Source organism: Cornus florida, unplaced genomic scaffold (assembly GCF_030987335.1).
Source record: "Cornus florida cultivar Cherokee Brave unplaced genomic scaffold, ASM3098733v1 CherokeeBrave_3.0.0_Hap2_Chr04, whole genome shotgun sequence".
Lineage (NCBI taxonomy): Eukaryota > Viridiplantae > Streptophyta > Magnoliopsida > Cornales > Cornaceae > Cornus > Cornus florida.
In genome coordinates, this window is record NW_026775574.1 from 6,183,560 (window position 1) to 6,255,648 (window position 72,089).

Consider the following 72,089-nt stretch of genomic DNA (forward strand, 5'->3'; position numbering starts at 1 on the left):
GAGTTGTGGTGAAGACTTTGGAAGAGCTTTCGAATGATACATATATATTTATATATATAATTATAGATGTAGATACACACATGTGTATATATATATTTATATTTATATGCTTTATATGTATAGATGACCTCTCTTTCTCTCTCTTGTAGTTAGTAAGATTCGGAGAGATCTCTCCCATGAAAAGAAAACCATATAAATATAGATTTCAACGTCAATCACGCAAACATCCTAAACAATAATTCATCATCAGCACGTAATGGTGGGGTCCAAATTCAAGTTATAACACTACAACATTAATTCCTATTTTTTTTAAAATAAAATAAAATTTATTCAAGTTATTAAAAAACTTCTCAGGTTGAATTTATTCACGAAACTGCCATTGCCCAAAGTGAAACTATAGAGTACTAATAAAAACCCGTTGGTGTGAAGCACGCGTGTCCAGTGCTGAGATATGCACCACGGATACGATGGTGACACGTGGGCCATGCACAAGTGATTAACTTAGACTTAGGCTGTTGGATCTGAAACGTATCTGTAGAGTATAGACTATAGATAGATGGATTAAATACTGCATCAATATATATATATATATATATATATATATATTTCTTCGTAAATAATGATCTGAAAGACACCACCTCTTCAAGTGCTTGCATGCATGGGATGTTTTGACTTTCTAGAGAGAGAAAGGACAGAATTGGTGGGGGATATCGATGGATGGTGTCTATGTCTCCCCCTGAGATTAAAACCAAGCTAGCCTACTTTGGCCCTTGGCGTAACATATATGTATATTTATGTGTGGATTTATATATATATATACATATACATACAGAGAGAGAAGGGATGAGGCCAGGGAGCATTTTCGAAGAGCCAGGGAACAGAGACATGGGCTTCACGTTAGCACATTGGGGCTCGTTCCATTACATTTTCGAAGAGTTAGGGAATAGTACCTACGGATGACCACCATCTAAGACTAATTATGACAAATTTTCGATCATTTGTTACCATACGACATATGCGTGTTATAGTTGTGAATACAAAAACATCCTAAATTTAAAAATGTTCTTATGGATTGTGGAGTGAAGAAACTTGTGTGACAAAGTATGTGGTACAGTGGTTGGGTTGTCCACCTTTGATTGGTGGGCAATTTAAGCATTGTTGGCTAAGTCAGGCACTAATAGTAAGTGGCCAAACTAATCCACAAATGGCAAGACAATGGTCTCAAGCTTAGTGCAAAGAACCTCTTTATATTTTTAAATTAATTAAACTTACATAATTTAAGGACCATTATAACAATTGGTCACCTATGACCTTTTAAATAGTATTTATTTTTTTCTTGGCTTAATAAGAGGAAAATCGATAGCTTGATCATAACATTTAGCTGAGTTGTTATTAAAGATGGTACTATTATATATTAAACCTTAGTCAAATAAGTTGTTGTTCAATAGAATTAATTGTTATGGTTCACAAAGCAAACACAGAAGCTTTACTTAGAATACAAAGTTTCTATTTGGTTCATAAAAAATTGCATTAATTATTTAAGTATATTTTCTTATTTAATTATATATATAGTTATGTATAGTAAATGAGAGAGAGCAAGAAAAACATAGTGTTTGCTCAAACTAGTGTACAATTAAACTCAATCATTAGATAGTTCAACCACTCCTTGGCATTCACATGCATCACATTAATTCTACACCCAAAAGTTTTATTTACAACAAAATTACAAGAAACATCAAATGAAATGACATTACCCACCCCCATAAACATGTTATTATGAATTAATGAGTGATTAAGCTTCTTATTTAATTACAAGGGCATTATGGTAACTTCAAGCACTTAAGGGAAAAATACCCAAAGACAAGTGCAATCCACTGGGTCCCATAATGTTCTTGGGTCGTGTTCCCAATTACACTCACTTTCTTCTCCTTGGGATGTCCGCAACTATCTCTCTCTCTCTCTTTTTCTCACTCTCTCCTCTCTCCTCTCTTTCTCTCTCTAAAATTAAAAACCTTTTGAACTTGTATAAATACCCCCACACATGCAACAACTCTCTTGACATACCCAATTCGCATCTCTCACTCTTTCTGTCTCACTTTCAGTCTCTGATCCCTCCCACGATCAAAACCCACTTCACTTTCTCTTTCTATATATATATTCACTTTCTCTCTCTATATCTCATGGCGGAACTTGAGTACCATCAAACTAAACCAAGCAACAACACAACCAGTAATGGACGCTTAAAGCTGTTTGGCTTCAACGTGTCAGAGGACGAAGAGGTAGACTCAACCAAGACACCATCTGGGTCGCCGGAATCCGGCGGTTTTCCGGCGACGGACGGCCGGAAATACGAGTGCCAGTACTGCTGCCGAGAATTCGCCAACTCCCAAGCATTGGGTGGCCACCAAAACGCTCACAAGAAAGAGAGACAACAATTGAAGCGTGCACAAATGCAAGCGAGTCGAAACGCCGCCGTTTCCTACATCCGGAACCCGATTGTCTCGGCTTTCGCTCCGCCGCCGCACCTCCTCGCCTCGGCGGGATCGGTGGTGGTTCCGGCTGCGGCGGCACAGTCGCCGTCGTGGGTGTACCTCCCACGCGCGGCGCCGCCCTTCCACGTGTCGCATGGGTGCGTGTTTCCTTCCTCAAGTGGGAGAGGAGGTCCAGGGAGTTTAGTGTATGCCGGCGGTGTAGCGGAGTCGACCATGACGTCTGGGTCCCACACTCAGCAGGCCTCGGCCCATGGAAGAGTTGATGGGCCTTCGTTGAGTAGGTTCTCGAGAGGTGATGGTGAGCCCAGTTTTGATGACGCATTCGGCTTGGATTTGCATCTGAGCCTCGCGCCAGCCGCGCCATGAACTTGGCTTGGCTTGTTCCACTAGTTTGGGGGACTCAAGAGCTTATATGGCTTGCTTTGTTGGATTCAGCTGATGTTAATTTCCCCAGTCGGATCTTGTAAATTTTCAAACTTATTTATTTAATTTTTTCATGGAATTGAAGTAATCTCACTGCTACATGACTTACCAATCTACCATTTTGTTTTAGTACTAGTACTATACTATATCTATATATATAAATTCATATATATATATTTATATAAGGAGGTAAATTTACCTACATTTTAATATTTTCAACCATTGTATACGGTAGTTGAAAATGTTAGACTTGTCTCGAAATGACAGAAGTCTCTCGCAACATAGGATATGTGTGAATGTGAAATAATTAAAATGTGGAATAAGCATAAAGATAGTGGAGTAATAATAGAAAGGAATAGTAGATTCTTTATACTAGTATCCAAAGAGAAAAAGATATACTCTATATATATATATATATATATATATATATATATATATTATATGTGTGTGTGTGAAAAAACAAAGGTTTAATTTGAAGCTTTGTTCTAGAAATGGATATACCCTTTTAGGATGAGAAAAAAAAGGTCCCAATTGCTTTGTGAAAATCAAGTGTTCATTAATTAATTTCTTAACTTTCACTGTCTCAAAAGAAAAAGAAAGACTTAATCATTTGAATTTGTTTTGCAAATAGTTTTACCAGATGTTATATATGATTAGCTGAGGTTGGTTACTTTACCAACTTTCAGATTACAATCTTTGATGCAATTCTAGCCTTTAAAGCTACTTCCAATATTAATGTGAAATCTTCAACCATTTTTGGCCCCCACAAATTTAAATTTGGTGAGAAGATTCTCTTTAATTTGAAATCCAAATGTTTTAGAACTTTTGCACCTTTATATATACACAAACATACATAAACATGGATATGAATGGTTGTATAAAAAAATACATCATTGGACAATAATAAAAAAAAAATTTAAAATAGTAAAGTGTATGAAATGAAAAAATAAAAAATGTTAGCATATGACATGGTGGATAAGCTAGGAGTTGCCTGGTTTAATTTCAGAGATTGGTATGAAATGATCAATTAATTAAAATTTGTTCTCCTCTCCTTTGTATCCTAACTTAATTGATTGATCAAACAAGTGTCGTCGAACTTTATAACAACTCTGCATGGATAATTTAGTGATTAAGGAGTCTATTGGAACGAGCTATAAACTCGAACATTCTAAATTTAACTCTCACAAAACTCAAAAATACATGAGATAGAGTTGTTTGTTACGTAATATTGTTGATTTCACATCTAACACAACATGAAAGAGTTGCAGAAATCGTCCCAGTGGCTCCGATATTGTTCTAAAGAAGAACTCCATTTTGGAAAACATATAAATTACACTAGTGCAAGTCTTCAATTTCCATTAGAAAACCAGACATTTCCCAACTTTACAAGCCATGATCACGTGTTGTATTCTTATTTAATAAGGTTTCATTTTAATTTCAAACATTTTCTTACTTTCAATTTAAGGCTCCTTTTGTTTGGATGTAAAATATTTTTTATTTTCTAATGTTTGGTTGTCATAAAATATTTATAAAGAAAAAATATATTAAAATTTTACAAAAATAATTTATTCATCAATTTTTGGTAAGTTATTTTATACATCCCATCCGAAAGACTTGACCTTAACTTCAATTTAGACATTTGCCAAATATTGAAAAGTACAAATAAAAAAATATATATTTTACTTCGAAACAAACAGAGCGTCACACAATCATTTTCAACAGGTGTCGCTCTCACGTTTCGAGCACGCTCCTGATCTCTGCGTGCGCTCTAACTCAAATTCTTCCTACTTATGACTTAATTCTATCGCTCTCACGTTCCCGCTTTCGAATTCACGTTCCCGCTTTCGAATTCATTCTCGCTTCTGCTTTTACTTTTATTCTCACTTTTAGTGAGTCACAGTTTACGAAATGGACAATTATATTGGAAGTAGTAAATTTCTTTGAGACAAGAAATCATTGCATAAGTTGTAGCTAGCTAAGCCATTTTCTTGAAGTACTCCAACTAACCCTAATGTGGGGCCTATCACATGCAAACCAATTCTATGGAATTCTAAGGAGCTCCATTGAAAATGCAGACGACATAATTCAAGTGTCTGAGTCAAACACAATTCCCTCTTTATGTTTTTTATGGTTAGCAGGCAAATCTTAATGCTTAATGGGTAGCTGTCCCAAACACATTATACCAGCTCTGTTTGTGTCTCTGTGTGTGTGTGTGTGTGAGAGAGAGAGAGAGAGAGAGAGACAGAGATTGTGTTAGGAAAACAATGGGAACATTATATAACATTATTATTGGCTTCTCATCAAAGTTGTGGTAATTACACATGTATCTGCAACGTAGTAATGGCTTGTGTGTAGAACAAAGCTTACGTGTAAGCACGAAAAGAAGAAGATAATGCATGCCAAGCACCTAAAGCATCATTCTAAGGTTGCCCACAATTTTAAAACAGCTCAAAAAATGGTCAAAAGGGCAGATGGGTTGCCACTCTCAAAATGATAGCTTTTCTAGCTTTTGGTGCAAAGTGAAGATCATTAAAGGTGTTAATCATACATATATGTTTAATGTCCGTTTTCCATCAGCCACTCCAACTCCAAGGAGAGTGTGCATGGGTAATTGGATATATCATGCTCCTCCGTTCCAAAAAAATATTATTATTTTTTAAAAAATTAACTTTTTAGAGGATCATTTTTAATTTTTTTTTTTTATAATATCAGTAGTGAATGAATTACAAAATTATACATAACTGATTGACAGGAATGTGATGATTTACTTTTTATAAATTCAATGTAAGAAAGTTAAATTGGTAATGTTACAAATAATAGTACTTTGATTTTTCAAATAAAACATTTATTTTAAGACAACCAAATATAGAAAGATGGACATTCACAATTCGACAATTTCAACTATTTTTATTTGATTAAGGAATTACATGAATTCTATCACTGATGTTATTGATCATGATGTCAGTCTCCATTTACATTAAACAGTCATATCGACCGTAAGACCACATCAAAAAATTTAGTCATGTGCATGTATATGACATTTTTTAAGATATAAAATTCTGAAAATGCTCTTGTCTCTTCCAATAATGCCCTTGTATACACATATTTATATCTATATATGTACACACACTGAAGCCAGACACTGAAATCAGTTCTTGTGAGACCAAGCCCAAACCGGAGAAGAAGACTAAACTAATAATCTTCAATTCCAGCTACGGTGTGTTTCATTTTTGGCCTAACGATTTTCATTCTAACCAACTAGTGAACCCTAGTCTAAGAAAACTGTAGTCCAGTGTGTGTGCCTTAGTTCGGTGACCAACAGTTCCGGCGTTATAATCGTTGCAAACGGCAACGAGAACTTCAGTTGGTGCAAACAATAATGAGAGCTTCAACTACACAACCTTGGGTCACTGCTAATGAGCAACAAGCAACGGGTCGCTGCTTACATGTAGTGACCAGGCCGCTGCAACGTTCGACTTCCTCTCCGGAACGAGAGGAAGCCGGCAACAACCCGGTCTAGTTGCTGTTGGCGGCGACTAGCTTCATCGCCGACAACATGCTTACTGCCGGCAGTGATGAGAGACACTTTAGTCTATTTCACATTTAATTAGTTTTTTTTTTTTTTACATATTTTTTATTTAGTTAAAGGGACATTTTAGTCTTTTCAATATTTAAATTTTTATTTACTTCAAAATTGAATTTTACGGACTTTTTAAAACATATAAGGAATGATATGCTTTATATGGATATTATTGGAGTATTTTTTTTGCCCACTATCCAAAAATTATTGATTAATTGTAATCTAGCAATAAAAGCTGTGCTCATATCAGTGGCCTTGAATAATTATGATAAGAATAGAAGTATTTCATTGGTGCGGTGGGACTAATGGAGCTTAGATTCGACAAGGGAACACAAGATAGAATAAAATACTAGAGATTAGTTTGGATTGGATGCTTTACATGTCTTTTGAAATTTTGATTATATTGTGTGTTGATCTCTAGAGAGAGAGAGAGATTGAGGAAAGGAAGTATATGCAAAGCATAATCATGGATTTGAAAACTTGTGCACTAGAAAAAGTTTCTTCTCTTCCATGGAGCTTTTTGACATATGAGGGTATATATGGAGTACAAAATGCAACTCCAAAGTGGTTGGTGAGGCAAAAACTTAGAAAATCAATCAATCCCATTCCCACAACTTTGCCAAAACAAAAATATTAGCTGTTGTATTGGGGCCCAATAGTTTCCTTCATCTATGCATTTAACTGACACTGACAAGCACTTCACTTAATCAATCAAAACCTCTATGTTTCTCTCTCTCTCTCTCTCTCTCACACACACACACACACTCTCTCTCTCTCTCTCTCACACACACACACACTCTCTCTCTCTCTCTCTCTCTCTCTCTCTCTCTCTCTCTCTCTCATAACAAGTTTGGGCATTGGTAGGACTTGGGAGTCACCCTCCAATCAAGTTTCTATTTACAAATATAGAAATTAAAGCCAAAGGGAGAGGACATCTACCGACAGTACTATAATGCTTAAAATTCCATGGTAGTTAACTAGTCAGTCCTTCTGCCCAACTGATATATATATATATATATATATATATATATATCAGTTGTGAAATGGTAATATTTAAAATACTCAATTATATAACATATTGATTATTCATGTCTTGAATTTGAGACTTTTCGTTAGAGTATAATACAGGTGTTGTATTGTATCACATAGCTTTCTCCAATGATAAAGGACCTGGTTCAGAGCAATGGCCGCTTTGTGTCACAAAAGAAAAACGACGAGGTCAACTGACACTTCGGAAATTTTATATGCACCAATCAATGAAGTTTTTTTTTTTTTTGGGTACTAATATTAATAAATTGTTCAATCAGATTCTAAGAGAAGCTAGTGGTATGGTGACGAAATCACAACTTTGAGCTACCTTCCATTATAATTCTACCAAATTGCACAAAACTTAAATTTCATTAGAGGGTTGTTAGCTGTACTGTTCCCTGCATGCCTCGTGGTGATCTAATCTATATTACTTGAATATATAGTATATGGAATATTAATAATAGTTTATTTTATTAGAATAGAAATAAATTATTTTAATCCACATGGAGAATTAGTTGTTGTGATAGGATTAAAAAGCAACAGTAATACTAAATTATGCAGATGTTATGATTTTTTTTTTGGTTCTTTTTTTTTTTTTTTTTTTTCAGTAAATGATCGAAATTGATGGAGAATTACAAGGTGGAAGAAATATTTTTCCAAAAATTGGAGGATTTTACTGGGGACAAAACTTGGAAGGTGGAGATTTGGGGCAATATCGTTAAAAATTATTGTAGTACATGTCTATCAAATCCCAACTTCAGTACACCCTTTTACCTTTATATTTTTGGCATTCTCAATATTACGTGTTCAATACAAAACTCTAACATCCTTATATATATATATATTCGAATTACAGTAGAGGATAATTTGTATGTGAACACGGGGAATAAGAGTATAAACATGAATTCAAAGGAGAAACCATATTGGTGGCCACTCACTAATTAATAATTATAACAAGTTGTCATTCCTTTGGTGATGTGATCATAGCTTAAGTTCCAAAATTGCACTTGAATTAAACGGTACTTCAAACAAGTCTTGTCACAACTCATGGAAGAGAGAAAGATGTCTGCTTTTCCAATTAAGCCTCTTTACTCTCTCTAGTCTCCCTATGTAGAAAGACTTAATGTGAACATAGAAATTTGACAAGGACGGTTCTCTTTCATTCATTATACGTACTTAAAGTGTGTGTGTGTGTGTGTGAGAGAGAGAGAGAGAGAGACCCCACACTGGCATGTTCTGTGTGTGTGTGTGTGTGTGTATATATATATATATGCTTAGTTCCATCAATTGATAAGCTTGTAAACCAGTTCCAAAGATGAAGACCGATCAACTTCAAAGAGACCTTATATTTTCCCAATCTCCTACGCAAACGGCTCAGTTCCATAACATCAATCATCATGTTAGTACCATACTTCAGTTATATTGATTACATATCCCATAGTCATTACACAGTTATGTGTGAATGAACAATGTTACTCTAACCGATAATTTAGACTCAAAATAGTATCTCTCAACATATATATAGGTAGGAACATCGATCATGATGTTAGTACCATACTTCAGTTACACCGATGGATTACACCCATGTCACATACTGACTATATATATATTATTGTGTGAACGAACAATGTTACTCTAGGTGATAACTTAGACTTAAAACATTATCCAAAAGACTTTTATCTCTCAAATATATTTAAATGAGTCCCACTTAAAACATATATAAAGGTAGGTAAGTCTTCTTTTCTTATCTGAATGCATATGTGGTTAAAAAGGTTATGATGTGAGAGCTCCAATTTTACCATCTCCTAGCCAATCAAACTTTTGTTTTCAAAAATTACTCATCAAACTTTAATTCTGTGTGTTTTAAAGTAATTTATTTAACAGTTTACAACTTTATAAAGTTAAACCATATTCAGTGGTGGGCGCCTTTCCAATGTTTCTGGGAACGAATTAGAAACTCTTTAATGTACACTTAGTAATGACTTCCAGCAAATCAGGAACCTATAATTACTGAACGTGTATATATATATATATATATATATATATATATATATGTTTTTGGAATTTGCATCTAATTGATATTACGATAATGTATTGACGTGTTTAACTATTAATTGAACATGGCCCATTGCTAGGCTATCTGTCAACTCATTCTAGTTGATTCCATAGCTGGAATCCAAGAAATTTCGTTTCGTGGTCAATATTGGCATTTTCATGTTAGATTTGAGAGCAGGTGCTATTTATAGGTTTAATCAATCTAGTCATGCTATTCAAAAAACATCGAGTAAGTAGTTTTGTGCTAATAATAGAAACAGCATGTTACCTTTCCAAAAAAATAATAATAAGAGTTAGTTCACTAAAATCCAACGTTATTAGTTCAGATGTCATCTCTCTTATTCAAAGAGAAAATTGAGTTCATTCATTAAAATTCAATGCTATTAGTCCAGTTCAGCTGTCATCTCTTTTATTCAAAGAGAAAATTGAGTTCGTTCACTAAAATCCAACGTTATTAGTCTAGTTGTCATCTCTCTTACTCAAAGAAATATAGAAATGATACTTACACCGAAGAGGTAAACCGATTTCTCTGACCTAAATTTATGTGGCTGGTTATGTAAAAATGCCATGTCACAATATTTAAAGTGATAATTATTAAGTTTCTTTCTTTTGTGTTTTTTACTATCTTTTCTCATCTTCACCCCTAAGAGTCCAATTATATATATATATATATATATATTCAATTTTTCTTTGGTCATCTCATCGTTGTTCTTTTCTCATACTACCGGATACCTTCGTGTAATTGCACAGAGAGATTTGATTATGTTAGTGATGATGCCTACTTATAAAATTTCAATAAAATGAGACTCTTTATATATTTTTATGATAAAATTATCTTAATAAAATTAAATTGTATTATTGTAGAGAATAGATGTTAATAGATTCCTCAATGTTAATAGAGTTCAAAGTGATTTTGTGGGTACTAATCTTTTGATTTTTGACCCTCCATATACCTGTATTATCTTTACCTTTTAGGTATGGTCTCTTATTTTACGATCTATTAAACCTATCAAACCCATAAGTTTTTTTTTTTTTTTCTTAAGCCTACACGGACAAAATATTAGAGATATTTATGGAGAAAAAATTGGAGATAATTAAAGAAGCAACTAAATTCCTAATAGAAGAGGAAAGAGATATTTGTAGGAAAGAAAATGAAGATAATTAAAGAAGGAATTAAATTTCTAAGCTAGGGAATCCGAAATAAAATTAGAAATTCAATACTTTGTAATGAGTCAGCATGACCCATTGCTAAATTTTATTTGTCTTTTTATGCCACATAGATTCTGTCTGACAAATTGGTGTAAGTTTTCTATCCAAGTATCACGACTCAAAATAAATATTCAAAAAAATAAATATATTGTATATGCACTCGCGTTTGTTTGAACTTTCTATAAAAATAATAATAAATAAATAAATAATGCCTATGGTAAAATAAACCGCAATTTGAACCCAAAAATTTGTAATTAGTGAATATAGTTAGTAATTTTGGTGGGTTGAATATAGTTTCAAGTAAATCCTCACTTCAGTCACAACTGTGGTGGGCCTATCAGCCCTATCTCTGGTTGGGCATTCAGATTTCAGCGAGCCTATCAGGGCTCTAAGCACTAGCAAGACCGAAATAGACTAGACTTTTCAATCAAATAATAAACGTGTGTGTGTATATATATATATATCACAGATTGATGATTGGTGATTATTAAATTTGTTCCCTGCTTGAGAGGTTTATATTAGCTCCTCAAAATTCTAGCAGACAATAAAGTTGGCATGTTCTATGAACATTTGCTTTGACATTGATGGACAAGTTTGGAAGAAAGGGTAATCTAGAAACACATGTGCTGCCAAGTTTCCTTCGCATTAGGTATTTGATGGAAATCTTGTTGTGACCCTTTACAAGGACAACCACTGACCCTAGCTCTTTTCAAAGAAATGTGTGGCTTCATGCTTCTCAAAACAAATTCAGAATTCCAATCATGACTTCAAACAATGTACTCCATGGTCCCAACTGAGGAAATGGCGGGGAGAGACAATTGACCCTCACATTTCAATACTGGTGATCACATTAACATCAGCTGTATCCATCCATCATGATCAAAATTGACGAGCAATCACCAAAGTGGACACACTTATCTAAACCAAATAGAAACAAGATAAATTATAAAAAACCATCGATGTCAGAAGGTAAATCTCGGATATTTGCCAAGAGTTTTGTCTAATAAAATAGAAACCAGCCGGAAAGAAATGAAAATGATAAATAGTCCGAGAATCGGATGCATAAATGTAGTCGGGATTTGTCCAACTTTCAGACTCTTTATCACAACTCGGAAAGAAATAGCAAGGAGTTTCATCAAACAAGTACAATAAAATGGTTAACTCATAATGATCCGAAAGTCCTAAGATTTATTAATCAGACATTATATGATAAGGATTACAGAAACAGCAATTTCCTGCTTCCTTGCTGTTTTTGCTGGCACAGAGAGCCCTCAAATTTAAGCCATGCACTTGAATCTCCCTGGCGCTGGATTACAACAAAATAAGGATTTGTCACAAGTAAAAGACCTCCAAATGTTACAACAAGTAACAATATGTCATCACGTCTTCAATAATTATGTCGCTCCAGCGTAATTAGAGAAACAAAAAAATACGTGAATTGGGGCCAAAATAGGGTTATGCACCATCAGATTGACGCTGGCAATGTCTACTTTTCTTTTTCAGCTGGCACGCATGGTTGTCTTTGTTCAACTGGCACAGATGGCTGTTCTTGATCAACTCGAACACAAGGCCTCCATGCAGTTTCCTTTCCCACATCCATTAAAGCAATGCCTTTGGCAGCCAATTCACTTCTGACCTGATCACTCCTCGAGAAATTTTTGCTTTTCCTTGCCACTGTTCTTTCTTCAATCAGACGCAAGACGTCATCTTCTGTCATTTCTGCTCTCTTTAATGCTTTATCTTTCAACTGCTGCAGAACCTGTCCAATAAAATATGCCGACTTACTTTATGAATTTCATCATTAGGAAGAGGATTCGTATTTAACCATTATATATATTTGTGCCAGAAATTTTAGTAGCACCTCAGAGTAAGACAAAGCAGTCAGCAATCCCAGGGTGCTCAAAACTTCACCGACTTCTTTTTGTAATTCAGTGAGGGACTGAATCATTGATAATTGTTGTTGCTTCTGTTGCTTCTTCTGGCAATTATCAACATGAAAATCTTTTTAGTTACTCAACAAAGGACACAAAATCTTTTTAGTTACTCAATACCAGCAGATGTTGGAACCAATTCCAAATACCTTTAGCTGGGTCAAAGAACTGTTCATGAATCTTAAAGCTTCTTGAAGGGAAGCATTCAATATATATGGTGTATGCAAATCATCTGACATTTTTGTCTGAAAATCACTACGTAGCTTGTTGATGCAATCTTGGGCAGCAGGAGTAATCCGTGCTGTTTTGCCATTAGGTTGAGTTCCTTCCTTTTGGTTTCCATCTCGAAATATTGATAAAGCATCTTCACAATCTTGCAAGGTCTGTCAATTACAAAACCACTTAACATAATTGTCATCAAGACAATGTGCATATCGTTTTCCTTTGCTAGTGTGTGATGTAGGTATTCAGGGATAGTGAGACAGATATGCAGCATATCAGGGAAAGCAAAGTACATATTCAGTTCATGTTCAACTGCCATAAAAATCAAATTAAAATGTTGTATACCAACATAGACAGATACAGAAGAGCCAAGGCAATGTGAGAACAAAGTAACTATTATGAAGCTTTGCTACAGTCAAGGCCAAGTGAATCACTACATTTAACGGAACATTTGGAGCTTAGATATGCTTTCTATACCTGATATATATAGAAAACAGCCTCTGATGCAATTTCAATCTGAGAGATCGAATAATTAACAGGTGATCGATAGTGTGTGCCCATCAAGAAGTGCCTCAACGCTAGTGGATGGTAAATTTTAGTAACCTACAAAAAAGGAAAATATAAATAAATAAATAAACAGGTCAAAAATTATTGGGATAATTTAATAAATGACAACTTATTTTTGTGGACCTTGTGGTATTACAAATACAACTATGTCCAAAAAGAATGGATGAAAAGTGCCACTTTAACAAAATGTATTACAAAATATGATAACTTTACACTAGTAATTTTGTATTTGACAAACACCTATACATTTGAGTCCAAGTTACCCTTCACATTCTGCAAAATGACTTCTAAACTATTCATGAACAATCCCACCAACCACAACCCACCACCCATCCAACCCCAACTTTACCTCCATCCCCACAGTCCACCACCACCGACCACACTCACTTTCACTTTCTCTCTCTATGTTATAACATCTCAGACATGTGAAACTCAAAATCAACACACAAAAACTCAAAATCAACACACAAGGCACCTATATATCAACAATCGCTACCAATACAGGGCCGAGAGGATTAGAAAAGATGCCACCATGAAATACACTCACTGTCCATAGATCTGCTTGGAATCAAGCCTGTCCGACCATGACACCACCACCACCATAACCGCCACCGCTCCCTTGCGATTATGACCGCGGTCGAGACTGAGAGCAACACAGTGATTTCAAACGGAGGAACTGCCAGCGTGCTCTAATCACAGGATCACTAACCACCACCACTCACTAGCGTCACCACCATCCACTGGCCGCCACCACCCCAACCAACCACCGCCACTCCAAACAACAAATCCAAAAAAAAAAATATATATATATATATCTCCAAACCAAAAACCCTTTTCCTGAAAATGAAAAAGGCCAAAAAAAAAAAAAAAACCGAGAAGCTCTCAACAACCATGAATTCACCAACCCACCACCGCCAGTGGCGGTGGAGAAAACAGACTAAACAAAATCAGCTGCAATTGAAGAGGAAACACCACCACCACAACCTCTATCCACCGAACCCACATCAGATTCTCCACCACCGCCTCCAGAAACTGAACATCACTGAATCACCGATTGTAAAAGAATCTAAACCAAACCATGAACCCAAGGACGAGTATAAACCATCTGAAGCTGTCCAATGAGTTCGGTTTTCGGCCGCCGCAACCACCAGCAGTGATGAAAACTGAATCCTTTGTCACAGATGTCGCCACCACCGCCACCACCACCGCAGCACCCGACGCCCCTGCTAAAGCCCCCAAAGAGAGATATCCGATCGATGAATCAGCTGCCTCCTGCAACTAATTGAGGCAAGATTTGGGGGGATGAATGTTCTGAGGCCTCTTTTGTTTTGTAGATAAGAGTGATTACACGATTATAATTTGTCAAAAAGATTGAAATATAATACATCCAGAGGGTCAGATGGTGGAGCAGAGAGAAATCGCCGGTTGATGGTCTGTGTTCTTGGAAACAAAATGGGTCTCTGATTCTAGGTGGTGGTGATGGTGTGGTTGAGTGGCAGAGGGGTGTGGTGGGGGTGGTGGGTAGTGGGCGATGGTGATGGTGGTGGGTAGTAGGTGGTGGTGATGGTGGTAGGTGGTTGGTGTGGTTGAGTGGCAGAGGGGTGTGGTGGGGGTGGTGGTGACAGAAAGGAGGTGCCTTGGTGGCGTCATTTCTGATCCTCCAATGGTGGTTGGTAGACGGCAGTGGTGGGTGAGTGAGTGGATTGCTGTGTGTATATAATAGTGTAGAGAGAGAAAGGAGGTGGATGGAAAACTTAAAAGTAGGAGGGTAATTTGGACCAAAAGAGTATTTTTAATTTTTTGGTAATTACTTTTGTTTATTAGCTCTTTCACTCATATACTATTTGGATACGGTCGTATTTGTAATACCACAAAATAAGTTGTTATTTATTTTATTATCCCATTCTAGAGGACTGATGAAAACCATATAAAAGCTAAAACAATTTGGTACATAAGAATAAAAATAATAAATAATAAATAATAATAATAATAAAAAAATAAACCTTTTACCTCTCGAATGGTAAAAAAATTACCAAGGGATTTTGACATTTTTTCATCATTTGCAGTGACAAACCCGTTATGGATCCAGTACTTAACATTGCTCTCTGAGCAGGCAGCACAGCTCTGAGCAATCTCATTTTCATGATGTGGAAAGATTAAATCCATTCCACCACCATGAATATCAAACGTGTGGCTCAGATAATGAGCACTCATAGCACTGCATTCGATGTGCCATCCAGGTCTTCCAGGGCCCCAAGGGCTGTTCCAACTTGGCTCTCCAGGTTTTGCAGCCTGAACAAATGAAAATATTAGGGATATCATAAAGGATAGAAACGTTAACAAACATAATGCAATTTGCAAATAATTTTTACCTTCCACAAAGCAAAGTCAGCAGGATTTCGCTTTCTTAAATCAACAGCAACCCTTTCACCAGCTCTGTTGTCTTCCAGCTTTCGTCCAGATAACTTACCATAGTTCGGGAAATTATCAACAGAGAAGTACACATCCCCTTCGACTATGTAAGCACATCCATTACTAATAATCTGCCAGAGACATTGGAAGTGTTAAAAATATATATATATTTTTAAATATATAAAGAAGAAGAAGGTCCATATATGAAGAGGCCATGCATGCCAAGACTTGAGATTATTTACATGTTACATATCTCTGCACTTTCCGGTTGTAAAGGTTCTTTACTGGAGCACAAGATAACTGTAATAAATGAAGATATCAAACACAAACAAGAGGGACCCAAATAGGTGTGATCTGGATGAAGGAGGAGAAGTAGTCTAGCCAATAGGATTTATGGTGAAGGTCGGGATGTTTGTTTCTGTGACAGACTTGCGTGGTTATGTGAGTTAATGCATGAATTTTTACTCTAACCTTACTGTTTGACTTGATGGTTGTATTTATAGTCCTAGGTTCCTCGGGTAATATCCCGTTGACCTCTACTTTACCTGGTTCTCGCCTTCACCTAAATCTATAGGTAAGAATTCCTCTAAAACACCTAAGAGGTCAAATCCCTCCTTTCCCCATGCCTTGTGGCATGGCATGTTAAAACACTTAATACAGTCATTAAATGAATTCGGTGATGCACACTGTCGGTGGTTGAAACATTAGTGGCACTAAGCAGAGCATTAATGGTGATTGTAAGGGTCTCTGTCACAGCACATGGTTCACCATCCCTTTGGCTAAGCCTATTACTTGTGTTCAGGCGATATCTGACTTCTTATCTACCAATCAAAAATTCTTCTAAGTATCCCATATGGTAGTTGTAGGTACACACGAGATCCCTACCTTTATCTCGTATTACATCATACAACTTTTGCTCGAGGTCATGTAGTGTTATGCGTTGGCTCTCGAGACTTGATGACCTGGCGTGATGTCAGTGTTTTCCTTGGACTCAAGAATTGTGTTCTCAAGGTTCAGTAACCTGGCATGTCATCAGAGTTTTTCTTTTGGACTCAAGGATCTTGTTTCTCAAGGTTTGATCACCTTGCATGATGTCAGGGTCTTCTTTTGGACTCAATGATTGTGATCTCGAGGTTTGATGAGCTCGCATGACGTCAGGGTTTTCTTTTGGACTCAAGGATCATGTTCTCTAGGTTTGATGACCTGGTGTGGGGCTAGGGATTTTTTTTTTTTTTCCCCCTTTCAACGGCGTTAGCCATGCTGGCAAAGTTTGTTTGACTTTTAAATGGGCCACGTGTATGGCACCTTATGATACCTACACCAGTAATGTTAATACCTCCAACACAAGCACTCAAATTCTTCCACAAGAACACATCAAGTTCAAATGCTGCAAGCATGCAACTGAAAAGTATCTGTCATAAATGCTTTAACGAGCTCATGGAGAAGAAAATTCAGAGTTTTACTTTCCTTAGAAGGCCCAAGAATTCCTTCTTCACTAATACTAAGATACCCGAATGGTAATTTAGCTTACCACAATTGGGCCACAGTACTTGACACATAAGCAGAGCAATGCACAAGACAATGGTTTTAGAGTTTATTGATACAAACTTTGTAATGATGTGGAGAGGAAAATCTAAAATTTGCATATTCAACGTAAAGAAGGATGTCATCCTAATTGTAATAGGCCGCCTTATCTAGGTTCCCAGAGCATTTGACTTTGCAGCAGTCTTGCCTCCACAAATGTCAAAACGAATGCGTGCAGGGCTTGGGATTGAGGGAGTGGGTAGGTGGAGGAGCAATGGGGGTTGTGTGTTTACTTATACAAACTTAAAAATATCAATATTAAAAGAGGCAAAGAAAGCATAAATGAAAAGAAAAACACCTGAGCTATCATATCCTTGATTTGCTCAATGTGACCAGAAACACGTGGCTGATGTGTAGGAGGTAGGCACTGAAGGTCAACCATATCATCAAGATATTCTTGGCAAAATCGATCGCTCAAAGACAGTGGATCCTCCCCGAGCTCATTGGCACGACGAATTATCTGCAAAAGCCCAGAAGCACAGACATAAGCATCCACTTAAATTTTAAGCTCCCAGTTAAATGATTTGAAAAATAGTAAACCCAATTAAAGCTAGCAATGACATAATTCAATAGAAGTTGACATAAAAACACAAAAAGCTGGTGGCCATAATGGAACTGTATTATATGCGCATACAACTTAACTAAGTTGACCTTAGTAACAGAAAGTTAAGCAAAATTTCTAACTTGGTAGAACGCAAAAACCATAGAGTGCATATCCTTCAACCCTGGCTTGACCTTAAGAGTGCGAATTGAATTTTATCCACTGTGGGTGCATAATAAGTTGTAAGTATTTACTTAAGTATATAGAGCTCCACAACAAGCACTGCAGAAGCTAAATATTTTCCTTTTGTACTTATCACCTTCTAAGAAACACTGTTTCACACTACTTATCAAAAAATAAAAATAAAAGAGGAAGAAGAAACACTGTTTCACAAAAGCTTTTCACTTTTTCAAATTAATTTGACTATATTTTTCTACTTTAACCTACATCTCTTGCCTATACAACAATATTTGTTAGTGAATCTCTTTTTGGAATTTCCTGCCTAAATCACTATGGCTGATGATTTGAAGCATAGCAAAACCAATTAAAGGTAGCAATAACATAATTCAATAGAAGTTGACATAAAAACACAAAAGCTGGTGACCATAATGGAACTGTATTATATGTGTTTACAACTTAACTAAGTCGACCTTAGTAACATAAACTTAAGCAAAATTTCGAACTTGGTAGACCACAAAACCCATAGAGTTCATCTCCTTCAACCCTGGCTTGACCTTAAGAGTGTGAATTGAATTTTATCCACTGTGGGTGATAATAAGTTGTAAGTAATTTAATTAAGTACTTTTTTTTTTTTGATAAGTATTTACTTACTTAAGTATTTATAGCTCCACAACAAGCACTGCAGAAGCTAAATATTTTCCTTTTGTGCTTATCGCCTTCTAAGAAACACTGTTTCACATTACTTATCAAAAAATAAAAATAAAAGAAGAAGAAGAAGAAACAATGTTTCACAAAAGCTTTTCACTTTTTCAAATTAATTTGACTATATTTTTCCACTTTAACCTACATCTCTTGCTTAGACAACAATATTTGTTAGTGAATCTCTTTTTGGAATTTCCTGTCTAAATCACTCTGGCTGATGATGGTAACAAAAAAGCAAAACTTCAAAATTTGTAGAATGTAAAAACCATAGTGTATATGCTTCACTGTGGGTGCATAATTAATTTGTCAATGTTTATTTAAGTTCATAGAGCTCTACAACAAGCACTGCAGAAGCTAAATATTTTCCTTTTGTACTTATTACCTTCTAAGAAACACTGTTTTACAAAAGCTTCACTTTTTCAAATTAATTTGATTAGATTTTTCAACTTTAACCTACATCTCTTGCTTAGATAACAAACGTTTGTTAGTGACTCTCTTTTCGGAATTTCATGTCTAAATCATTATGGCTGATGATAGTAGCGCAAATTCTGACCTTGGTCTTCTTAGTGTGTTCTAGTGCATGCATAAAGGAATTCCTATACATTTTCCAAATCAGAAGCATGGTGTCTTGGGTTGGGACATAGTCTATGGGCAGAATGGGAAAATCATTAGGCAAAATTTAATTAATACCCATTAATAAAATTTAAGACTTAAAACTTGGCAGGATCAGTTGTTAGCACAATTTCAGAGTAGCAGATAGATTACCTAGAAAATTTAGGTCAAAATTTGACACATTGCAAATTTGGTTAATGCATCAAACTCCTCACCTTGTCATCTACATCGGTGAAATTCCGCACATATTCAACTTCACAGCCCGAGTATTTAAGGTACCTGCAAAATCCCAATTCATTTCAAGCAAGATTGTAGTTTATTGGCAAAAAGATGAGAAAAAAAAAAAAAAATGTTGTTCATTAGCATCCAGAACTTGATACCCAATCTATTATGTTTGAATTGAACAGTAAATACTCATGCATGTATAATTCAGGCACTTGATCTAAAAGATTACTTAAATTTTTGTACCAAATATGGATGAGCGACTAAGCAAAAGAACCTTACAGGTGTTTAAATTTGGACACATTGTTAGCATTTTGAACTTGAGGTCATTCATAATTGCCTATGATGAAGGCACCAAATGGATATAGGTTGAAAAGTATACCATAATCCATACCGATATCCCATGGTTTTGAGAACCAGTAGATTCTAATTTATTTTGTCGCGTTGAATTGCAAAAATCTTACTGAAGTTAAAAATTCCTCCAATATTAATCAGTATATCCTACAAATTCCTCAAAATGTTTTCTGAACGCTTCATTGAGATGTGGCCCGAGAAAAAATGAATGGAGAATGATTTTCTATAAGAATCCTTTGCTTAAAAATATTGTCGTTTTAAATCTTCAAAAAGCTGCAAGTTAAGGACAGAATGTCGGAGCATTTATAGTTTCTTGTGTTGGATGGGGTCAATTATATAAGGTAATCTTGTGTTCTGGGTTTCTCTAAGGCTTATGAACAGCCTCTTGAGCAAGAAAACAAAATAGACCGTAAAGGGGTCAATAATACGGTTATTTGACTGCTTTAAGTACTCTCCATGCCTCTTTCCTTATACCGTGAGGCCTGGAAGTTGCTTTGGCACTCTCAATACCTTCTTCTTTCTTTTTCATTTTAGCTCCTCATCTCTTGTCAACGAGAAATTTTAAGACACAATGCACCTTTCTCCTTTCTCCTATCTTCTCTCTCCTTTCTTTCTCGCTCTATATCTAATTTTAAAAACCATTGCTTTATCTGTGCACCACTTCTTTACAGATATTTTTACGCATGCCAAGTTATGTTAACTTATGTTTCAATCAAAAATGGACAACCCTATTGCCATCCTAATCAAATTTCTAATTCACTTGGGTGATTCAATACTCAACAGTGTGTTCCCCCATTTTTTTTTTACATTAACACTCTCCTAATACTCATCACCAAGGGAAATCTGTGTAACATAGCCCAGAACAAGACAACACCAATCAATAATAAAAAATTAAAAAAACTTCTTAAGAATAAACAAAGAAGTACAACAGCGGTACTAGTGACACCCCCTAGTAGATTAATATCACAAGAACAAATTTCCCATTAACATTTTTTTTTTTCCCTTTTGACGTCACTAAGTTACATATTTCTCAACACTAATCTCCATTTCTTTCTCTAAAATCTCAAATACTCATCTTCGTATTGGATTAGTTGCAATCACAATTAGTCAGTACACTTCAGAAGTCATCAACACTATTCGAATTAATTCAGAACTATTGCAAGACAAGGATTTTTTAGATAAGAAATGCAATTCACTTTCCTCTTCTATTGATTAATTTTCCAATTAATTAGAACCGTTGGAAGGCAAACATAGATGACATTACAAATTTCCTTCACTTTCATCTTCTATTTGCTATCTTCCTAAAAATTATTATTCGATGAAGTAATAAACCACCACAATTGCAACGCCACAATCTTTAGCATTCTAGTAGATAGAAAATTGCAAATACATATGCATAAAGATATATATATAGAGACGGACCTGTAGAGGACATCGAAGGCGACATAGGCGCGAGCGTGGCCGATATGGCTGAAATCGTAAGCTGTAACGCCGCAGACATACATGCCAACCTTGCCAGGCACTTTGGGGACGAAGATCTCTTTCTGTTTCGTCATGGTGTTATACAACATCAACTGTTCTTTCTCCATTGACACAGAACTCTCTCTCTCTCACACACACACCAATTTCAGCAGAAACCCTAACCCTAACCACCTATCAGCTCGCAGATTTATAGCATACTCTGAAATGAAAATGGTTTTAGGGTATAGAGAAAATGTTATACGTTGGGAATTTTGTGCTCTACAGTCTGGATTCGTTATCGTGTGAATGGAAAATGCGCAATAACTTTTACTTTTATCTTTTTTGAGCAATACTAAAGTTCTTTCAATTTTTAATAAAATCGATAAGTTAAAAATAAAAAATATGTTAAATTTCTAAACGACTTATTAATCTTTCATTTATATCCTTCCTTTAATTTTAGGGAGTAATTAATTTTTTCCTTTTTAAGTTTTAGTTAATGAATATTACATTATGGATTATATTATAATTAATTAATTTGTAATATTTCATTATGACTTAATCCGTAAGAAAATTTAAAACGTGTTTAAATAGTTAAACAAAAAAAATATCAATTACTTACCCAATCTAAATTATAATTATAATTATAAAATTTTATTTAAATTTATTAAGGCTATAAATGGAAGTTTTTTTAGTGGCAGTTTTTTTTTTAATAAAAAATTTGAGAACTAAGTCTTTATAATTAGGTTATTAATTGTAATTGTAGTAGCAAAATTAAAGCTGGTCCCTCCTAAAAAAAATTTAAATCGCTATTAATGGTACATATTTATGGTATTAATTGTGATTCTAGGTAGAAAAATTAAAAAAATAATAGTAATTCTTTTCATTTTTTCTTCTTATATTATATATAAACATATTTTTAAAAGTATATATTAAAAAGGCATTGGAAAAATTTATTTGGCCCCAATTGAACATTCACGCTCCTAGTAAGTAATCCAATAAGTAAAAGTCGCAACACACTAACACAATTTTAAGTATGGGTTTGATTTAATTGTATTCTATTGTAATCATGTCGATTCAAATTAACACAATAATTGATCGTGTTTTGTTTGTACGTGTGCTTGTTAAAAGTGACTCGTTTTAATAAATATGTTGAATTAAACCTATCATATTCATATTATATTGTGTTTGTATTGACCCATTAAATAACAAATTTATTTTCAGACACATATTACTATCTAAGACTGGGTTGCACTTCCTTCATGGCCCAAGTCCTCTGGCTAGTGCTGCAGACAGTTAGGCTTGAAATGAACTGGCCCAATGTAAAATTCGCAATAAATGGGCTTGATTTGAGCTTAGCCCAATATCAGTTATAAGTTCCACAGGCCCCAACAGGCCCCAGAAAAGTTCATTCGATAAAGTCAGCTCATTTTTATTCTTTACTTTTATTACTATTATTATTTAATTAGTAAGAAACTAAGGCACTCATTTATTCACCATATCAAGACTCACACGTTTTGTGAGTGATAACCGAATCGATCAATCAGCTTTATTCTACGCAACCATTTTTCAACATCAGGGCTTACATGTTTCATGAGTGATCGGTTTGGATCGAACCGGTCTATAACTTTATTGTATGATAAATATTTTTATTATCAAATTTCATTTAATTAAGAGTGTTTTTATTTTTATTTTTCTCAAAGGGCAAATAGTTCAGAGGGATATTTTGTATTTTACCCAATTTTATATCTCAACATGTTAACAATTTAACTTTGTTAACCCATGCCCTTCATACCCTTTAATTTTCCATGTTACAACTAAAAAAATGAGCAAAACACAAGGAACTATGCATGAGTGAGGATTAGGCATGGCATGCAATTTAACAAACGTATCAATTAAGTCAGGAGTGCGATTCGAAAATGAAACTTTAAAAACTTATCTTTCAAACCCTCTCATCACGGCTATTATTACATAACTTATTATTATACTACTACGCTATTAATTATCTCTATACCAAATGTTTGGTATTGTGAATCTTCATTTTGGCAATAGTCAACAAAAGCATCACAACCACATTAAGTGAATCTTCCTTGGGAAATCACCACTGTTGGCATGCATATATCATATCATCAAAAGAAGATAAAAAAAGAATCCATATACTCTAATTAGTGATGTTGTATCAAAAACTCAATGGTCATACATACCATTCAACTTATGATGCATGAGCAAGACCAAAACTGATGTCTTCCATTACCAGAGCATGGACAAGATATATATATATATATGAACACACTGTGTTCTGTTTTTTGTCCATGTCTTTGTCCACCCACTAAAATAGAAGCCACACAACTAACACCAGGGAGTTGGTTTCGGAATCCATTTTGTCCACCCACTTAATAGATTATTGACAACCATTTTCCTGCATCTATTTAAGTTGCACTTATACAACACAGTGCTGATACAACAGAGGATCCGTACAAACCGTACTTAGAGTCTAATTGAATTCAATCATATAAAAATTGTGTATTGTATAGCATTGGACGGCTCAGATCATTCACACATATGAGTGTTTCACACATGTAATTGATCGTAACAGTCCCTATTTATAACATGATATTGTTACGAGAGAGAATCCGTGTTCATATTATTAACCGGAGAAGACAACCATGAAATTCAAAATTTATGTAGTTGAGAGAACATCCAATCACATTCAATAAATTGAAAATCTTATTGGAAAAAAAATAATAATAAATACAAAACTTCCATTAGGACAGATTAAGCTGACTACACCAATGCCATTGGTCTAGAAAAACACCCTTTAGCTTCTCAAAATAAAACATTAATTTCACAACAAATGAAAGCAAATCAAACAGTGTCTCCACAAGTCTAAAATTCCTGAGGAGAACATAGCCAAAAAGGAATTAACAAGTCCTTGAACAGTGTCACAGGTCCAAAATTCAACTCAGCTGCAAAGTTGATTCCTGCCTCTGCTTCCTCATCTCTTCATAAAACCTCTCAATAAACCTCTCTGCCTTCTCATCAACAGAGTCTTCTTCGCCGCCCGAATCCGAGAACTCTGACAATTCTCTTGTCAGCACTTCATCTTCAATGCCAGGCAGAGTCTCCAATGGGGACTCTACATCTCCCAAACACCTGCACAAAAAGAACATAGAGTATATGTCTCTATTGCTCTTCTTCTTGATTGGCTGTTGACTGTGGTAGTAGTGAATGAGAGGAGTGTTTGAAGGAGAGAATTGGTATTCTTGAATGTACCCATTGTTGTAATGCTTGAGAAGCTTGAACTTCTTGAGTCTGCTGGTTGATTTCTTGATGAAAATGAGTTTTGGGATGATGGGTTTTCTCATTTTGGCAATGAGAATGGATAATTTGAGGAGATTTGAGACCTTTTGGAAAATTGGTGATCTCTTTTTGGGCATTTTTATGGTTTGAGAAAGGGTTTGGGTTTTTAGGGCTTTTGGTATAGTGCAGGTTTGTTCTTGGGGTGAGTGAGGGGGCTTTTAATGGTGTAAAAAGGTGTAAGAAATATGCAGATCTGAATGGTGGGTGGTGGGGAGCTAGGCTGGATAAAGGTTGAGCGGTCGGTGCCATTTTGGACTTACTTTATGCAGATAAGCAGGTAGCCGTTGAAGACCCAACCCTTTGTTTTTGAACCTCTATATATCTATATATATATATATATATATATAGTATAACACATATATATAAGGCAATTCCATTCAAAATTTAAATAGTCATATATATATATATGTGTGCTCAGACCAGGATTAGTTAATTGTCATATGTAGTAGTGTTTTGGTGTATAGCAACAAGTTTGTTTGAGGGACTGAAAAGAGTTCTTGATGAAGTAACAAGTACTTATTTCATTAGTTAAAGTCTTACTTTATTATATTTTTTCCTATTTTGTATAATAATGTCTCAGTTATATATAAATTTCAATACCAAAATACAAACTTACCTAAGAGGAAGTCAAATTACAAAAGCATATGTTTATACCAATCAAATTATAAATGTGTTACTTGTGTTTGATAGCATCGAATCTACGTCTTAAATTTGAAATTGAAGACAATTCAGTTTAGAATTTTAAATTAAGTTTCCTCCGATTCCAAAATTAAAAGCATCAAATACATGTTGAATTTATTCTTTAAAAATGTTGGTGATATTGACATATAATATCAATCCTTTTAACCCTGCATATTATATGTTGTGACATACTTGTTTTACAATTATTATTATTTTTTAATTTGAACAAAAAATTTCATTCCTTTTGAATGAGTTTTATTTATTTATTTATTTATTTTATGACTACAATAACTTAATTTTAATGGACTACTGTTATTTTGCTTTGATGGTATTATATTGGCTTATACAGTCAAGTAGCAATAAATAATCAATTAATTAAAGGTTCCAGAACAAACTTTAGAAACGAGAAGATTTAAGATAGATAGATGTGAGTGGAATTGAATACATAATATAATTTTAGTACAATTAATAATACAAATAGAAACATAATGAAAAATCAAGGGTCAAAAACACCAATTTTATTTATTTATTATTATTTAGATTCGATTATTTACAGATTTGGAGAAACTGGACATAATGCTACTCAAAGAATTATGAAAAAGGGAAAATATAATGGAACATGTGTACGTGACCCTAAATAGATAAGATAAAATTTTATGAAGTTAAATTTAGTCGAAATTAGCTGTTAACAATTCTAACTCTACTAATCACCAAATAAAGTGAGGAAATTAAAGTACATCATAGTTATTTTTATGGTATTATGTTGTTTTTATCATTCTGATTTACTTGTTGAAATTTAAATGTCGGGTGAAAGCCGGTGCACCGAAATAGTATCATATTGGTGTGTAGGCATGGAATCCAAACATGCGTAGTTGGGTGTAACTTGAGTTAAACCTCTACAGATTGTATCAAACCGAAGAGGTTTAATATTGTAGTCCATTTAGGCATGTCAAAAGTTGACCAGTATGGTAATTTGGGATGGACGGAGCTGTTGGATCATGAATGTAATGGAAGGTTCCACCATAATTCAAAGGTTGAGATGACCCGGAATACCGTACCCCTAGATAATTAATACTCCGTTTTTAATCCACATAGTCTATTTACTTTTTAGTCCTCAACTATTCAAATCCTTGTAAATTTCAAACCTCTCACTTCTGAGGTGTTGTTTCGGGTGTTAAGACCATTTCCTGGCCGAATAAGGAAACTAGAGAATCAATAAATCATAGGAGTACACATTAAGAAACCTATGCTTTATATATGTGATTTCCACTAGCTGCATATACAAAATAATTGTTTACTGTGTGTTCCCGAAAAGCCCTCCAAAGTACAAAGAATTATAATGTCTAGTATTTAATATTATTGAAATTAAAATACATAAGACATAGGAGAACAAAAATAATATATGTATGGTCGAATTTTTAAAGACAAATTTTTTATTAATAAAATATATATTATAATCAAACATATCTGTATTCGTTATTTTATTTTATTTTTTTGAAATTTTTTATGCCAATTTTTAAAACATTTTTAAAGAAGAAAAGTGAATTATATCCATATGTTCATAGACATGTATTTTTCCACAGTATTTTACCATCTATATGGTTGATATTATTGGCTTTCTTTGGGATTTATTATTAGGTTACCTAGAGGCTAGGATTTAGATTTGTTTTATCGGTTTTATATATATATATATATATATATATATATATATTCCTTTTTTTATACTTGAGCTTATTTTTGTGGTTTGGCAAGAGATATAGTAGTGAAAAATGAAGGATATGAAAAAATTTGTAGTATTTTTGAAGTTTTGTTAGAGCAAAAAGGATATATATATTATATTATATTATATTAGGCATAACAAAATTTCTCCTCAATACGTATAAAATTTTTTTTTGTCCATGTTGGAACTAACAATTATATAATTTCTTTTTATCACTCTAAAATAAAATGAATTTATGCATAAATTTTTAATTAACGTTCTAAGAGCCTGTAATTTTCAATCTTAATGTGTTTTTTTTTTTATAAGAGTAACAAAATATTGATTCAAGACAAATCACTTAAAATTATTATTTCATTCAACATATATAAGGTCAATTTAGATAATAATCACATTTTCTTGATAATAGGTTAATTGTAATTTTGACTCATTTTCAAGTCCAAGGGCAATTCCGTAATCCCTGCCGGACAAGTAAACAGAAATCATTAGCTCCTGGCGCGTTGTAGCTGTTCTGAGTGTATATGATCAAAACGAATCCAGGTCCGTTGGTACAATAAAACCCTATATAGAACCCTCATCTCACCACACCACCAAAGAAGAAAATTGAAATTTTCCCTGAAATTTTCTGCCAAGAAAACCTTTGAGAAATTTTCCGGGAAAACAGAGTAATCGGAGAGGAATAGACAGTATTTGCTTTGGTTTATGATTTTCAATCTGCAATGGTGATTTCAGGTGAAGAGAAAGTGGAAGAATCAAAAAAATGGAAGGCCATGGAACCCAAAAAATCGAACCCTCTGCATAATTTCACGACGCCGTCTCTGGATTGGAACTGTCGAAAGGTAATGGTACCTATCAAACTGAACTCAGACGGTGCAATGACTCGTGTCTACCGCAAGCACTCACCTTTTGAGTCACTCGACAAGGGTTTTGTGATCAGGCGGCGGCGGAGCGAGGCCGAACCGGTTAACCTTCCGTCGGGTCCGGCGACTTTTAAGAGTTCGGACAGAGTCGGTGGAGGGACCAGGTCGCCGGAATTGGGAGGTATTGCCACCACCGCGACGGCCACTCGGAAGGGCAATAAGGAACAGAGCAAAAAAATATCGGTTGCTCTTTCTTGGAAAGAGATTCAAGAAGATTTTAAGGAGATGGGGGAGAAGTTGCATCGGAGGCCGAAGAAGCGGTCTAAAATCGTTCAGAACCAATTGGATGTAAGTATCATTGTGTGTATCTATGTGTATCATTGTGTGTATCTATGTGATTTCGAAATTCAAAGCATAACATAATGATTTGGGTATAACCAAATTATTCATATTATCAATTTTCAATTCATATTTTGAATTATGAATAGATGTTACTCTCTCTCTCTCTCTCTATATATATATATATATCTTTGATTGTAAAATCTATTCATTGTTTATTGTTTGCAGTCGCTTTTCCCAGGCTTGTGGTTGACGCAGATTACAGCTGACCGTTACAAAGTTCCTGATGATCCTCAGGCTCGAAAAGTAACTACTGTTCAATTTTGAGCTTTGATTTACATTGATTAAGCCATCACCCAGTGTTCGAAAAACTTAATCTTTGTTATTTGCAGTAATTAACAATTTCCTTAAATTTGTTACTGTACTTGTATCTTATTTAGTATTTATTTGTTTTGCAGAGGTAGCAATAAAAGGATTGCTGCTGTTTGTTTGAGCTAGGTGGTCCTTCTGTTTGCGGACAAATGGCAGAATGTAACCCTTTGTGTAGTACTTCACCCACCATCTTTGTGAATTGGGAATTGAATCTCCTGGAAAAATTTGTTATATATTTCAGGTTTCTCTGTGTGTACTGGAATAGGTTAATTGTTAATAGAGAGACAAGATGATGTATATTACCTTTTTAGATTGATTGCCAATATTTTATAGTTTGATTTTGGCAATATGTTTATATTTGCTCAGTATTGCGAGCCTTCCTCATTGAAACACATCTTATCTTCTAACATTGTAGATATTGCGAATTTGAAATAAGAAAATAATCTCTCCATGTACGAAAATATGTGTGTATTGAAATAGGTTAATTGTTAATATAGAGACAAGATGAGTGTATATTGCTTTTTCAGACGGATCACCAATGTTTTATAGTTTGATTTTGTCAAACTGTGTATATTTGCTCAGTATTGTGAGCCTTTCTCATTGAACCACATATTTTTCTCTTCTAACACTGTGGATGTTGCGGGTTTGAAATAAGGAAATAGTCACGGAAGTAAGGTTGTTTTAAACCATTGAACTGATTTTCTGTTTACCATAGTCAATAAAAGTTTTGTTGACTTACCAATGATTAAGAAATTGCTATGTTATTTTGCTAACTACCATTTTAACATTCAATGGTTATCATGTATTGAAGGGGTGAATTATTGCTCGAGATCATTACTATATATATATATATATGGACTTGGGAGGCATCCTTATGTTTGCTGGTGGATCTTTTATTATTTGCATTTGAAAGAAACAGAGAGGCATCAACAGAGCAGTTTGATCATGAAAAACGTGTGAATAATGTTATTTTTATTGATGTATAATTTATCTATCTATTTTCTCATATTCCAAAATGTTGTTTTACATGTAAACTTTTTGTCTCATTAAAAACTCAAATTCTCAATCATTTTTTGGTTGGCTCGAATTTCGGCGGTTTGGTACCAACTGTAATAGTTCTTATTAGATGAGATTAACACCCAACTTATTTTTGCTCATTTTACTTTTCATAACACAAGATATGTCATATGTGTCATTCCATTTGGTAGAGACAATATGTGGATAATTATATATATATATATATATATATATATATATATATATATGACTATTTAAATTTTGAATGGAATTGCCTTCCATAAATGTGTTATACCATATGTATTCTCAGACCAGGATTGGTGAATGTTACCTATGTGCAGTCAAAAGAGTGATGCGTTTTAGGAGTTGCTCAAACATGGCTACTTGTCATGTGTGCGAGTGTTTTGGCATATAGCAATTTTTATGGTCACAAGCAAGTTTGTTTGAGAGATTGAAAACAGTTCTTGATGAAGTTACAAGTACTGATTTCATTAGTTAAAGTTTTTTTATTTTTATTATTATATTTTTTCCTCTTTTGTATAATAATGTCTTGTTAAATAAATTTTAATACCAAAATACGAACTTACCAAAGGGGAAATCAAATTACAAAAACATATATATCAATTAAAGCATTTAACACCCATATAAAAGCATCTTCAATTCAAAAAGCTATATTTTCATGCCAAATCTGTATTTTGAGAGCATCTTTAATGCAAAATGCTATATTTTAATGCCAAATCTATATTTTAAGAGGAGCTACAGTGTAAAAATGCTATATTTTTTCAATTACGCTTCAATGGTGCATGCTCCAATGGTGCGTTACATCCAAAATGTTATTTTTTTATATAACAACCATTCTATATTTTGAGAACCCATTGGAGTGGCTTATTTTCATTTTAGCAACTTTTAACAATATCAAAATATGAGAAGTCTTTTGAAAACACATTGGAGTGCCTTATTTTCATCCACTTGCTATATTTTGAGTTTGAGAGACCATTTGAGAGCTGTTATATTTGATAAAGGTCTTTTGAGAGGCCATTGGAATACCTTATTTTCATTCATTTGCTATATTTTGAGTTTGAGAGGCCATTTGAAAGGGCATTGGAGATGCTCTAACTCCCTATAGATTCTGAAAATTACAGGAACAAATAAAGAACTCCCGTCAATTAACCGTTAATAGGGTGATAAAAGTACTAAAATGCTCTTTCTACAATTAAAAATATATATAAAAAATAAAAATTTAGTTAATGTAAAATTACTATAATATCCTTTATATTTTAGATTTATATACAAAAGGGAAGGGCGTTTTGAGAATCAATAAATGGTAATTTTAATATTTATTATATTTAATCAGTCATATGCCTTGACATGTTTTTTTAACTGTGTATTTTTAATGGTAATAGCTGAAAAGTCCTTCTTTATAATATTTTTAAATTCTTAAGGGAGTTATATGCTCAAAGTAGTAAAAAAAAAAATGAGTGTTATTTACTCAAAACAAACCTTTGAGGTGTTTTAGATACTTAGTCCATCAATTAAATATAAATGTATTATTTTTGTATTTGATGACATCGAATCTGCATCTTAAATTTGGAATTAGTTTTAGAATTTAAAACTTAGTTTTAGAATTTTAAACCAAGTTTCTTCCCATTCTAAATTGAAAGCTTTGGAATGCCTATTGATATATGGTTGAGATCAATAATTTTAACCCTGCATAGCATATGTTGTGACATACGTGTTTTACAATTTTTTTTTTTTCTTCCTAATTTGAACAATAAATTTCGTTCCTTTTGAATGAGTTTTATTTTTTTTTTTTCCGACTACAATAACTTAATTTTAATGGACTACCGTTATTGTGCTTCCCCTGTCACCTCTAATAAATAAAAAAGGAGAGGGTAAAATGAAGGGTTAAGTGTAAAACATCCCTCTTCTACTATCGATATAGTGCAAAAAGATCCATGTGTGGTATAAAACCTTTCTATACTATCAATTTGGTGCAAATAGGCCCCTGGAGACTTAAAATGACAATAATATCCTCACTTCTGTTGAATAAATTAATAACTATAAATACAGGCCATGTAAAATGACCCTTTTGTCCAATTTGTGTAAACTTGTATTTGTTTGGGATAAGAATAAAATAAACCTCAATTTGTATAATATTGGAATAAGTTAAACCAAACAAACCTAAAACCGGATATAATAAAAACCGAAATAAAACAGTCTCCTACTATATAAGACATCCTTAACCATTTTCTAACCGGAAGTGAGAAAATGTATTCTCGTAAGAGAAGCTGAGAGTCCAAATTTCTATTGGGTAGAGGGAATTGTCTTGTACAGACTCCCTCATAGGTGTATCAAAGATCACAGGAAGAAGATTTCAAAAGAAGTACTTCCGGGAATCGTTTTGTAAACCATCCTCTGTTCCAAATGCAAAGTCTTTGGTCATGCCACCCAGCTCCTGGCTGTTTAAGATGAATATGTACTTGACACCCTTACTTTTGAAAGTATAAAAAATAGGTAAAAAATATCTTGTAGGCTGATATATCAAACTGTGAGTGACCGTATAAATTCTAGCTGGAAAAAATTGTTAAATGTCAATAAATGAATTCATCTTAGAGTAGTGTAGTCCTATATCACTATTGAAAAAGGTTACTGGGGATGGATGGATGGATTACATAATTGAATTTTGTTGTATGGGTTTCCTTACTTAGAAACAGAACATGGACCCCAAAATTTCGAAATCTTTGGGATTAGGATGGCATGAGAAGCACAACAGAGCATGCAGAGAATTTCAGCTCCAATTTTGGTTTTATGAGTTCAGGGTAACCGTCAGACTGTAATTCAATTAATTTTATTTCGTGACTTTATTGGATATTAGGAGGAAACTGACTCCCTTTTAGTGATTTGTTGCTCAACATATATTTGACTTTTGGAGGTGGAATTTGTGAAACTAGCAGTGGCAGAAATTAGAAAATCTTAGTGCTATTAGTGTGATGCAATTGAAAGCGGAGATGGCATGTTTGGAGTAAATTAATAAAAATTTTGAGACAAAAAAATATAAATAGTCTGCAATTTTATATGCTGATACAGAGAAATAAAGAAATAAAGAGAGGGAGAGAGGGAGGGAGGTGGGTTGGGCATATGTGTTCGGGGCGAAATGGAAAAAAAAGGGTAAAATAGGGTTTTCATATTTACTTTTTGTTAAAAAATAGTTAGAAAGTTTTATATGCACATTTTTTAAATTTTATGAACTGAAATGTATATTTTCAAAAAGTAGGGACTTATATATTACATGAGTTTTTTTACACTTAACCCTAAAATGAAGTAATGACCCAACACATGGTGTGTTTTATTTGCTTTGATGATATTATATTGGCAAGTAGCAATAAATAATCAATTAATTAAAGCTCGACAAACTTTCAAATAAAGAAGATTTAAGATAGATGTGAGTGGAATTGAATAAATAATGTAATTTTAATACAATGAATAGTACAAATTAAAACGAAATGAATAGGGATGGCAATGGGGCGGGGCGGGGATCTCATTCCCCATCCCCATCCCTGCTGAATTTTTCGATCTCCATTCACATCCTCATCCCCGCTTAAAATTTTACCACCACCCCCATACCCGCCTCCGCCCCCCGCCCCTGACTCCTTATCCCTGTCCCCGCCCCATCCCCGACCCTGATTAACATATATTATTTTTTTAAAAAAAACATAATTTTTCTTATTTTCATATATATACTAAATCTAATTTTGTAATAAATTATTAAATATAAGGTATATTAGTAATTTAACCCTTAATCGCGGCGGAGCGTGGAGGGTTTACCCCATCCCCGCTTCCGTCCCAGACGGGTTTTCAAAACTTACCCCCATCCCCATCCCTATTTACATAAAAAGGTCCCCATCCCCGCTATGAACGGGGCAGGGCGGGGTGAGAACCCGGCAGGGATGGGGAATTTGTCATCCCTAGTAATGAAAAACCAAGGGTCACAAGAAGCCATTTTTTTTTTATTTAGATTCGATTATTTACAGATTTGGAGAAACTGGACATAAAATTACACTATTTATTCAATTCATAAAGAAAGTGAACTAGATTGATCACTTGAATTAAAAGGTAAATTTTATGAATCAACTATTAGAATTGTCAAAAATGTTTGGCGTAAATAAACATATCAAGAAACAACTTATTAAAATGAGTGTAATTTAAATGTTAATTAAGACAAGGGAAAATATATGATAGTTTAAGCGTCTGAGACCAATGAAACATGTGTAGGTGACCTTAAATAGCTGAGATAAAACTTTATGAAGTTTAATTTAGACGAACTTAGCTGTTAACAGTTCTAACTCTCACTACTTTATTTTTAGATTTACCTAACATTATCGACTAATTCCTAAATAAAATAAAGAAATCAAGGTATATTATAGTTATTTTTATTGGACCTGTTTGGGACGCTTTTTGTTTTTAGCATTTTGTTTTAACTCGAAATAAAATAAGTGTTTTGGTGTAAATTGTTTTGAATAGTAGTCGAAAGCATGTTTGATAACATTCATTTGTTGAAAAAAATTTGGAAACAAAACAAGAAAACACATTTGGTAAAAAAGTGTTACAAGTTTGAAAAATATAATGATTAATTTAATAATGCCATTTAAATAGTTTTTCAAAAAAAATATTTATTGCTCATTGTTACAATATGCAGAAACACATAAAAACACCACATTTGTGTTTTAATATTTGGCCACTATTCACGAAATGTTTTGATACTGTGCAAAACAAAATAGTTTTTACCAAACGTGTTTTTTTCACTTTTAACTACTAGAGTACCCAACAAAAATAAAAACACCAAAAGCAAAACGCATTCCGAACAGGGCCATAGTATTTTGTCGTTTCTATCATTCTAATTTACTTGTTGAAATTTTAATGTTGAGTGAAAACAGATGAACTAAAATAGTGTCATTTTGGTGCATAGGCATGAAACCTTAACATGTGTAGTTCCGAGCAACTTGAGTTAAACTCTACTGTTTGTATCGAAACGACATAAGGAGATTTAATGTAACAGTCCACTTAGGCATGTCAAAGTGGTGGGGGTGTGGTACTTCAGGACATTGAAAACGGTTAGACCATGAATGTGATGGTAGATCCCAAATTAATCCAAAAACTGAGATAATTCAGGGTACCGTACTTGAGATATTTAATATTTAATATTTAATATTTAATATTTACTTTTTAGTCCTCAACCATTCAAAGTCCTTGTTTCAAACCTCTCATTTCTGAGGTTTTTCCGGGGTTAAGACCATTTCCTGGCTGAATAAGGAAACTAGAGAATTAATAAGTCATAGTAGTATAAGGAAACGTCTGTTTTATATATGTGATTCCACTAGCTGTATATACAAAATAATTGTATACTGCGTGTTCCCGAAAAGCCCTCCAAAGTATAGTTTTACACTTTGTTCCAATACAAAGAATTATAATTTCTTCTTTAACTTAAAAATAATAATAAAAAAATTATAATGTCTAGTATTTCATATTATTGAAATTAAAATATATATGACATAGGAGAACAAAAATAATATATGTATGGTCGAATTTTTAAAGACAATTTTTTTATTAATAAAATATTTATTATAATCACTTATCAAAAAAAAATTATTATAATCAAACATATCGGTATTCGTATTTTTTTTAAAAAAAAATTATGCCAATTTTTAAAACTTTTTAAAAGAAGAAAATTGAATTATATCCATATGTTCATAGACATGTATTTTTCCATCTATATGGGTGATATTATTGACTTTCTTTTGGGATTTATTATTAGGTTACCTAGAGGCTAGGATTTAGATTTGTTTTATCGGTTATATATATATATATATATATATATATATATATATATATATATATATATATTCCCTGTTTGTATACTTGAAGCTTATTTTTGTGGTTTGGTAAGAGAGATAGTAGTGAAAAATGAAGGATGTGAAAAAAATTGTAGTATTTTTGAAGTTTTGTTAGAGCAAAAAGGATATATATATATATATATATTAGGCATAACAAAATTTCATAACCACCTATCTCTTTTGTAATATATATGTGTAATATATGTGTGTGTATATATATTCTCAAAAGGTATAAATTTTTTTTTTTTTGTCCATGTTGGAACTAACAATTATATAATTTATTTTTATCACTCTAAAATAAAATGAATTTATGCATAAAATATTAATTAACGTTCTAATAGCCCTGTAATTGTCAATCTTAATGTGTTTTTATTTATTATTATTTTTTTTTTTATAAGAGTAACAAAATATGGATTCAAGACAAATCACTTAAAAATTATTATTTCATTCAACATATATAAGGTCAATTTAGGTAATAATCACATTTTGTTGATAATAGTATAATGGTAATTTTTACTCATTTTCAAGTCCAAGGGCAATTCCGTAATCCTCGCCGGAAATGTAAACAGAAATCATTTACCCCTGGCGCGTTGTAGCTGTTTTGAGATCAAAACGTCCGTTGGAACAATAAAACCCTATATAAAACCCTCATCTCACCACACCACACCACCAAACAAGAAAATTGAAATTTTCTGACAAGAAAATCTTCGAGAAAATTTTCGGGAAAACAAAGTAATCGGAGAGGAATAGCCCGTATTTGCTTTGGTTTATGTTTTTCAATCGGCAATGGTGATTTCAGGTGAAGAGAAAGTGGAAGAATCAGAAAAATGGAAGGCCATGGAACCCAAAAAATCGAAGCCTCTGCATAATTTCACGATGCCGTCTCTGGATTGGAACTGTCGAAAGGTTATGGTACCTATCAAACTGAACTCAGACGGTGCAATGACTCGTGTCTACCGCAAGCACTCACCTTTTGAGTCACTCGACAAGGGTTTTGTGATCAGGCGGCGGCGGAGCGAGGCCAAACCCGTTAACCTTCCGTCCGTTCCGGCGACTGTCAAGAGTTCGGACAGAGTCGGTGGAGGGGCCAGGTCGCCGGAATTGGGAGGTGTTGCCACCACCGCGACGGCCACTCGGAAGGGCAATAAGGAACAGAGGAAAAAAATATCGGTTGCTCTTTCTTGGAAAGAGATTCAAGAAGATTTTAAGGAGATGGGGGAGAAATTGCATCGGAGGCCGAAGAAGCGGTCTAAAATCGTTCAGAACCAATTGGATGTAAGTATCATTGTGTGTATCTACGTGTATCATTGTGTGTATCTATGTGATTTCGAAATTCGAAGCATAATATAATGATTTGGGTATAACCAAATTATTCATATTATCAATTTTCAATTCATATTTTGCATTATGAATAGATGTAACTCTGTATTTATATATATATATATATATATTCATCTTTGATTGTAAAATCTATTCATTGTTTATTGTTTGCAGTCGCTTTTCCCAGGCTTGTGGTTGACGCAGATTACAGCTGATCGTTACAAAGTTCCTGATGATCCTCAGGCTCGAAAGGTAATTACTCAATTCAATTTTGTGCTTTGATTTACATTGATTAAGCCATCACCCAGTTTTCGAAAAAATTAATCTTTATTATTTTTCCAAATAAAAAAATAATAATTTCTTCTATTGAGTTTACACATCAGAAATTCCAATTCGATAATGATTTTAAACCGGAAGTAATTGAACCAAAATACTTCACGTTCCAAAGATTTTCTATTTCTTAGATACACTTAACTAAGGACTTAAGGAGTGATATGTGAGACCCAATTGAGTATATTAATTGAATTGGGAGTTTTTTTGTTCATACTTTTCGACGTAAATAACATTATTAGTCTTCGTAATTAACAATTTCCTTAAATTTGTTACTGTATTTGTATCTTATTTTAGTATTTATTTGTTTTGCAGAGGTAGCAGTAACAAGGATTGCTGCTGTTTGTTTGAGCTAGGTGGTCCTTCTGTTTGCTGACAACTGGCAGAATGTAATTTGTGTAGTACGTCACCATCTTTGTGAATTGGGAAATTGATGAGGCAATTGAATCTCCTGGTAAAATGTGTTGTTATGTATTGGAATAGGTTAATTGTTAACACGGAGACAAGATGATGTATATTACTTTTTTAGATGGATTGCCAATGTTTTATAGTTTGACTTTGGCAAGTTTTGTATATTTGCTCAATATTATGAGCCTTTCTCATTAAAACACGTCTTGTCTTTTAACACCATGAATGTTGTGGGTTTGAAATAAGAAAATAGTTTCTTCGTGTACGAAAATAAGGCTACATTTCTGTGTGTATTGGAATAGGTTAATTGTTAATACAGATGTATATTGCTTTTTTAGATGGATTGCCAATGTTTAAGAGTTTGATTTTGTTTATGTCAATATGTATATATTTGCTCAGTACTGTGAGCCTTTTTCATTGAAACACATCTTATTATTTTCTAACACTGTGGATGTTGCGGATTTAAAATAAGAAAATAGTCTCTCCGTGTACGAAAGTAAGACACATTTAAACTATTGAACTGATCTTCTGTTTACGGTATACTAATTAGATGTAGATGGGAAGCATTGCATGATGAATCCATACCTGTGTTCATCCTAGAGAGTATATGAGAAACCAATGACATGAGGGTCAGTAAAAGTTTTGTTGACTTGATATTGGAATAAAATTTAACCTCATATAAAGAAATGATCTCATATTCACTGATGAGTTAGAAATTAATATGTTATTCTTGCGCGAGATCATTACTATATATATTTATGGACTTGGGAGGCATCCTTATGTTTGCTGGTGGATATTTTATTATTGCATTTGAACGAAACAGAGAGGCATCAACAGAGCAGTTTGATCATGATAAACATGTGAATAATGATATTTTTATTGATATATAATTTATCTATCTATTTTCTCATATTTCAAAATGTTGTTTTACATGCAAACTATTTGTCTCATTGAAAACTCAAATTCTCAATCATGTTTTGTGGTTGGCCTGAATTTTGGCGGTTTGATACCAACTCTAACAGGTCCTACTAGATAAGGTTAACACCTAATTTATTTATATTTATTTTACTTCCATCCGAATTCAACGTGGAACAAGTCTACCAACATAAGATATGTCATATGTTTCATTCCATTTGGTAGAGGCAATACCTGGACAATTGTAGAAATTTGTCCACAATTGTCTATGTATAATTTGTAGTAACAAGGTATGTGCCATTTCATTTGGTAGGTGTGTGTGACTTAAAAATAATCTTGAATTTAATTAGGAAGAACATTTCAAATTTGGTCATTCTTATTTATTTAATTCATTATAATATGCATCATGCACCAAGAACTTGTAATTTAGTAGTTTTTTTATTCTTTAAAAGTGAGATTATTGTTGGTTAAAGTCCTCAATTTTTTTTTTTTTTTTTTACTTTTATAATGACACCATTCTAGTGTTGATCAGGACGAAATTTAATGTTTTAGTGCACTTAGGCGTGTCAAAAGTGGACGAGTATGGTATCTTGGGACAGCAGAAGCTGTTGAATCATGAATGTAATGGTGAGTCCCACCATAAGCTAAGGGCTAAGATGACCCGATACCGTACTCTCGAAATAATTTATCATTTTCTGTCAAGGGTGTATAATAAAATCACCATATTCTATTTACTTTTTAGTCCTCAACCATTCAAATCCTCAGAAGTTTCAAACCTCTCATTTCTGAGGTGTTTCCGGGGTTAAGACCATTTCCTGGCTGAATAAGGAAACTAGAGAATCAATAAATCATAGGAGTATACATTAAGGTAGCCTCTGTTTTATATATGTGATTCCACTAGCTGTATATACAAAATAATTGTATACTGTGCGTTCCCGAAAAGCCCTCCAAAGTATAATTTTACACTTTGTTCCAATACTAAGAATTATAATGTATTCTTTAACTAAAAAAAAGAAAAAGAATTATATTGTCTAGTATTTCATATTATTGAAATTAAATATATAAGACATAGGAGAACAAAAATAATATATGTATGGTCGAATTTTTAAAGACAAATTTTTTATTAATAAAATATTTATTATAATCAAACATATCTGTATTCGTATTTTTTTAAAAAAATTTATGCCAATTTTTAAAACTTTTTTTAAAGAAGAAAAGTGAATTATATCCATATGTTCATAGACATGTATTTTATATAACCATCTATATGGGTGATATTATTGGCTTTCTTTTGGGATTTATTATTAGGTTACCTAGTGGCTAGGATTTAGATTTGTTTTATCGGTTATATTTAATTTTTTTTCTTCTTTTTGTATACTTGAGCTTATTTTTGTGGTTTGGTAAGAGAGAAAGTAGTGAAAAATGAAGGATATGAAAAAATTTGTAGTATTTTTAAAGTTTTGTTGGAGCAAAAAGGATATATATATTATATTATATTATATAAGGAATAACAAAATTTCATAACCACCTATCTCTTTTGTAAAATATATGTGTGTGTGTTTATATATATATATATATATATATATTCTCAAAAGTATAATTTTTTTTTTTTTTGGTCCATGTTGGAACTAACAATTATATAATTTCTTTTTATCACTCTAAAATAAAATGAATTTATGCATAAATTTTTAAATAACGTTCTAATAGCCTTTAATTTTCAATCTTCATGTGTTTTTATTTTTATTTTTATTTTTTTTTTGTAAGAGTAACAAAATATTGATTCAAAACAAGTCACTTAAAATTATTATTTCATTCAACATATATAAGGTCAATTTAGGTAATAATCACATTTTCTTGATAATAGTTTAATGGTAATTTTAACTCATTTTCAAGTCCAAGGGCAATTCCGTAATCCTCGCCGGACAAGTAAACAGAAATCATTAACCTTGGTGCGTTGTAGGCAGCTGTTCTTTAAGATATGATCAAAACGAATCCAGGTCCGTTGGAACAATAAAACCCCATATAAAACCCTCAAATATTGAAATAATCGTAATAATATTGAATTTAATTAGGAAAAACATTTCAAATTTGGTCATTCTTATTTATTTATTGGTCAAATAATAAAATCAAACCCAAGCAATTTTCTCCTATTCAAATCACATAATCTCGGGTTTAAATAAATAAATAAAAAATTGACTTTTAAAGGACTATAAATTCAATTATTTTGGATTAGTGGACTATATATTTTATCGCGTCTAACTATTTTTAATTCATAATAATATGCATCATGCACCAAGAATTTATAGTTTAGTAGTATTTTTTCGTCTTTAAAGTGAGATTATTATTGGTTAAAATGCTCACAAATTTTTTTAATTAAAAAAAAAGTGTTATTATCTAGAAAAATAATAATAATGTTAATTATTATTATTATTATATGCATCATGCCATACTAACAACCAGAGTACTCATGGTGTCTTTTGAATCCCTTATTCTTAAGTTTGTTGGAGTCCATTGAAATATCTAGATCCACTTGTTTTGACTTAAAATGATTTATATGGTTATAGTAAAACTTAATTTCCTTCTAGTTGGAAACTTGAAAATTGGGAGAAAAAAAATAAAAAAAAAATCAATAATTTTTTTTATTAGCAAGAAACTAAAGTAATTATTTATTATCAGGATCCAAACTCTTAACTTCTTCAAGAGATAAAGAAAATATCAATAAGCTGTAGAGTCTTGATAAAAAATTAATTATTAAAAAATGAACAATAAACATAAGTATAAAATAAGAATATAAACATTGTATATTAGTGTACATATATATTGGCATAATAATAAAATTGCTCCATTATAATTTGAAGATCACGATTCCAAATAGTTACTTCAAACCCTTTTTTAAATATCACCATATTTATGTATATGTATATGGATATTTGCAATTATAGTTCACTATAAATCACTTGGAAGTGTATATGGTCTTCCTTATATTTGTCCCTAAATACTATATTTTTTATTTAATTTGCTTATTCTATAAATAAATTTATTAAGATAACAAATAATGAAAAAGAAAAAAAGAATCAAACGAATGATGTTACATCACATCTGAAAAGTAACAACTCTTCTAATAGTATGAAAATCGGACGGCTGGTAGAAGACATGGTCTAGTGATAAACTCATCGAACGGTAGATTGGGAACCATCACACAGCAGCTACGTGTAAGCGGTGAAGACACCTTATGAGTGCGTAAAGCGCACCGATGCGCATTGTAGCACTTACGCTAGTTAGTGTCCAAAAAGATTAGAACGTTAAAACCGCCCTCTCTTTCTCTCTCTACTCTGTATATATACGAACTTGCGTTTCCCGGTGATTCCACAACACCACAGAAAAGAAAACCTCGCAACCTCTCTTATGATTTTTCCGTCAAAGATTTTCTCAGGAAAATCTCCAAGAAAGTTTACGAGAAAATAATAAATGTAATCAGAGGAAGACATACAGAAAGAGAGAGAGCTCTTCATTTAGGAGTATTTGCTTTTAGTTTATGGTTTTTTCCTTCGGTCGATGGTGATTTTAGGTAAAGATAGAGATGGAGTAGCAGAGAAGTTGACGGCGATGGGACCGGAAAGATCGAAGCCTCTGCACAATTTCTCGATGCCGTGTTTGAAGTGGGGGAATCAGAGGTTCTTGAGGTGCGTGAAAGTGAATTCAAATGGCGATGTTTCTGCCGTTGATCGCAGATCTTCAGCTCCGGCAGTGGATAACGGCGTGATCGGATGGCGGAGGGAGTCCGAATCGGAGAAGCGTGGATCGATCATCCGAACGGAGAGTTTCAAGAAGTCGCCGTCGCCGGCGGCGAATGTTGGGGGTTCCGGAAGGAAATCGGAGGCCGAGAGCGGCGGAGATGACGGAATCGAGGCGATTAGGACGAAACTGATGTTCGATCTTCAGACAGCGGCGGATAAGATGAAAGTCGCAATTTTGAGGGAAGGTTTGGAGGACGAACCGCCGGCGGCGGCGGCAGCGGCGAGGCCGTGGAATTTGAGGACTAGAAGAGCTGCGTCGAATGGAATGGGCGGCGGTGGAGGGAAGAGCTTGAAGGTTGATGATCGGAGACCTAATTTCTCACCGTTGAGGACTGAAAACAGGTCGCCAAGATCGAGAGGTGTCGCCGCTCCGACCACCGAGAAAGAAGAGAGACCAAAATTTTCCGTTTCGCTTTCTCGGCGAGAGATTGAGCATGATTTCAGGGAGATGGTGGGACATCGGCCGCCTCGAAGGCCAAAGAAGCGGGCTAAGATTGTTCAGAACCAAGTGGATGTGAGTGAATTCATACATCTCAAGAACTCTGTGTTGTACTGTGATGTGTGTGTATTTTATACACATTATATGTTTGATATTGATATCTGATTCACTGTTCTATTGATGTTGCAGTCACTTTTCCCAGGCTTGTGGTTGACGGAGATTACAGCTGATTGTTACAAAGTTCCTGATGCTCCTGAAAGTGGAAAAGTAATTGCTCAGTTTAATCCATTTTGATCACTTTGATGATTATGTAATCGTTTGATTTACAATGATTAACACTTTCAATAATTCTTTTTTGCAGAAGTAGTAATGGGAAGATTTGCTGCTGTCTCTTGAGATTGGTGGTTCTTTTCTGTTCTTGGAAAATTGGTAAATTGTGACCCTCTTCTAAGTAGTGCTATACTGCACCATCTTTGTGAATTGGAAATTTGATGAAGTGTTGAATTTCCTGGTTACACGCCCGTGTGTAATCGCAGTCCCTTGAATGTTAATTTTTTTTAGTTTTAATTACATTGTTCATATTTATTTCTGGTTATTTGAATAAGTCTATACAGAGAAAAGATGGGAGGATGATGTTAGATGGATGGTAATGTCTTCCACTTTGAGCTTCTTTTACTTAGTATACCGCGCATTACTGTGCGTTTTTTGTCAATGAATATCATTTTTCATCTTTTAACAGTTTGTGGTTATTTGTGTGTTCAATCTTCAATGCCATCAAATTGATGAATGTGTTACCATATGTTTTTCAGCAATTTAGTTAGTCAATTCGTTTTAAAGTGATGTGATGCAAACAGAGTTGCTTTAGAAGAATTATATGTTTTGGGGATTTGGTTCTAGAGCTTGATCTTATTTTCAAGAAAGTGCCTTTGTATCTTTGCTCATTATTCAATTGCTGTGCCTTTTGATATCAGACAGAAAGTGCTCAGCTAGAATTAAGTATAATCACTGTTTAGGGAGATTGGTGTACCTCACTGATGATAACAACTCAAAATTTAGGTTTCTTTTGTGGTAAGTAGTGCCCCAAAGGAGCAAATAATAGATTTAATAAATATGATATAAAATTGATCTGTATCCATTTACAGATTACGTGCTTGGATTGCTGCTTTAGGTCAAAACATTCATGAACATTGCGGAATTTAGGAATTGAGACAATGGCTATTATGGCTTCATTAATCGTGCAGCCTTTTTGTTTACTTCCCTCAACTGCCTTAATGTTGACAGGAGCCCTTCTTTATACTAGTAGCTAATGGTCATATTTCTACAGCTCATTGGTACCTAATTATGACTCCCTAACACATCTTCATCATCAAAATAGTTTTGATATTAAAGTTTCATAGACCATGGTACGTCACTTGCCTCTGTTTCTGGTTGTAATGTTGTCTATTTTTTCATTCATGAATAGCTATACTTGGTGTTTCACTGTTCTTTTGCGGTTTTCAACTGTTACGAAGGTAGACATACAAGAATTGGAGGTAGCTTTATCAGTTGGTAAACTGAAACTGAATGGACATGGACTGATGGACATCGATCTGATGAAAAAATTTTAATATCCTTTTTCTAGACATTTTCACTATCATTCGGTTAGTTATTATTGTGTCAAAAACCTCTTTTTCTTAGCTCTTTAGTATCTTCTTAACCGGAACTTTGTCATGCTTCAACCTAAATTGTCTTTTGCTATTGAGTGGCAAAAGAATGGAGTGCCCTGAGCTCAGGCAATCTGTGTTCATGCTGGAATGGGGAAACCAGTAGAAATGCCCCATCTATCAACATTAGACCACAACCCTTCTAGATAATTCCTCTCTCTGTTTTTGATTCCCTTGAACATATAGGAATAGAAATGAAATTTCTTGTAATGTAATGTGCCAAGCAAGTAGTTCTATTTTTGCTCCTGCAACTTCAACTTCGAACCTTTTAACTGTAGGATTATTGAGGGATTGAATCCTTACTCCCCATCCTCGTTATTAGATAGATATTTAAATTCAAAAATTTTGTTCCCGATTCTCAAAATGGCTAGTGTTTCTGCATATGTTTAGTCTAATATTGCAGATGGTTCAGATTTTTTTATTGATGAGCCTTGCATTCTGATGCATTGCTTATTGATTTGATCAATCTCGACCATTCATTCTCATGGGCACGGGCAAGACGTTTTCCTTGTGGTGTTGCTATTGGAGAAAATTCGAGGGGTACCTTACCAGACATAAAGAAAAGAAAGAAATTAGGTTTGAAGGGTTGGAGGTCTTAAGAGAATGTTCTGTAACTTCTGTATTCTGTTTATATATCAACATTCCATACACGTCGAGAAGATGTTTGAGACGTTAAAGTAGTTGAAATTAAGGTTCCCATTTGACCATGAATAGGTTTTTTTTTTTTGTCTTTTCAAAGTGTCGAGTCTGTTGACTTATCATCTCACCCGGTAGGAGGAGGCCTGGTTGAATAGATCTGAGATTTGGGATATTTGACGAGGATGGGTTGGTTGTTGGTTAGCCTTCTGTTATAGAATGTGACAATGTGTTATATACTACCTATATATTTATGTATATATCAAACATTCTGTGACGTGGGCTTTCTAATTTTGGACCATGCTGATGGGCTGGTCTAGGGCACTAGGCTTGGCCCAACTTATCCTTTGTTTCTGGCTTCAGTTATTAGGGCTCCAAGACCCCAAATTCAGAAACATAACATTGAGGAAATGGTAACATAAAGCATATTGCGTCACTGCTTGAATATTTTTCTCATTTCGTCAACCTTAGGTAATTGGGCTCTCCTGCAGAGTTTTTCCAAGCAGGTCTCTTTTAACCCCCACCCCACCTGCTTGAATATTTTTCTCATTTTGTCAACCTTATCGTTTTGCCGACTAATGTGTTCATTGTTGATTTGAACACTTTGAAAGAAGAGAAACTTGTTAGACACGGGTGATTGAGATAGCGAAAAAAGGTCGATCAAGTGTAGCAGTACTCAAAATATATAGATGTGTGTAATATGATTGCGTGGCGATGCCTTATAATAGAACAATTATATGAATTAATCAATGATGGATAACATTACAAATCATTTCACTACAGATTTTCAGTTGTGGTTATCATTTCCCTTTCCCAATTTGAACGCTTTTCTTACGGTTGGTAAAAAAAAGAACTTGGTTAAATCCCTGTCAGAGAGCTATTTATTCTTCGTTGAAAAAAAAACAACATTGACTAAATGCATCCAAACAAAGTCAAAAAACTTGTTTTAAACCAATAACCCCCCAAATACAACAAAAGTTTTCGACTGAATCGCTTGAATTTCAAAAAAAAAAAAAAAAAAAATTTTAAACCAATAACCCCCCAAATACTTGTAGGGTGAAAATAGTAAAAACTTGTTTTTAATAAGCACGAGGAGACATGTCGCCCGGTGTAAAGTACTTATGAGTATTATGTTTCCTTCCACTTTTTTCATCCCATCATCATCTTGTACTACAGAGTATTTTACAATACCAGGAGAAGGTATTCCAAGAGCTTTTATATATATATATATATATATATATATATATATATATATATATTATGATATTTCCCAAAGCTTAATACATTAATATGGAAGTCTGAATGAACCATCTTGCAGCGGCAATTGTTTAGTAGCACTAGTTTTTTTTTTTTTTTTTTGATGGGGATTATTAATTAGTCATACTAATTTAATTCCACTTGTGCTAATTTTGGGAGTTGTATTTCAAATTCGTTAGGTTTAATTACTTTTTCATTCAATAAAAGGCTTTAAATTTACAACTTGTTTTAAGTAACATTTTGAATCTGATACATTTAACATAGTTTTAACATAGTTTTTTTTTTTTTTTTTTTACTTATATTAAGTTTAAATTCATATGTTAATTTATTAAGTACATTAAATGTTAAGTAATAAATACATATATTTTTAGTGAGAATTTGAGCCACATCGCGTGCAAAGCGTGAGAGCGAGAGCGACAACCGTCGAGAAGAATTGTGTGACTTAGGTCCTACATGTGCACACTTTACTCTAAGAAGAAGAATCAAGAAAGGGAGGAGTTGGCATTATAGATTGAAATAAGTAATTTTGAGTACGAGTATCATAATCCGACTTGATCAGACAAAGTTGAATATACTAGTTTATAAAAAGAAGTTTTCAAGAAGTATATCAAAATCTTCGAGATGGTGCCTCTTTCTGAATTTGTTTTATCCAGAGGTTCGAATCTGAGATCTGATGCTTCAGAAGGCACTAAAGTCGAAGTTCTCAACCACTAGACTAACCCCGTCGGATTGATGAGAGGCACCACCAGAATCCAAATTCTCAACCGCTAGACTAACCCCATCGAGTTGATGATGCTATTTTCCAGAAGCCAGAAGCAATTATCCACTTCTATATTCAGGATAAGCAATATATTTGTTCTAATCATCTACAAGTACAATTTCTACTAGTAGAATTAGTGATGCATATCACTAGTGGTGGCGTTAGGTAGATGATAAATAAGCAAGAAAATGATAACTCAACCAATTTTCTATTAAATGAAAGACGTGTCCCAATAATTTGTTCACTTCAATTTTCTATTACTAATGTGGACCTCACATCAGATTTGGGATCTAAATGGACAGTTAATCGGACTCTTTAGCACTGTGCCTGAGTAACAGTACTCAGATGATTATCGTACTGCTCTAAACTTATAGTACAAGTGGTTCACTTGCTAGTAGTTGTTGCAGAAAAATGGTCCATAAAAAACAGCTGCAATTTTTGCTTTACAGCTAAATCATCAAATATCTCAAGCTATCATTCACTTATTAGAGTTCTTAGGATCATTGTATCGGTCCATAAGCTATTTATCGATCGATTCGTAATCATTTTTTAAAAGTCCAATACCATCACACACATCATAATAACATAGTTCAGTAAAGATTACAAATAATAAGAATACACACTCTTTATCTTCTCAAGTGTTTATCTTAACAGATATTGTCGTCAGTCGATACAAACATTCGAAATTATATCATTTTTCATATTGTAAGAGCAAAATACAAAAATAGATCGATTTCGATTAATAGAGTTTTAACAACTCTTTGTCAATAAGAACACAATCTCACAGTCTCACTTATCTTAAGCGTCGATCTTAGTAACTTCTATTTCAGGCAGTACAAACATGTAATTAATAATTATATTATTTTTCAGGTATGGTGAGAGTAGTGAAAAAGAGTACTTTTATTATAATTGACACCTAACTAATAGACACGGGATTCACACAACAGTTTGTGAATACCATAGCTATGCGAGGCATCGGACATCATCAATTTTATTTGTCAATGAAAAAAAATATCAGGAAGAGAGAGAGAATCAATTATTGGATGATTTAAGATGTTGTTGTCTAATCAAAGAGTGTGGATCCAAGAAATGGGCCATGGAAAAAAATAGTAATGTGACCTAAGGCTAATGGTAACACCTGATCATTAATTAATCAAATCAAGATTGGGAAAATAAAAAGTTAATAGGGACCCTCAAATCATTAATTTAAATAAACTCTTTTTTTCATAATTTCGATCACATACTAACAAAAAGACCAAAATTAAAGTAACCCTAGAAATTCAAACTATAATTATCTGTCAAGCAGAGGGCCAGACCAAAAGAAACCTTCAAAGCTGAAAAGAACAAAAAGACACCCAAATGCATAATTATCAAAACCAAACAAATCAAAAGAGAAAAAGAAAAGAGGCCACGAAACAAGGGTACCTTGTTCCTCTGTCCCCTAGTCTTTTAACAATGTTTATTATTCATAAAAATTCCCAATTTAAATCACCCAATAATTCATCTTAACTCTTCAAGATCTAAGTCATATATATATATATATATATATATATATATTCTGGGAAAAAAAAAAAAAAAAAAAAGAAAAAAAAAAAAAGAGTTTGATGACAGAGTAAATCATGAACTAATATCAATATGCAGCAAAAATTAATCTATAAGATCTGTATTTGTAAACCATACACATTACACACACAAAGAGATATAGTTTATATATATTGATTGATATATCATTTCTTCTTCTTTTTGGACTTACCGTTACAGAATAATGAACCAAACCCGAACAAATTCATAGTCCCCAAGGAAATGTAAGTAGGCGGAAAATTCAGAACCGGACTAATTCGAACACCATTGCTATAAGACCTGCAATTCTTCCCCGACGGAGTCTTTTTCGACGAATTATAAGAACAAAATGCGGCGGAATTTAACGCCGGTGGCGATTTCGCGCCACCAATTGACGATGACTGTTGCTTCGGAGCTTGATGCTTCTGATTCTCCTTGGTGGATGCTCTCTGTTTCTGCACAGTTGGGACCGAACCAGTTGAATTGCTCCGCGACAAGAACTGTAGAGATCGGATTAAGCTCTTAGTATGTCTGTTGTCACAGTTGAGACTACTGCTTCGCCTGAATTGCCAGAACGATTTCAACATAGGCTTCTCTGCTTCTTCTTCTTCGTCCTCTGTATCGAAATTGCTCGACAGATACTCTTTCAATCTCTTTTTCTTCGGTTTATCTTCGATTGCATTCTCATTTGAACTGGGTTGTTGAGTTTGGTTGGTTTTGATGACTTTCCTGATCTGGGTCGGCTGAAAAGGGACCGAATTCGAATTGGGTTGTTGAGTTTGATTGGTTTTGACGACTTTCTTGATCTGGGTAGGAAGGATCTTGCCATTGGAGAAGAGCTCATCAGCTGATGGGAGCTCAAAGCTCTTACAGATGCAGAAATGGAAATCGGAATTTGAGTCCAAGAGTGAAAAGTCTGATCGGACCACCACCGGAGGAGTTACGCCGCTGTTCTCTGTTTGGTTGAGATCATGAGAAAATGAGATTCTCGGGCTGGCTCCTAGACTTGAAATCTCAGAGCACACATCAACCGCCATAGTTACAGATCTTGAATGGGGGTTATAGATTTGAGGTTGCGAAAATGGGAGTCAGCTTTTGCTTTTTTTGTTGTGAGCTCTGGAGAATATCTGAATATGGAATTGGAATATATCAGAGTGTGCTTGTGATATGGCATACATTTTGTGTATGACGTGCACAGACTTGTCCGATTTACAGTTTGAGATTGGCAGAGTAAGAATGAAGTTTTTACATTATTTGGAGGGATCAGAAAAAGAAGGAAAAAGAGAGGAACAAAGAGTGAAAGTTACTGAATTTGGGCACCGAAAGGCTACCTAAGCTTGTTATAAATAGGGGGTTCTCAAAGAAACTTTTATCTTTTAGGAGAGAGAAACATATAGATACAGATAGATACAGAGAGAGATATATAGAGAGAGAGATTGATGTTCTGGGGTTTAATGGAGTGAAAGGGAGAACTAAATGATGGGGGAATTTGGCGGCAGCCGTCCGGGAACACCGGTGGGTCCCAGGGTTTGTTCCGATCAAGAGGAAAGGGATCTATTGTTGGTGGTCACTATTTTCGTCTATGTGCGACTTTGGCATGCGTTTTTTTTTTAATAGAGTGGTTACAGAGTGTGTACCACCAATTCCGACCACTAAAAAAGGCTTTTATGGGCATCACTTGTTGAGGTTGGACTTAGCACATAAGGTCCTCTGCTCCAAATTAATTGACTAATTAATATATATATATATATATATATAATTTAGTTTTGGTTTCAATACGATTTGAGCAACTTTCAGAATTTTAGATGAGAATATTTGTTATTGGACCTTCGAATTGAGTGATGCTACTGAGAAAAACTTCTCGTGACAAATAAATTACTTTTTTTGTCATAAAATAGATTTCTTAGTAGCGTTAGTTATTGGATTTTGATTCACTATTATTTTTTTTCTCACGAAGAATAACAAAAATGGAGAGATTTTGTGACAATATATATTTAAACCCTTCTATTCTTAATTTTACAATATTATCTTTTAATAGAATATTACCATATTTGATAATAACAACTTTATAAAAAATAAAAAATAAAAATGACATAATTGATTAATAAAAAAAATTTATCTAAAATATTCAACCTCTACCATTTAGAGAGCTAAATTTTGGTAACTACCATTTGTAACAATTTTCACCCTAGTAAGACACAATATCTTTTGACTTCCCGAATCAGATACTTTCCAGGGTCACTCATTCTAGTATTATTCCAAGTTAAGGAAGCTTAACTTTAGGCTATGTTTGGTAGGATGAGTTTGAAGGGGGAGGATAACATTAGTTATAAGGGAAAGGGAAGGAAAGGGAAGGGAAGGATAAGTTTAATCCTCAATCGTGTTTGGTTGATTAATGAAGGAAAAGAAAGGGAAGGATAACAATCATGTTTGGGAAAAGAAAGGAAAGGGAAGGATAATAAAAAATTTACTATTATGCCCTTTATATATTTTAACAGATAAATTTTTAGATTTAAATATGCAACAATATTTTTGCCCCAAGATTCGGTTCTAAGGCTCAGTTTGGTAGCAAATGCCACATTTATCTTCTCTTTCCAAATCAATATTTCAAAACTCAACAGCACTTAACTAATTTATGCAGTGGTATTGAGGCTAAGCAGCCCAACTCTGCCATGAGAAAATCTGCTCTTGTGCAGCTGATTAAGAATGGGAAGAAGATCGCTGCATTTGTACCCAATGATGGTTGCTTAAACTATATTGAGGAGAATGTAAAAGTCTTCGACAAAATTAGTGTAGATCTTCTTTAATTGCTTGCTTTGTGTTGTAGGACATAAAGCAAGCTAAATCTTATAAAAGGAGCCGGCTCAAGTAAAAGTGGAGGAGGCTCCAATATGAATGGAGCAGGCTCTACTTTAAGTAGAGGAGGCTCCAATATGAGTAGAGCAGGCTCCCAAAATGGGAGGCGGCTCATTTCAAGAAAAATTGTTCTGGGAATCAATTTTATGTCATGTTAGGTGGCAGAAGTAAAACAAAGAAAAAGAAATGCAATTTACCCAAAAATAAAAAATAAATAAATAAAATGTAACTCACTTTTATTCCTAAAATGAAGTTGAAATAACATTCATACTCAAAAGCACAAATGAATTTCCTATTAAAAGTTTGATTTCCTTCAACAAAAAAGATGATAAAATCAACAAAACAATAATAAAGTCAATGAAATAATCATATTGGTAAGTACTGAAACAATCAATAGATCGCATAGAAAACCCAATTACTAGATCTTCCTTCAAGCAAGTAACAACAGAGAAAAGTAAAAAAATGATCATTAATTTAATCTTTAAATTTGGCTTCTTACTTTTTTGGGTGAGAGGGGTTTGATCACAAATGTAATCAATGATGATCAACAACATAAAACGGTAAGTTAGGTTCTTTCTGACTTTATTTAAAAAAAAAAAAAAAAAACTTAACAACCCAAGGCATGAAGTGGATCGAACATACAGATCCACCAATTTCTTGCAAATAATGACCCCAAATTAGGAAGTGCCGAGATATAATGGGAATAGGACACTTGAAGGGAGTCGGCTCAACCATGATCATGGAGCCGGCTCTTATGGGTTTTTGAGAGGTGCCAAGTGGAGCCGGCTCTTCCTTTTTGTAGAGCCGGCTCCACATTTTTTTTGGAGCCGCCTCAAGTAATTGCTGGAGCCGGCTCTCTTGGGCATTTGAGAAATCCCGAGAGTTGGTGTATGCAGGCCAATAATACAGGCCCTAATATGAAGAGCAAATTTGAGGGTAAAATTGGCTTAACAAATATTTTGTATGCCATCGCCTGCCATTGCCTTCCCTTTCCTTCCTTATCCTCCCAATTTTGGAAGGTTAAAAAATTACTGTACGTTGCTTATAAATAACCCTCCAAACCCCTCCCTCTCCTTCCCTTTCCCTCCACTAACTTTACCCAAACACAATTTTTTTATTACCCTCCATCCCCTTCCCTTCCCTTTCCCTTCAAACCCATCCAACCAAACTGACCCTTAGAGTTCTGGTGGGTTCACGACCATCACAACTTTAAAACGCATTGTGTCATAGGAGAGTATTAAATTTACATATAATACTTGCCCCATTCACACCCACGTGATATGAGATTGTGCACATGTAACTCGCTTAATGTGGTAGCCTATTGGTACTACACCTATGTACGCTCACACACACCCGTCCACAAGGTTATCACAATCACCCTAGAGCCCAACATCCTAATTGGCCACACTTCTAACTGGGTCCAACTCTGATACCATTTATAATAATTAAAAATATTTTTAATAATTATCAAATACACAGTAATTTTTTAAAAAATAAAAGTACTTTCAAGAATCCCAAATGAACTCCAATTACTATAAAACTTACATGACCGAATGAGTTGAATATTTCAGTCGATAAATGCACTCCCCTTACTTTACGAGAGTCCATGTTCCCCTCACCCCATCCCCTGTATCAAGACTTTAATTTAGTTAGTATATGGATATATACACATTTAGCACACTTTATTAAACTATTTGTCAAGTAATGGAAGAAGAATACAGATAAGTATGTCTTTATTTATTGACCTAAACTCATAGAAATGTCTTTTGGTAAGTTACACTCAACTGTCTTTCTTATTTTATAGGTGTGGTCAATCACACACCCACCAAAAAAAAAAAAAAAATCCAATTATTCATAGATAATACATAATTCATCTTATCCATAAAAATATTTAATGACAAAGTAGTATTGTTTGATGTAACGATAAAATATTAGTGTATAAGTCAAATAATAGCTTGTTACACATGTCGTTTTCTATTATTAATTTTGCGAGGGTGGCCATTTTCTCAAATGAAACACTGTCAATGTCTTTGATCTCTTCAATCTTGAACTTCCCCATTTGAAATATAAAAGCTAACATGACTATTTCAAAATAATGCTTCATTATAATTTATTTATTTTTATTTATTACCTTATGAGGTGGCAATATGGACAGAAAATAAAAAATATATATCTCTGGGTATTTAAAAGACGTATCATCATCCCACGTGGACTGACATGAGAGCACGAAGCTGCTGTCTACGTTGTTGATCAATTCATTCATTCATTCCTCGGCATAACATGTTACTCTGACCACTCAATCACTTTGCTTTTCAGAACACACACATTTGTCGTCTTATATATCTCATGCCCACTGTATGTTCCCCTTGTCTTAGCACATAGCGCCTCTCTCTCTCAGTCTCTTTCCCTATGTGTGTGTGTATATATTATATATAAAAGATATCCATAAAGTATTTTTAAAATAGAAAAAGTTTTGCAATTTGGGGCAAAAATATGAACTAGTTTAAGTTTGTCTTTCATGAATGCTTCTTACTATATCTTTTCCTCAATAAATATACTGGACAGTTTTTGGTCATACTTTCCCTCAATGAATATACTATGTAAGACTAATATTATAAAGAAAATTATATTACAATTAATTCATAAATTTTTCAAAATTTACTTAGGCAGTTCTAATTTGGTACAGGATATATGTTAGTTAGGAGAGAAAATAACCCTTAATTGTGTTTGGTTGACTAATAAAAATAATAATAAATTATTTTTGGAGAAAGAAATATAAGAAAACTAATTTAATGAATGTACCACTATCCTTTTTCATTCACAAAATTTGTCTTTTATAAAAAAAAGAACAAATTTGGTAATAAAAGCATCTCCAACCATTGTGTGTGTGTGTGTATATATATATATATGTATGTATGTATGTATAAATTTAATGTGTCATAATGAATTTATTCAAAATTTTTGAATTATTTATTTTTAGCTCAGCGGTTATTTTATACCTTTTTGTGTAAAAATATATCCCCAATTACAACCGATCAGGACCCACATTATTTTTACAAACCTATTCAATATAGGGTTGATTTGTTAATGGAATGAGCAAAAAATGAGGAGTAATGAAATATGCTGGTTGTGTAAAAAGGTTGTGTAAAATAAACAACAATTTTACGCATAATATGACAGTGACAGTGTATCTTAATAGACTGTTAGAGATACAAAAATTGTATATTTTACAAAATATATATATATTTTTTAACAGAATGCTGGAGATATATATTTTTGGTGTAAATCACAAAAAAATTAGATTATTTATTTTTAATTCCATCGGTTGTTTTATACCTTTTGTGTAAAAATATATCCTCCAATAACAACCAATCAGTATCATGACTCGATCCCACATAATTTTTACAAACTTACTTAATATTGGGTTGATACATATTGGTGACATGACAATTTATCTTAACAGACTATTAGTTATTAAAAAAATTTACACACATATATTTTAATAAATTACTAAAAATACTCTAATAAAGTTTCATTAAAAATGTTAACCATTCCTTACCATTCCCTTTCTTTCCTTTCCATAATTTTATACCAAATATATATATAAATATATATATGCATTCATTTCCTTCCATTTCTTTCCAACCAAAGTGGGCCATAATATTAAATTTATTTTAACTATGTTTTTAGTTCTAACTCAATTCTCTCCTTTCGAAGATGGTAAAAACATATAAATATTGAAAATATATTCTGGCACTATTTTATTACTTATGGCGTTAAACCAAAAAGAAAAAAAAAGGCCTTTATAAATAAAAAGTTATCTTTTAACATTTAATATATATATATTTTTGAAGGTATAACGGTTGATATATTAGTATAAAATAATAGTTGTTTTTGAGATGTAAAGTGACTAATTAGATTTTTTGTATTTGAATTTAATAGGAAATTTAGGAAAATGAAAAAAACTAAAAGTAGCTGAAATTTAACAAATGTTTTATTACTTTTCATCTATTAAGTCTGAATTAAATTGTAGTTGGGTCCTAGGAAAATAAGATGAATAATAATAATAATAATAATAATAATAATAATAATAATAAACGTGAGAAATAAGGATCCAAGAAAATGATAAAAATTAGGAGTTTTAATAAAGAGTCATTTGACCCGACAAATAAAAACCTATTACTTTACTGAGTTTACGTGACTACTCATGTGTCAAGTACAATGTGACTCATTTTAAAATATGTGACTACCCTGAATTTTTCAACCCAGCGTGTCCTGTGATGACCTAAACCGGATCCAAGATGCGAAAGCAAAAGAATTGGAATGGCCTCAAGAGATGTACGTCATCCCTAAGGCACTGAAGTGACTCCCCATAAAGCCACTAAACTCACATGAGCCAAACAAATGAAGCAAGAATGCCTAATCCAAAAAGAAATGAACCAAGGGCAAAATGGTCATTTCTAAATTGAAATGGGTGCCACTGAGCACACCATTGGAAAGACAACGAAAAATAAATAAGGTTAGACTCAAGAACGCCTGATTCTGAGTTCGAACGGACATAATATGAATTTAAAACAAGGTGGTTTTCGCCGTTTAAGAATTACCATGAACCTATCTTACTAAAATTAGAATAACTCTTATCATAGATGGAGTTATGATGAATGGTTGGCACCATTGGAAAGCTGACTTCGAGCTCTTGAACTTAGAATCAAGAATGACCAAATTTGGATTTAAAACAAATAAGATAAGGGCCTCTGAAGTCAATACAACAAAGTTGCCCAAGACAAACTGAGAAGAGGAGGTTGCAGGGAGGATCGGTCGACCGAAGACAATGGTCAGCCGGCCGAAACTCAATCGTCAGCCGGCCGAACCCCCATGGTCAGCCCACCGAAACACCCTTTTTCACCAAAAAGGCTACTGGAATGGTCTCGAGACAATCATTAGCCGACCGATGGAGCTCCATCAGCCGACCGACACCTCTGTTGTTGCTATGAAAGCTGTTGCAAGGTGTGTGCAAGGTGCTTGGGCCATTTCTAAGGTTCTACATGCTTCCTACATGATCCGAACATGATTGAAAACACTTTCTAGCCCTGTTCAAGCACCTAAGACATGGCAAGGCAGGGAGGAACTTCAAATGACACTCCAAGGAGGAATTTTCCATGAAAATTCATAAAATCGCCCAAAAATAAGTCAAAAGTTGAAACTCAAGGGTTTTGTGCAATGTGGACATGCACACAAACGTAGAAAGACATTTAAGACGCGTTCCAATGGTCTGCGGCTTCAAAATGCCAAGAATGCAAAATATGACCTCTCAACGGCCAAAAATGCCTAAAAATGAAATAAATGGAACTACAATGCAAGACCTAGAATGAAATGGTGTTTAGCCCTTGGCCACACCTCATACACAATCATAGAAATCCTATGAAACAGAAAGAATGGAATTCCCACACCCAATGCAAAAGTTATGAAGAAAAGACTAGTGATTTTTCAATGTTTTCATAATAACTTTGAAAGTAAAAGTACATATAATACAAGTTACATGTCATTGGCCTCCGGCCTTATCTTATACATGTTGAATACAATGAAAAGAGTGTGCTTACGCACACTTTACATATATGGAATCAAAGAATAGAAGTTTTATACCTAAGGCTATGACAATGACATTTTCATGCTAACACTTGCATGAAATAGAAACTGAAAAGCTAGAAGCCATCCCACTGAACAGCAAGCATCACGAACCATGTCTTCGTACCTGATCAAATCCCCCAGTAACTTCGGGGTGAATAAACAAGTTTACTCGTAGAAAATGAGCATGCATCAACTCAATTTCTTTAGAAATTTTTAGGACTAACATGATATAATTCAAAAGGGATCATGCCACCTAATGTCTATGTCAAAGATTAGATTCAAGGATCATCCTAAGCTACCATGGAGTAAAAGCAACAAGAATCATGATATATCTACATATATGAAGCAAGTCAAGATTGGGATAATCCAAAGAACATGACAAGAAGGATGCTTGAGTACAGATCAACATGAATTGCATTTTTAATACAATTAAACAAGGTTCGGAATAATCCGTACAACACGACAAGAAAGTACTAGAATACAAGTATCACATTATTAATGGAATTGAACAATGTTTGGAACATACCAATTAACACAACAAGAAGTATACTCGAATACAAGTTAACACGAATTACATTATCAATGCAATTAACATGATTGGAGCATTCCAATTAACACGATAGAAGTAATATACGAAATCAAGAGTAAGACATAATATCTATGCAATTAAACAAGAATGGAACATTCCATGAAACACGAAAGGAGTTATACATGAATCAAGAACAAGGCATAATATGTATGCAAGTAAACAAGATTGGAGCATTTCACATACACGACAAGTTTAAATCTTCAAGGAATAGCAACTTGAAATTTAAAGAGTGAAATCAACTAATGTGAAAACTCGGATATCGCCCGGATTAAAACCGTACTCTTGAGATCATTTTAGGGCTACTAACCCATTGGTACCTTTCCCCTAGTGCGCATTATAGTGTAGGAGGACATTCCCCCGTACTAGAACCAAGTCCTAGCCATGTCAATTCTTGATTGATATCCCAAGTCCCAAAATCAACAAGTTGTGCAAGTCAAGATTGTATCAAAATACAAGAAATGCATTAACCACATATCATGCACAACCAAGATTTTGGAACACACAAGTCATGCCCTAAGTTCATCAACTATCATGGCATGTGAAATGTCAAGAAATTATAATGTGCAACTATATAGACAACAACCAAGATACATAGCATATGGAGTTCATTGAAATAAATATACCACAAGTATAAGATACATGATTTAATTACTTTCTAAGCAACACATGTGTAATTAACCATTCTAAGACAAATGTGCATGTTCGTTAAGTACATTAATGAGATCAAGATACAAGTGTTCACGATGCTTGATAAAAAAAAATAAAGTCCATGGAATTCAAGTCAAATTCACAAGTCTAACAAGAATTCACTAACACGGCATGAGTAAGTCGATGGAAGCATATAAGGAAATTTAATCTACTCAAGGATTAAATTATCAAGATTTCAAGGTGAGTCAAAATGTTTTACGAACAAGCTATTTCAAGGATCATGTCAAGGCCAATTTCATTGCCAAGTTACAAGTCCATTACATACAAGATGCAACCATGTGAATTAAATTCCATACAAGGGAATTAATTAAATATAAGTTTCAACACTTATCCGGTTATGCTCAATGTAATACATGTGAAGGAACTTATTAAGGAAATCATGAATACAAGATTAGAAACTTAATCAAGTGCATAGAACCATTGAATGGATTTTAATTATTTCATTTAATTAAAATCTCTAGATTTTGAAACTCGTCCAAATGATTTCAAATTAATGTATGTTATTAAATATGTCAAGACTTGATTTAAGAGTATGATACAAGTACATTCTATGTAAGTTACGGCCATGTGTATTAAACTTTAATACTAGAAAAATAATAATTGAAAGGTTTCAAAACCTAATCAAATATTCTAGATTTAATATATATGAAATTACATGCCATGCACATCAAGAATTTCAAGTCGGAATTCCAACAGGATGAATAGTACACTTGGAGCAATTTAATTAATCTAATTAATTAAATATTACTAGATTTCAAAACACTTCCAATTTCTCTCAAATTCACCTATGTTGAAGAGCATGCCAAGGCCTAATATAATATACTAACACATATTGATTTCAAGCTAGTTAAGACCACATGATTTAATATTTTATTCAAGATAAATATTAAATAAAATCTTCAATACTTGTCCAAATGATCTAGATTTAATATATGTCAATCAACATATCAAGGGGTAATATTCTATCATGCCACATGTTTAAACCAAGTTATGGACAACCGGGAAAATTAAATCCTTCACAAAAAAATAAATAATAAAATCTCTAAATTTTTACATCCAAGCATGTAATCAAGTTGTATAAGTGTCACAAGCATATAATATAGCAAGAAAGTAAATTATAACACCCCCTACCTCAATTTGAGATGAAAACCTCAAATCCCCACTGAAAAAAAAGTGTTCCAAATCCGCCAAAACTGAAGGGTTTTGTCGGGAACAACACGATCTACATGAATCCGAAAGAAGCCCCATGAAAATCACAACTTGACTTCAAACCCAAACCCAAGAAATGATCAAAAATGAATTCTAATAAGGGGGAATGGTAGAACACGTCGAGGGGAACAAAAAATGTGAAGGCCGAAGACTTTTCACTTAGGAAAAGTAAATCAAAGGAAGAGAGAGAAGGTGGCAGCTCCATGGACATCCATGGTTGCTTTAGGTCGTGCAAGGGGAGTGGGGAAGATGAAAAATGAAATATCTCATCCCCCTTTTTATAGAAATCTCAAAAAGTGCCCCGAGAGGGCCCCGCCGGGTCCGGAAAAGTGGAATTTGAGCAAACGCGCTTAAACGGCAAAACTCCGTGAACGAAAAAGATTCAAAATAATAAAATATGAACAACGGAAGAAACAACATCGAAAAGTGAGTTCCGAGCAGAGAGTTATGCCCCGAACAAGTTCGGCGGCAACCGGATCCAGAAACTCCAAAACCGGAGAAAAATGACCAGAAGGAAAATCTAAGAGTACACGACTCGACGAAATCTGAAAATGAATCCCGTACGAGGATCTAGGCTCCAGACGAAGTATTTTTGCAATAACTTTGGTTAATTGCACAATAGCCCCTATAAAAAGGGTTAACTGCGAAACGGTCCCAAAATGAAAATATATTCCAAAAGATATTTTCTTAGATACCCCTGAAATAAAATATCTTCAAAATATATTTATAAAAAATGCCCCAAGAAAAGAAAAAGATTCTAAAGAATTGTGCATTCATGCCCTTATGGACACCGGGAGCAACCAGAGTACTTTCTTGCAAAAGTAAAGATACGTATTTCGAAAAAATCACTGAAGATGAAGACACATGAAGTCAAAAACCAACTTCGAGCACAAAAAGTGAGGTTGTGTCAAAAACTGGCAAACGGGGAAAAGACAGAATAGGGAAAATGACGAAATAGGGAAAATGACAAAAGTAAATAGTGTCCCGAAAAGTGAAAATACGGAAATGACTCGATCCTCAAAGGAAGTTGTCAATCCACACATTTAAGTCTATTTCATCTTGGGATTGAATTAAAGATGTAAAGAACACAAGCCAAAGAGATAGAGTTAGATAGAAAACTTGACTTATACCGACTGTTCTTCCAAAGTTCTCCGTTAAAACTCTCTGTTTGCTTTCTCCCTCTCTGTTTCCTCTATGCCTCCACAAAAACCCCTACGGTTTTGTTTTGTTTTTCTTTAAACCCTAAACCACCGTATAAACCTATTTATAACCTTAAACATTAAACCCTAATCCATGTATAATTCGGCCTATAGGCAAACCTAGGTTATACAATGTCGGCTGCCTATGAAAACTATAAACCCCATAAAACTAAAGTCACGTTGCAAACTAACTAAATTCATTAAATTTAATTTAACTTAAAACAATTAATTTATTAAATCACATTAATTCCTTATTAATTCAAATTAACATAATTAAGAAGTAAATTAAACAATCAATTACGACCACTAAGTAAAACAATTAATTAAATGCAGTAAATCAACTATAGTAAAACAAGTAAACAAATGAAACTAAAAACAATTAAAACAAGTAAACAAATAAACAAAAGCAAGTTTAAATAATAAATTAAATACCAGGACTATCCTTTTGAATTTAGGGGTATTACAACCACTAAGCAATACTTTTCTATACAATTAACAAGTGACTAATGAGGGTAATGTGTGTTGCAATATTGATGTTTATGTGTGTGTTTGGTTGATTCAACAAGCAAGGATGACTAACAAGCATGTATTGTCTAAACATCATGTGAAAGTGTAATACTCCTAATTTTAAAATGATAGTCTCGGTATTTATTTATTTGTTTTAATTGTATTTTTTAATTATTTAATTACTTATTTGACTAATTGTTTATGTGTTTAATTGAATTAGGTATTACTTGATTATTTGATTATGTGTCTATGTATTATTTGTATTTGTCTATGTGTTAATTGTTTAATTAGATTATGTGCTTAAATGGTGTTTTGATTAATTGTAAATTAAATGTTTTCTTTTCTTTTATTATTTTATTTTATTTTTCTTTTATGGTTATGGTTAGTAGTAATGGGCCAACCAATTGGGTCCCATGGACTACTTGGATAGGAGGTTGGATGTGTATGGATTATTACCCATGGATAATGTATATATATGCATAGATATATATTATATACATATATAAAAAGGAAAGTAATTTATTAATTGTTTCTATGGTAACTTGGATAGTAATATTTAACCTGATGTATATGTTTTATATTTAAATAATAAAAATATACATAGATTTGATACGTGTCATGTTTTAAGTTACTTTATAATATTATGGTAACTTAAGTATTATTGGATAATTCATCAATAAATAATGGAATGTGTATAATTTATTTATTTAATAAACATATACATAAATTATATACGTAATATATTTTACTTACCTTTTTAATATATATATATATATATATATATATATATATAAGAGAAAGTAATTTATTAATTACTTTTATGATAATTTAGGTAGTAATATTTAATCTGATGTATATGTTTATTTAAATATTAAAAATATACATTGATTTGATACGTGTTATGTTTTAAGTTACTTTATAATATTATGGTAACTTAAATATTATTGGATAATCCATTAATAAATAATGGAATGTGTATAATTTATTTATTTAATAAACATATACATAAATTATATACGTAACATATTTTGTTTACCTTTTTAATATTTTTATTTTCATTTTTTTTTTTAGTTGACTTGGATTGGGAAAAGGGTTAGGATTATTTTATTTAGCCTATAAATATATAGCTATAGGTTGTAAAAGGGGGTTAGAAATATTCACGTGATATATACTAGAGAGATAGTGTTAGAGAGGGAAGGAGGAAAATGAAGGAATGAGGAGAAAAATTCTGTAGAGAGAAGATCAAGGAAGAAGAAGTTTAACTTTCGATCCGAAAGTTTAAGGCAAGTTCTTCTTCTATCTCTTTCCCTTTGATTCGTGTTTCTGTACATGCCTAGGAAATTCCAGGATTTATTAAACACATAAAATTAAATAATTATGCATGTTTAATTGGGTTAGAACATAGGTTTTATGAAATTGGTTCATATTTGTTCTTGTGTTATGAATTGATAAAATGCATGATTTTGATTTGATTTCTTATGTGAATTTTTACATATTTAAATTATGTATTTTTCATATCTGTGGAATCATGGAACGTAGAAACATGCCTAGGATTCCTGAACATTAAATAGGGACTAGGTTTGGGTTTTAATAAATTTAAATAGACTCAATCATAATGATGCTTGCTATTTGAATGTTTTAAACAAACGAATGGATTTAATCTTTTAAAATATTTTAGCAATTAAGATTAAATGTGTAGGATGAATTGGATATAGAGAATCCTTATTTAACAGTATAATAAAATATCATCATGTATAAGATTCAGTTTGCGTAGGACATATGATATAGAAAGTTTAAAGAAATAATAAGTCATTCCTATTATGTGATAACTTGATATCGTATTTATCATAGTTATTTATGGAATGTTTGATATATTTCCTTAATTGTTACACCAATTGTTGGATTGTGTGGTTTAATGCACCGGTATGGGACGGTGGCATTCTAGGGATGGATTAACTTATCAGTTAAGTCCTACCTATTTTATATAAGGGAATGGATTAACTAAAATGTTAAGTCCTACTTATATTTAAGTCAGGGCAGCTGAACAAGTTGAATGACTTATGGAGGATTAATTTATTATATAAGATAATGGATTAACTAAAATGTTAAGTCCTACTTATATTCAAGTCAGGTCAGCTGAACAAGTTGAATGACTTATGGAGGATTAATTTATACTAGATAGGATTGTTACTAGATTTTATATATATAAGTATGGTGCCATGATATGAGCTTGAGTCTAAGGATCAATAGTTAGGGCGTGTATATCGCCAGGGATGTGTAGCTAGATATAGTGTAGTTGTGTACCCTGGTAGGTCTAGGTACTCATGCCCACTATATGTGCGTTTTGCATGTTGTCTACTATTCAGGTTGAGACAACCCTATAGTCTAGTGAGGTTCCTTTAGTGTGTGTATATATATATATATATATATATATATACGGACTACTAGTTACTGTTGGATTGACTAGGATGTATACGTGTATCGGATCTCTGCTTGGACTGTAATAGAGTAGAACTTGTTTGTGGGCCTGACCCACCATTATTTTTCAGGTGTTCGTCACGAGTAGAGGTTGTTCGTGCTGAGCGGGGATCAGTCTACTTCATTCTTCCGATGCTACATAGGAGTTCCTTTATGATTCAGTTTCTTGTTTCTGATTACTGTCATTTGTTTAGTTTGGATTTTCTAGGGGTCCACACAGTATGGATTCCCGAGTTGTATTTTGGAGGATCAGTTGTATCAGAAGAGTTTATTAATTAATGAAAATATATTATGAGGTTTATTATTAGATTATCATTTTAGTTTCTTGTCAGCATTTTATTTATTCTTCTTTATTCTTTTGTACTCTGTGTTCGTTTATTATCAATTTGTTTTGATATTCTCGGGTATTCGGGCATGGGCCTGGCCAACCCGCATTCGGAAATTCGGGGGTATCACAGAAAGGCACAATATATCTAAGCAATGAAGTATATATTGTCTAAACAACATTTGAAAGGCATAATAGATCAAAACAAGTCATTAATCCTTTCATTAAGCTCACAATCCAAATACAACACAAGATTAGAGACATATGCTACTAGCATTCAAAAGTTTGGATCATCAAACAACAAGTATGGATTGTCCTCTCATTTAACACTACACTACAACTACACTACACTACATCTACATTACAAGCATGAAAATAAACTAAGGGAGAGGCACAATCCATCAAGGAATAAGTATGAACCATTAAGAAAATCACAAGAGCATTCCATTAAGCACTATGTTTTAACAATCTCTAAATCTATAACATCAATACACATAGGCATGCATCAATAACACAAGAAATAGAGGCAAGCACATGAACATCTATCCTAACATACATAGACATATGGATAGAATGAAATGATCAATTGAAAGTATTTAACCACATAAATCATTGAACAATCAGGATCTATATATATCAAAGTGTCAAAACATTAATTATAACACTAATCCCTTAATAATACACAAGATTAAGACAAAGAAAGCATGCTTGGGGCTAACGCTAGCCCCAAGAGGATGTCTAGCCACACATGGTAGTGCTTTTCCAACCCTCAAGGGCTAACTCCATGGTTGAGATTTGCTCCTTGGATGATGAAAAGTCTCCAATGGTGTCTCTAGCCTCCTCCTCCTCTAAGTTTGCTTTCCAAGAGATGATATGAAAATGATATTAGCATCCTCTCTAAAAAGCAATCCTTATCCTTATATCGGCAGGTCAAATGACATCCAAAATGAGCTGGGGTCGTGCACACAATATTCCCTAATGATTGGATAAAGGACAACTTTCAATAAGCTGGAAATTTAACTTTTTCGCACTGGAGGAAGTTCGATCGATCGAACCTTGGATTTGGATCGATCAAACTTGGCTGAGATCTATCGAACTGAGGCTGGATCGATCCAACTGGTTGAGCTTTTTGGGAAAAAACAAATCTAAGGTATTTTGGGAGATATTTTTGGGAAAAGGACAAAAATGGTTCGTGGGTGGTGCAGCTGTGGATAAGATCAATCATTTAAATAAGGACAAAAGTGTTCGATCGATCGAAGGGTGGTGTTGGATCGATCGAACTTTGGACTTTATGCTTTGGATTAAGGTTTGGATCTATCTTGAAGTACTGAGATCGATCAGTGGTCGATCGATCGAACCTTGAAGTTGGATCGATCGAACTTTGCTGCTTCCCACCTTTGGCTTCATTTGCTTCTTTCTTTCTCCACTTTGTTCCTTTCTTTGTTTAATCCCAAAATTGCTTCAATTAAGCTCTTATTTGGCTGAGTTAGCTTATTTTCGGGATAAGTGCCTGAAAATGGAAATAATACGAAATCAATCCAAAACGGTATAGTAAGATAGATAAAAGTACTAGAATGCCTAAGCTTAAGGGGTTCAAATACGCACTTTTCAGCGCTCATCAGCCGTCGTATGCAATTGCTCCCTATCACTGTCATGGCATTTGACTCTTAAGCATGAGAAAAGTATAAACCCTTTTATTAATTAATAATTACTTTGATTTGTTCGGCGGATACTTCGGGGTCCTTTGACCGACACTTTGGGTAGTTATGTAATTAATAGTTAGAGGGTTATATTTTCAATATTTGCATCATTACTACTTGTATTTATTTTGTATTGATTATAGTTGATCACAAAGTAAATTTGAATGCCTTCGTGTGTTTTTAGACAAAATAATTTATTATATATTTATTTATTTAAATTATTATTTTTTTGTCAAACAAATGTTTTATAGTGATCGAGCCAGAAATAATCAGTGGTACCAAAATAAATATATTAATTAAGTAGTCGGATTGATGACTTAATTTATCCGATAACTAATTATGCATAAAGAGGTCAAACTGCAACATTGACTTAGAGGTTCTTTATTATTTAATTGAAGTTCAATTAATTTCTTTTAGTGGAGTAAAAATTAATTTATGAATTAATTTAATTGGGTCCATGGATCGGGCCAATTATTAATTCATTGTAACCAATAAAATAATAAGCCCAAAGGATTCTTACTCATAGCCCAACTTAATATTGGAATCATATTACATTTGAAACATGTGAATTAGAGATTGAGAAGGATTTATTGTTTCCTTTTCTTTATCTTTATGTTGCCTATATATATGCATGGTCGATATATATTTTGGGTGTGATTTTTGGAAGAAAGAAAAAAGAATATATTTTTTCTCTCTAGAAAATTAGGGTTAGTGCTCTCAATTAATGGAGGCTCCCGCAAGCCTGGTTTTCCAAGGTCATTCATGGAGGCTTATGAGTGATTCCTAAAGGCAAAACAATTACCAAGAAGATGGAGATCCAAGGAAAAGGCATCTTGGTAAGGGATCTACAATAAGTGAGAACATTCACTTTAGATGAAAGATTTAAAGGTTTACTCAGACCTTTGATGTAAGTATTCAATATGTTAATTGAATGATACATCATATTTTATTTTTGTGTAAAACTTGTCTCTATATGATGAATCAAGATCTGTGAATGAAAATCCCTTAAAAAGTTTTTAAAACTAGCACGTTTCTCAACAGTGGTATCAGAGCATAGTTTAATTCATTACTAGAGATCTTGTTTATATCAAAATCATCATTCATGAATCCAAAATTATATTCATATATATATTTATTGATGTATGTTAATGTATGATTTAATATGTTGATATATATTGATACATGATGACGTATGTATAATTGTGAATGAATGATGATGTGTGTTTGGGCTATGGATAAAGCTTATAGGTTATTGAATGTAATTTTATCTTTGGATGAATGTAATTAAGGTTTTGATTTAGCCGTTTGAAAGTTCAATGATGTAATTTAATTTTTTCCATTGTATTTCAAATTGTAAATTTATTTAAAGCCATGTGATCGTCATCAAAGGATGCTATAAAGCTTCAAAATAATCCGAAAGGGTTAAATTATGCTTCAGTAATTTTCTGAATTTTTTTTGAATTTTTTGGAATTTTTCTGGAATTTTTTTAGGCTTAATTTAATTTTCTGGGATTTTTTCATATTTTTCTGGATTTTTTCATATTTTTCCTGTGACCGGAGCATCGTCGGCGGCGAGCAGAGGCGTCGGAGGAAGCTAGAATCAAGTGTAGTACAGGGAGGGTGAGACTGGCACGTGTGGAACACACGTCAGGAGGTGAAGCTTGAGAACACATGCTGGCGTGTGTATCTCATGCGCCAACCAATGCCATTTCCCCCCACGCGCGTGCAGGCGCGTGGGGGCGGGTCCCACACGCCCCAGGTGCGTGGAGGCGTGTGGGGGCGTGTGTCTTGCATTGCTGCATGCCCCAGGCGAGTGCGAGCGCTTGTGGGGCCTTCCAGGTGCGTTCCAAGCGGCGTTTTTGCTTCTCCTAACGCGTACCAACTTCCTATAGGTGTTTACAGACTGTTGAAGGACGCCCGTACAGTAAGAATAGTATTTAAATGTTAAAAGCTGATTCCATTGGCTATTTAATTTGTTTTATGTCTATTATTTAATTATTTATGTGATGCATGGAATAATTAAATGTTAATTATTATTGTTCATGCATTGGATCCATGATATTTTATTAAATGACTTGATTTATATTAATTAAATTATGAAATTAATTGGATTTGATTACTAATTAATTTGAGGGCACTAATTGGGAAACGAAAAATTATTTTTAAAGTGTGCTTGAAATTAAATATTAGTGAATCATTTAAAAGTCCAGTAATTTTCTAAATTCAATTAGATTAAAATCAAGGCGTTTTGCATGCATTATATCACGGACATAAATAAATTAAAAAAACCCTAATTATGAATGATTTAAAAATTGAGTAGGAGCGGGAATTTTTATACATTACCCCATGACCTTCGTTATTAAAACTATTGTAATTAGATTTTCAAAAATAAGGCCCCACGCATGATTTGAAGAGTCTTAATATTACAAGAATGGTTGTCTCATGAAAATATTAAATGTTCATTGTAATTAGATCTTTAAAAATAAGGCCCTACGCATGATTTAAAGAGTCTAGATTATAATGCCAAGATATTTAATGTTTTATTTTTCATTAGAGCTTTAATAACATTCTACACTCAATCTAAAATCAATAGTGTTAGCTCCCCAACGGAGTGGTCTGCACTAGGTGATTTTAGAAAGGCTAAACAAAATCGAGAATCATTTCATATGATAGATAAGGCATTGTCTTAAGAGATATGGAAATAATGGGATGTGATACCCCTAGATTTCCGGATGCGGGTTGGCCAAGCCCACGCCCGATTACCCGAGGATATCAAACCAATTAGTAATAAATGAACACATAATATAATTAAGACAAACAGGAATAAATAAAATTGCTGAAAAGAAACTCGAATGATAATCCAAAAACTGAAACCTCATGATAAAATTTTATAGATAAAGAACTATTTTGATACATCCAACTTTTCCATTTTTAATACAACTCGGGAATCCATCTGGTGGACCCCTAATAAACTCCAACACTGGAAAATAACAACTGAAGACCTCCAATGCTAAACCATGAAGAAAACACCTACATCGTCGGAATAATGAGTAACCGTCTCTGCTCAGCACGAACAAGCTCTACAACCTGGAACTATCCGTTACCTTAAAAAATAATAGTGGGTCAGGCCCACGAACAAGTTCTAATTTAACTGCAATCCATACAGAGACCCGATACGCAGATACACCCTAGATACCTCACAATATCTATTTAATCCATAAGTATATATATATCCACACTAAGGACATTCACTGGACTATAATAGGGGTCTCAACTTGAATAGAAGGCATCATGCGAAAACGCACCCAAAGGTGGGCATGAGTACCTAGACCTAACAGGGTACACCTACCTACTATATCCAGCTACGCATCTACTGCATATACGCACCCTAACCAACGAATCTGAGATTCAAGCTCATCTCGTGGTACCATAGTCATATATCTAAAGTCCGTCCAAAACTAGAGTATGTCATTCAATTATTTATTGAGGAGACATACAAAAGACAGTCCAGATAGTCACTCAACTTATTTAGTTGATATGACTTAACTACAACCAACTAATCCAGGAAGTCACTCAACTTAGTCAGTTGATCTGACTTAAACACAAATTTAGGATTCAATAGTTTACAATCCATTCCGTTAATCCGATAGGTTAAGTTTTAGCATTTTGAAGGTAAATCATCCCTAGTATGCCACCGTCCCATACCGGTGCATACAATCCTCCATATCCACACAAATTACAATATATAAATCATAATTTAGTAATTTACAGTCCAAACCATTATCCAAATAATTGCAGAAAACGTTTCATTATTCTAGCAATTTCAATCCAACAGTAATCCAAGTAATTGCAGAAAAGGTTTAAAATTTCGAGTCCCAAAACATGAATTGATCAAAACAAAAACATAGATGACCCTATCATGCATTTAAAATAAGTGTTATAAACATATTGGATCCCACTGGATTGCCAAAATTAAGCTTAGGCAATTTAAGTTTTCTTCCATCCGTTAACCGTATACAAGATGCGTGGATTTTATACGGTTTGTTCCGTTAATTCAGAGGTAAACTTTAACCAATTAAAAGTCCTATTAACACCCTACATTAATTCTTAATCACTCTATAAAGTCCCAGAATAATCAGAATAATTCCCATTCTCCCATAGGTAACAACAGCTCGTAACAAAAAAACACAAAATATCAAAATTGAAGAGAGTGCCTGCTCTAATTCTTGGAGAGCAGGCTCTTCTAGCCTGAAGCCTTCTCTTTTAAAACAAAGAGCCTTCTCTTTTGACATGGAGCCTTCTCTTTCTAAATCCAGAGCCTTCTCCTTTCCATAGAGCCTTCTCTTTCTAATTCCAGAGCCTTCTCCTTTCCCTACCACACTTCTTCTGCTTCATCTCCGGCAACATCCGACCTTACTGTTCTTCCTCTAAATTGATCTTAAATGTCTTAAATTACATCTAGTATTAATTCAGTCCTTGGTTTGTTTCAGTGAGTTTCAAAACAAACTTAAAACAGTGAGACGTTTTATGCCGAAACAGAGACGAGAAAAACACACATGACAGAGCTATTGCAAATACGATTTCACAGATAACAGATGATCAAAGTCAAATATAAAAATCATGCATTTTAAACAAGTATATTCATGCTATAATCCAACAAATTGTTAAAATTAAATTAAACAATTCAGTTCCTCCCATCTATTAATCGAATGCTAAATTGTTTACTTTTATACTGTTCCATTCTTTTACGTAGGACATAAACCATGCAATAACAGATTTTAATAACTCTTAAAACTTCATTTAGGAACCCCAGTACACTCACAAAGCAGTTCAGGAAACATTAAACCATCCAAACACTGCCCAGAAAACTTCAGAAAACATCTCCCGTGGGAGAGCCTGTTCTAAAACTTGTAGAGCAGGCTCCAGAAAACAAAAGAGCAGGCTCCAAATTCTTGGAGCCTTCTCTAGGTAGGTAGAGCCAGTTCTACTTCTCCTAGAGCCGGTTCCCTCCTCCTGGAGCTGGCTATCTCCCTCTCTGAGAGCCGTCTCTTGCGTCTGCGCTTTCTACGACTTTCTTCTTCAACGCCGGCCGCTTCCAACCCTTTCTATCTGGTTTTAAACTATTCCTAAGAGTCTTAACTGTGTCCAATACAATCCCCATGGTGTGTTTACAGCAGTTGAAATCCAATACAGAGATTACAAGTTCTACAAACTAATCATGCTTTATGAACACAATTTAAATCAGACACGCACGAACTATACTTGAATAGATTTCAACACATACAGAGCATCAATATAGCATCTAAAATAACTATAAAACTCAGTTCATGATTAATTAAACCCTAGAGGCTACCTAGGTGCACAGAACACAAGCCAAAGGGAATGAGGAAGAAAAGAACTTGCCTGTGATTTCAGTTATGAAATCCCGGCGTCGTGTCCACTGTTCCGGTAACACTAAGTTACTATCTAGCCTCTTCTTACTTCTGCTTTTCCCTTCTCCTAGGTCTGACCTTGAAGTCTCAGTCGGAAACCTCACAAACTTGCTATGTTTCTCTCCAACCTCACTATGTATCTCACGTTCTCTGTTTCCTTCAGAAGTTTGCTTATTTTACTAAAACCCTAAACTACCGTATAGCTTATATTTATAGGTGTAAATCAATAACCCTAGTCCATGAATAATTAGAGACTAAGCCTTAATTCCAATCCTAGTTGGCCCATGAAACTATATATGTTACCAACTAAGTCTGCTACAAAATTAATTACAAATAATGCAAATAATTATCAAATAAATCAAATAATAACTATTAATGCAAATAAATACAAATAAATCAAACAAAATGTAATTAAATAATAAATTAAATAGCAGGAATATCCTTTTAAAATTAGGGGTATTACATGGGATTTGACCGCCAATAGCAATAATGAACTTCGCCAACCGAATAAGTTATTGGTGTA

The 72,089-nt window shown here is 33.6% G+C and overlaps 7 protein-coding genes across 7 annotated transcripts; 4 read left to right on the forward strand and 3 right to left on the reverse strand.

Annotated features, from left to right (window-relative positions):
• The first annotated feature begins 1,983 nt into the window (after positions 1-1,983).
• On the forward strand, positions 1,984-3,039 carry LOC132305563 (zinc finger protein GIS3). The gene has a single exon (XM_059803192.1). It carries the CDS (start codon positions 2,181-2,183, stop codon positions 2,856-2,858), a length of 678 nt encoding a protein of 225 aa, XP_059659175.1. The 5' UTR covers positions 1,984-2,180; the 3' UTR covers positions 2,859-3,039.
• An 8,771-nt stretch (positions 3,040-11,810) lies between these two features.
• On the reverse strand, positions 11,811-21,889 carry LOC132302599 (cysteine--tRNA ligase 2, cytoplasmic). Its single transcript, XM_059799507.1, has 9 exons — positions 21,538-21,889; positions 19,755-19,818; positions 17,803-17,964; positions 15,881-16,051; positions 15,519-15,800; positions 13,419-13,544; positions 12,869-13,102; positions 12,650-12,766; positions 11,811-12,547 (listed from the first exon to the last, which is right to left on the reverse strand). Exons 1-9 carry the CDS (start codon positions 21,702-21,704, stop codon positions 12,275-12,277), a joined length of 1,596 nt encoding a protein of 531 aa, XP_059655490.1. The 5' UTR covers positions 21,705-21,889; the 3' UTR covers positions 11,811-12,274.
• A 2,388-nt stretch (positions 21,890-24,277) lies between these two features.
• Positions 24,278-25,215, reverse strand: LOC132305564 (uncharacterized). The gene has a single exon (XM_059803193.1). It carries the CDS (start codon positions 25,008-25,010, stop codon positions 24,531-24,533), a length of 480 nt encoding a protein of 159 aa, XP_059659176.1. The 5' UTR covers positions 25,011-25,215; the 3' UTR covers positions 24,278-24,530.
• A 2,835-nt stretch (positions 25,216-28,050) lies between these two features.
• LOC132304668 (uncharacterized) lies at positions 28,051-29,337 on the forward strand. Its single transcript, XM_059802406.1, has 3 exons — positions 28,051-28,539; positions 28,759-28,836; positions 29,236-29,337. Exons 1-3 carry the CDS (start codon positions 28,051-28,053, stop codon positions 29,335-29,337), a joined length of 669 nt encoding a protein of 222 aa, XP_059658389.1.
• A 7,259-nt stretch (positions 29,338-36,596) lies between these two features.
• On the forward strand, positions 36,597-37,943 carry LOC132304669 (uncharacterized). Its single transcript, XM_059802407.1, has 3 exons — positions 36,597-37,085; positions 37,305-37,382; positions 37,863-37,943. The coding sequence occupies exons 1-3, from the start codon at positions 36,597-36,599 to the stop codon at positions 37,941-37,943; spliced, it is 648 nt and encodes a 215-aa protein (XP_059658390.1).
• A 4,140-nt stretch (positions 37,944-42,083) lies between these two features.
• Positions 42,084-43,788, forward strand: LOC132302600 (uncharacterized). Its single transcript, XM_059799508.1, has 3 exons — positions 42,084-43,094; positions 43,209-43,286; positions 43,381-43,788. Exons 1-3 carry the CDS (start codon positions 42,339-42,341, stop codon positions 43,384-43,386), a joined length of 840 nt encoding a protein of 279 aa, XP_059655491.1. The 5' UTR covers positions 42,084-42,338; the 3' UTR covers positions 43,387-43,788.
• Positions 43,789-49,058: 5,270 nt separating this feature from the next.
• LOC132302601 (uncharacterized) lies at positions 49,059-50,522 on the reverse strand. Its single transcript, XM_059799509.1, has one exon. The coding sequence runs from the start codon at positions 49,970-49,972 to the stop codon at positions 49,103-49,105; it is 870 nt and encodes a 289-aa protein (XP_059655492.1). The 5' UTR covers positions 49,973-50,522; the 3' UTR covers positions 49,059-49,102.
• Positions 50,523-72,089: the final 21,567 nt, after the last annotated feature.

Bases quoted from the DNA above. Each gene is read 5' to 3' on its own strand.
- LOC132305563 (XM_059803192.1), top strand. From the start codon at position 2,181: ATGGCGGAACTTGAGTACCATCAAACTAAACCAAGCAACAACACAACC.
- LOC132302599 (XM_059799507.1), bottom strand. From the start codon at position 21,704: ATGGAGAAAGAACAGTTGATGTTGTATAACACCATGACGAAACAGAAA. The intron at 19,819-21,537 runs GTCCGTCTCTAT...GGGATTTTGCAG, and splicing joins GCCTTCGATGTCCTCTACAG to GTACCTTAAATACTCGGGCT. The intron at 12,548-12,649 runs GTGCTACTAAAA...TTTATTGGACAG, and splicing joins CTGCTTTGTCTTACTCTGAG to GTTCTGCAGCAGTTGAAAGA.
- LOC132305564 (XM_059803193.1), bottom strand. From the start codon at position 25,010: ATGCCCAAAAAGAGATCACCAATTTTCCAAAAGGTCTCAAATCTCCTC.
- LOC132304668 (XM_059802406.1), top strand. From the start codon at position 28,051: ATGGTGATTTCAGGTGAAGAGAAAGTGGAAGAATCAAAAAAATGGAAG. The intron at 28,540-28,758 runs GTAAGTATCATT...TATTGTTTGCAG, and splicing joins TCGTTCAGAACCAATTGGAT to TCGCTTTTCCCAGGCTTGTG. The intron at 28,837-29,235 runs GTAACTACTGTT...AATATTTTATAG, and splicing joins ATGATCCTCAGGCTCGAAAA to TTTGATTTTGGCAATATGTT.
- LOC132304669 (XM_059802407.1), top strand. From the start codon at position 36,597: ATGGTGATTTCAGGTGAAGAGAAAGTGGAAGAATCAGAAAAATGGAAG. The intron at 37,086-37,304 runs GTAAGTATCATT...TATTGTTTGCAG, and splicing joins TCGTTCAGAACCAATTGGAT to TCGCTTTTCCCAGGCTTGTG. The intron at 37,383-37,862 runs GTAATTACTCAA...TAATTTGTGTAG, and splicing joins ATGATCCTCAGGCTCGAAAG to TACGTCACCATCTTTGTGAA.
- LOC132302600 (XM_059799508.1), top strand. From the start codon at position 42,339: ATGGTGATTTTAGGTAAAGATAGAGATGGAGTAGCAGAGAAGTTGACG. The intron at 43,095-43,208 runs GTGAGTGAATTC...TTGATGTTGCAG, and splicing joins TTGTTCAGAACCAAGTGGAT to TCACTTTTCCCAGGCTTGTG.
- LOC132302601 (XM_059799509.1), bottom strand. From the start codon at position 49,972: ATGGCGGTTGATGTGTGCTCTGAGATTTCAAGTCTAGGAGCCAGCCCG.